At 35.7% G+C, this 72,089-nt stretch overlaps 1 protein-coding gene across 1 annotated transcript; it reads left to right on the forward strand.

Annotated features, from left to right (window-relative positions):
- The first annotated feature begins 27,110 nt into the window (after positions 1-27,110).
- On the forward strand, positions 27,111-55,211 carry HNF4G (hepatocyte nuclear factor 4 gamma). The gene is made up of 10 exons (XM_040262075.1): positions 27,111-27,587; positions 31,212-31,383; positions 34,945-35,039; positions 38,266-38,372; positions 39,922-40,077; positions 43,456-43,543; positions 45,953-46,105; positions 46,596-46,832; positions 47,789-47,911; positions 52,684-55,211. The coding sequence occupies exons 1-10, from the start codon at positions 27,452-27,454 to the stop codon at positions 52,803-52,805; spliced, it is 1,389 nt and encodes a 462-aa protein (XP_040118009.1). The 5' UTR covers positions 27,111-27,451; the 3' UTR covers positions 52,806-55,211.
- The last annotated feature ends 16,878 nt before the right edge of the window (positions 55,212-72,089 follow it).

A 72,089-nucleotide genomic window follows, 5' to 3' on the forward strand; every position in this document is an offset into this window, starting at 1 on the left:
TCCCAGGCAAGAATACCGGAGTGGGTTGCCATTTCCTACTCTGGGGATCTCTCCTCCTCCAGGGAAGGAACCCACATCTCCTGCATTGCAGGTGGATTCTTTACTGCTGAGCATCGGGGATGCCATAGGGCCTGATAAAGGGTAATCATCTAATAAATGCCATATATTGTTTTATTAGAATAGTAACAGTAACACAACAAAATTCAGTGTGCAATTTTTGGCTTCCAGTGATAGATATTGTCAAGATATTCTTACGATGGCTGTTGATCCAAGGCAGAACCTCCTGTACGTGGTGCCATGACAAGCTGATGTGTGACAGTCAATGTTGTGTTTGTTGTGAGTAATACTTTATCAAATTTTGAGGATTGCTTCTTTTATGTTAGAACTGAATCAGTGCTATGCCTATAAAAAACTCTCATTCTCTTGAATTGTGAAATGATTTTTTGAGTAGGAAAGGGGTGGTGTTGCTTTCAGTCATAATGAATTGTTGACAACTCAGGGTGCGCCCATGGGAGTATGCCACATATGAGAAAATGATGTCATCACAAGTTATAATCCTCTGCTATAGATGAGAACTAGTTTAAAGTCAGTAAACACAAAGTTCTAGGTGATCTAAGGACCTAGGAATCACTGTAGACTATTTTCAGAATACATATGCCTAAAGTTGCCCTCATAATCCTAAAAGTCAGTAAAATTCTGGGCATGATCAGGAAAGAAAACAGTGTTTTACTGTTTATATTAAACAGTAGTGTTTCTGCTTTTACAATGCCTCTCTGTGTATTAAATCTCAAGAAAGATATCTTAGAAGTGGCCAAAATTTAGAGCTAGGTCAAAATTTACAAGCATTTAATAGCTCTTGATATATAAGTATTCGTATATGTATATATACACTTAGAGGAGGGCAGTTTATATTGTTATCAGCATTATATGAATGATATCAGTTATCTGCAGTATATAATGTTAACATTATATATAATATATATGTTATATATATTATGCTAATGCTAAGTCACATCAGTCGTGTCCGACTCTGTGTGACTCCATAGATGGCAGCCTACCAGGCTCCCCCATCCCTGGGATTCTCCAGGTGAGAACACTGGAGTGGGTTGCCATTTCCTTCTCCAATGCATGAAAATGAAAAGTGAAAGTGAAGTCGCTCAGTCGTGTCTGACTCTTCGCGACCCCATGGACTGTAGCCTACCAGGCTCCTCTGCCCATGGGATTTTCCAGGCAAGAGTACTGGAGTGGGGTGCCATTGCCTTTTCCGATATATATTATATATAATGTTATATATATAACATTATCATTTATGAAATGAACTTCCTAGGCGTAAAATTATGTCTTAAAATGAATGAATGTCCTTTGAAAACTAAAAGTGCAAGTGTTAGTCGCTCAGTTATATCCTATTCTTTGCGACCCCATGGACTGTAGCCTGCCAGGCTCCTCCATCCATGGGATTTCCCAGGCAGGAATGGTGGAGTGGAATGCCATTTCCTTCTCCATGGGATCTTCCCAACCCAGGAATTGAACCCAGGTCTCCTGCATTGCAGGCAGACTCTACCATCTGAGCCACCAGGGAAGCCCTTTGGTTATTACCAAATGTAGATATTTTCCCATATGTTGGTATTCTATTTATATTTCCTTTTGTCTAAATTGTATATTTATGTTCCACTTAAATGATTTATTAGGTTCATGATATTTTTATTATAAATTAACATGATCTCTTGTTTGTATATAAGTACTCTGGGATCTTATTGAGTGAATTATGAACAATGGAAACTAGTTTGAGCCTCTTATCTATCTGACCCTAGAATATGAATTTGAATTATAACTGGTGAGTTTGAATTATAACTGGTATATTTGGTGATCCATGAGTGAAAAGGAGGGTAGATGTCCCCTCACTCATGTAAGTAGTTATAGAAATGTCTACCAGAATCTGGAATACATTCAACTCAACAATTTTTATAACTATCACTAGGAAAAGATTTTTCTTCTCAGAGGATTTTATAAATAGTTTATTAGTGATTTAGAGAGAAATAGTCTCTGTTTTTCTATGCGGATATTCTCTGAAAATATGTTAGTTTTTAAATGCGGGCATGGATTTTTACCCACTAAATGTTTGATTTAGTTACTGATTTGTAAATCTGATACTTCTGCTAACTTGTTGGTGAACCTTTGAGAAGTCATTTAACCTCTTTGTTTCCTCAACTGCAAATGAAGAATTAGCCTCTATACTGGCTGTGCATGCTTATTCATTAATACTATTCATTTCTTGCCTTCAAATACCCCTTTGGAATTTCCAAGTGAATGTAAGATTGTTTGTGGTCTACACTGAGTTGGATTTTCTCCCTATCTTATTCTTTAATCCTTTTCAAGCACAAGATAAACAGAACAAAGTCCTCAAAAGTTTGAAACTCAAAACCCTAGTGTTTTGAAATTATATTTATTTACTAAATTATGGACAAAGATAAAGCAAACTATCAAAATACAATTTAAAAACATTTGTCTGGCAATCTTTTTGAGTGCTTTTCACTGTCCTGTCTCTTATATGCAAATACAAGTGTGCCTCTACACTAGAGATAGTTATATTGTGTGGGTATTCGCAATTTCCTTAATATGAGTTACAAAAAGCATATAATATGAGCTGCAAATATTAATACATAAATTTGTGAGTTCTTGCAACTTTTTCATCTACTTTAAAAAAATCATCTGAGAAAGAATGTGATGAATCCATTTAACTCTCAGTTACATTTTAAATATTTTGTACATACAAGGACTCTGAATAATTAACTCAGCTTACTACTCAATGATTTAAGTGGAATGACCCTTGACAGTCTGCTTGTAATAACTAACACAGTCCACTCTAATTAATTCTTTTGATTCGGGAAAGACATCTTCAGAGTTTAAGATTCTTGGAGAAAAAATTACCCTTTTATAATTGGTTAGTTTAGTGACTTTATCTCTTAATGAAAAGAAAGTATTTTGCATGTTAAAAACCTGGATGTGCTTTTAAAAGTGATTATGTAAATTGAAGATCAGACATTTATCATAGAGAATTGTATCTGTTCTTTCTACCACGGCATACCAATCTTCTAGTATATTAGAAACTGTGGAGCCTAAAACTTAAATAACAATAGGTTTCAAAATAGAAGATTTAATAATTTTTATGAGTTTGAAAGTCAAACACTAAACTAATTTCACTAACATAAAAGTTCTGTTTATAAGACAGCAAAAATGAAATCTATCATAAAGTTTACAAGGAGCTTTAGTAATTATTAAATGCTAGGTTTAGTAAGCAGGTGACTCTTATCATCCTCTTTAAGTGGCTCTTTATCTTATACTTGAACTCTTCCCTCATTTTATCCTTTTGAACAATCCTGTACTGAAGTGAATCTCTGATTAATATTTAAATGCACATGAGGAGAAATAGGTTACCTAATCAGAGAAAATAATTAACAACCTCATTCTTGTATTCCTTAGTTCCTACAAGGTAGTGTGCCTTGATTAATAGAATATCATTCCCTTTGACCTTCTTTCTAATTCACAGCTTAGTAGATTTCATGATTGAACTGGCTCACTACCAGTTAATTACCATTCCTAAATATTTTCTGAATATGTTGTTTGAAAGTGAAAGTGTTAGTCACTCAGTCATGTCCGACTCTTTGTGGCCCCATGGACTGTATAGCCTGCCAGGCTGTTTTGTCCATGGAATTATCCAGGCGAGAATACTGGAGTGGGTTGCCATTTCGTTCTCTGGGGGATCTTCCTGACCCAAGGATTGAAACTGAGTATCCTGCATTGTAGGCAGATTTTTCACCATCTGAGCCACCAGGCAAGCCCCAGATATGTGGTTTATGTACTGGCTGTTCCTAAATTCCATGTTTTTTTCTCCTATATAAAACCAAAAGATAATTTGTAAGGTTTACTTCCCCATTCCAAATTCTTGTGATCTAGGTGGAAACCACTGAAATGTTTTTTGACCAAACAAACAAACAAATAAATATATACATATGTTTATGTATGTATATATGTATATATTTCAGGCAGTGACTAAAATTGAGATAGATCTCCATATATAAAGGTAGAATAATATTCATGTCCTAATGGTTGACCACTACAGTTTTATTTGGGCTGAAAATTTCTATAGGCATTTAAAAGGTTATGTGTATAGAAAATTTTACATGTGTATGTACATTTTATGTACAAATGTTTGTGAAACGTATTTTGTATATATTTCTGTATATATTGTTTATAGAAATTATAGATAGGTAATTATGTATTTTTAATATAACTTATTTACTTACCTTCCTACTTGTTACAGTGTCTATATCCCTATCAGTGGAGACTGACACTGAGAAGAGGAAGAATTGACTTATAAATTGTCATTTATTTACACTGTAAACTGCTTTTTTTTCAATCAAGCTTATATGAGCTTTATAATTAAATGGGAAGTGGTGATGGAAAGCATTATTATTCTCTTTAGAAAGAATATATTTTACAAAACTAATATTTATAATAAAGTTACAAAACAAATTCAAAATGTATTAACTAATTCCATCAAAATTATTATATATTTTTGAAAATACATGATGTTTGGAAATAATTGTAAGCCAAAGTGTGTCAATTTCAAGGTAATTATAAATTTAAGTGATTTAAAAGAAAACAAAAAGGAATAAATGGAATTGCCAGTTTCCTGAGTAAGAAAATGAACCTAAGTAAATAATTCATAAGCTTTTGAATTAATAGTTTGAGAAAAGTTTGTCAAAAGGATTCTAAAGTTAATTTTGATATGATAAACAGAGTAAAGCATTCATTTTGAAAAAGGATAAAAGTGAAATTGATGTGGCAAGAATTGATGATTGAGTAGATGAGAAGATGGGAGAGAGAGAAGGAGCAAAGGATTGAAGCTACATGAGAAAGAAGTAAAAAGTGCCAAAGTTTGGGAGTCACACTGGGTACCATATGTGGGTAATGGTTAAGTAGAGGTATTTAGTCAGGTTTGGGTAGTCTAACAGGAATTCAGCAATTGAGGTTAAGGGTGAAAAACCTGAACATTCTATGGTCTAACATACAGTGATACCATAAGACACTGATATATTGACATGTTTTATCATGACTCATTTGGAAATGGTGGCAAGATAAAGTTGAAAGATAAGGCCCATTAGTGAGTATCTCTCTTTCTTTCTGTGTGAGTCTCTCTTTTCCTGTTTCTCATCTATCTACATCTGTCATCTAAATGTGTGTATTTGTGTGTGTGTTTTATATAATTGAAGTCTATGTACTAAATATAATTTTGAAATTAATACTTCCTCACAGTATTCTTACATTTTCACATAATCATCATTTTATATTGCTGTTTAATGTTTCCTCCAGTCAGCACTTTGTCTTTTTGCTTCGCTTATGGTATCCTTTGATATTATAAAACAAACAAAAAAGTTTTTTTTTAATTTAATATAATCAGATGTATCAATATTTTCTTTATGGTTTGTGTTTTTTTAAATCTTTTATTATGATTCCATTTCCTATACTGAGACATAAACATATTTAATAATTAGTTCAGTTCAGTTCAGTCACTCAATTGTGTCTGACTCTTTGCGACCCCATGACCGCAGCATGCCAGGCCTCCCTGTCCATCACCAACTCCTGGAGTTCACCCAAACCCATGTCCATTGAGTCGGTGATGCCATCCAACCATCTCATCCTCTGTCGTCCCCTTCTCCTCCTGCCCTCAATCTTTCCCAGGATCAGGGTCTTTTCCAGTGAGTCAGCTCTTTGTATCAGGTGGCCTAAATATTGGAATTTCATTCAACATCAGTTCTTCCAATGAACACCCAGGACTGATCTCCTTTAGGATGGACTGGGTGGATCTCCTTGCAGTCCATGGGACTCTCAGGAGTCTTCTCCAACATCACAGCTCAAAAGCATCAATTCTTCGGCACTCAGCTTTCTTTATAATCCAACTCCCACATCCGTGCATGACCACCGGAAAAATCATAGCCTTGACTAGAGGGACCTTTGTTGGCAAAGTAATGTCTCTGCTTTTTAATATGCTGTCTAAGTTGGTCATAACTTTCCTTTCAAGGAGTAAGCGTCTTTTAATTTCATGGCTGCAGTCACCATCTGCAGTGATTTTGGAGTTCAGAAAAATAGAGTAAGCCACTGTTTCCACTGTTTCCCCATCTATTTGCCATGAAGTGATGGGACCGGATGCCATGATCTTAGTTCTCTGATTGTTGAGCTTTAAGCCAACTTTTTCACTCTCTTCTTTCACTTTCATCAAGAGGCTCTTTAGTTCTTCTTCACTTTCTGCCATAAGGGTGGTATCATCTGCATATCTGAGGTTATTGATATTTCTCCTAGCTGTTTGATTCCAGCTTGTGCTTCCTCCAGCCCAGCATTTCTCATGATGTACTCTGCATATAAGTTAAATAAGCAGCATGACAATATACAGCCTTGACATACTCCTTTTCCTATTTGGAACCAGTCTGTTGTTCCATGTCCAGTTCTAACTGTTGATTCCTGACCTGCATACAGATTTCTGAATAGGCAGGTCAGGTGGTCTGGTATTCCCATCTCTCTCAGAATTTTCCACAGTTTATTGTGATCCACACAGTCAAAGGCTTTGACATAGTCAATAAAGCAGAAATAGATGTTTTTCTTGAACTCTCTTGCTTTTTCCATGATCCAACAGATGTTGGCAATTTGATCTCTGGTTCCTCTGCCTTTTCTAAAGCCAGCTGGAACATCTGGAAGTTCATGGTTCACATATTGCTGAAGCCTGGCGTGGAGAATTTTAAGCATTACTTTACTAGTGTGCGAGATGAGTGCAATTGTGTAGTTCGAACATTCTTTGGCATTGCCTTTCTTAGGGATTGGAATGAAAACTGACCTTTTCCAGCCATGTGGCCACTGCTGAGTTTTCCAAATTTGCTGGCATATTGAGTACAGCACTTTCACAGCATCATCTTTCAGGATTTGAAATAGCTTAACTGGAATTCCATCACCTCCACTAGCTTTGTTCATAGTGATGCTTCCTAAGGCCCACTTGACTTCACATTTCAGGATGTCTGGCTCTAGATGAGTGATCACACCATCGTGATTATCTGGGTCGTGAAGATCTATTTTGTACAGTTCTTCTGTGTATTTTTACCACCTCTTCTTAATATCTACTGCTTCAGTTAGGTCCCTACCATTTCTGTCCTTTATTTGATATTACTGTTTCTTATTTTTCTAAAAGATTTGCTTTTATATTTAAGTCATTTATCTACTTTATGTATATTTTGTGTTTGGAATTTGACTGTATGATTTCCATAGGTATAATTAGTTGTCTTAGGATCATTTATTAAATAATTCATCATTTACCCATTGGTCCAGAATGGCATTCAGATATCAACTTCTCATCCAGACATAGCTCTCATTTCAGGGTTTTATTCTATTCTACTTGTATGTTGACTTCTGTAATAATATCATACATGCCCTTTTTAATATGCAAGTATGCCTTTATGTTTAATTAGGGATGTCCTTTCTACTTGTTCTTCTTCAAATATCTGGGCTTTCTTGGACCTTTTCCTCTTCTACATTTACTGCATAATCATTTGTTTAAATACAGTGAAAATCGCATTGGCTATGGGTGAAAGTTGTGTTGAAGTTTCTTAAAGTTGTAGATTAACTTGAGCAGTGTTCATATCCATGAACATGGTATGTGTCTCCATTTCTTTAATAAGTTTCTAACGTTTTATAATATTCTCTCATCATTCCTAAGTTCATTAACATCTTTGTTGCTCTGGTACATGAGAATTTTCTTTTTTCTTTCAGAATCCAATATTTTTTTTCTCTTATCAGTTTTTGCCAGTATAGTATATATTAATACAATTAATACTTGTATAACCAAACTTTTTGAATGACTGTATTAAAAGTAATAACGTACTTATAAATTCTTTTGGATTTTCTATTTGGACAGAAGTTGATTGGACTTTTTTATGGTATTTTTTCTTATATTCCTCTCCTGGTTAGAGCCTCTAGTGCAAGATCAAATAAAAGCAATGATCTTGATATAGCCACTATGGAGAACAGTATGGAGATTTCTTTAAAAACTGGTAGTAAAACTGCCATGTGGGCTTCCCAGGTTGTACTAGTGGTAAGGAACCTTCTTGCCAATATAAGAGATATCAGGGGTGCAATTCTACCACTGGTCATGAGAAGACCATAAGTGAAAAAGACACATGTGCCCCCATGTTCATAGCAGCTCTATTTGTAATAGTCAGGACATGGAAGCAACCGAGATATCCATGGATAGATGAAGGGATAAAGAAGTTTTGGTACATATCAGCCATTTAAAGTAATGAATGAGTCAGTTGTGAGGTGGATGAACCTAAAGCCTGATATATGGAGTAAAGTAAGTCAGAAAGAGAAAAGTAAATATCATATTCCACTTCATGTGAAGAGTTGACTCATTGGAAAAGACTCTGATGCTGGGAGGGATTCAGGGCAGGAGAAGGGGACGACCAAAGATGAGATGGCTGGATGGCATCATGGACTCGATGGATGTGGGTCTGAGTGAACTCCGGGAGATGGTGATGGACAGGGAGGCCTGGCGTGCTGCGATTCGTGGGGTTGCAAAGAGTCGGACACGACTGAGCGACTGAACTGAACTGAACTGAACACATATATATGGTTTCTAGATAAATGGTACTCATGAACCCATTTGAAGGGCAGGAATAGAGATGCAGATATAGGGAATGGACTTCTGGATACAGCAGGGGAAGGAGAGGGTGGGACGAACTAAGAGAGTAGCACTGACATATGTACACTACCGTGTGTGAAACAGATAGCTAGGGAGATACTGCTGCACAACACAGGGAGCCCAGCTTGGTGCTCCTGATAGCCTAGAGGGGTGGGGTGGGGGGAGTAAAAAAGGGAAAGGATATATGTATATTTATAGCTGATTGACTATATCAGCTATATATGGGAAAGACTAAAGATCTCTTCAAGAAAATCAGAGATACCAAGGGAACATTTCATGCAAAGATGGGCTCGATAAAGGACAGAAATGGTGTGGACCTAACAGAAGCAGAAGATATTAAGAAGAGGTGGCAAGAATACACGGAAGAACTGTACAAAAAAGATCTTCACGACCCAGATAATCATGATGATGTGATCACTAATCTAGAGCCAGACATCCTAGAATGTGAAGTCAAGTGGGCCTTAGAAAGCATCCCTACAAACAAAGCTAGTGGAGGTGATGGAATTCCAGTTGAGCTGTTTCAAATCCTGAAGGATGATGCTGTGAAAGTGCTGCACTCAATATGCCAGCAAATTTGGAAAACTCAGCAGTGGCCACAGGACTGGAAAAGGTCAGTTTTCATTCGAATCCCAAAGAAAGGCAATGCCAAAGAATGTTCAAACTACCACACAGTTGCACTCATCTCACATGCTGGTAAAGTAATGCTCAAAATTCTCCAAGCCAGGCTTCAGCAATACATGAACCGTGAACTCCCTGATGTTCCAGCTGGTTTTAGAAAAGGCAGAGGAACCAGAGATCAAATTGCCAACATCTGTTGGATCATGGAAAAAGCAAGAGTTCCAGAAAAACATCTACTTCTGCTTTATTGACTATGCCAAAGCTTTTGACTGTGTGGATCACAATAAACTGTGGAAAATTCTGAAAGAGATGGGAATACCAGACCACCTAACCTGCCTCTTGAGAAACCTGTATGCAGGTCAGGAATCAACAGTTAGAACTGGACATGGAACAACAGACTGGTTCCAAATAGGAAAAGGAGTACATCAAGGCTGTATATTGTCACCCTGCTTATTTAACTTATATGCAGAGTACATCATGAGAAACGCTGGACTGGAAGAAACACAAGCTGGAATCAAGATTGCTGGGAGAAATATCAATAACCTCAGATATGCAGATGACACCACCCTTATGGCAGAAAGTGAAGAGGAGCTAAAAAGCCTCTTGATGAAAGTGAAAGAGGAGAGTGAAAAAGTTGGCTTAAAGCTCCACATTCAGAAAACGAAGATCATGGCATCCGGTCCCATCACTTCATGGGAAATAGATGGGGAAACAGTGGAAACAGTGGCAGACTTTGTTTTTGGGGGCTCCAAAATCACTGCAGATGGTGCCTGCAGCCATGAAATTAAAAGACGCTTACTCCTTGGAAGAAAAGTTATGACCAACCTAGACAGTATATTCAAAAGCAGAGACATTACTTTGCCGACTAAGATCCGTCTAGTCAAGGCTATGGTTTTTCCAGTGGTCATGTATGGATGTAAGAGTTGGACTGTGAAGAAGGCTGAGCGCCGAAGAATTGATGCTTTTGAACTGTGGTGTTGGAGAAGACTCTTGAGAGTCCCTGGGACTGCAAGGAGATCCAACCAGTCCATTCTGAAGGAGATCAACCCTGGGATTTCTTTGGAAGGAATGATGCTAAAGCTGAAGCTCCAGTACTTTGGCCACCTCATGTGAAGAACTGACTCATTGGAAAAGACTCTGATGCTGGGAGGGATTGGGGGCAGGAGGAGAAGGGGACGACAGAGGATGAGATGGTTGGATGGCATCACCAACTCGATGGACGTGAGTCTGAGTGAATTCCGGGAGATGGTGATGGACAGGGAGGCCTGGCGTGATGCGGTCATGGGGTCGCAGAGTCGTACAGGACTGGGCGACTGAACTGAACTGATAGCTGATTGATAGCTCAGTTGGTAAAGAATCCACCTGCAATGCAGGAGACCCTGGTTGGATTCTCCAGTCGGGAAGACCTGCTGGAGAAGGGATAGGCTGCTTACCCGCTCCAGTATTCTTGGGTTCCCCTTGTGGCTCAGCTGGTAAAGAATCCACCTGCAATGTAGGAGACCTGGGTTTGATCCTAGGGTTGGGAAGATCCCCTGGAGAAGGGAAAGGCTACCCATTCCAGTATTCTGGCCTGGAGAATTCTATAAACTGTATAGTCCATGGAGTCGCAAAGCGGCGGACATGACTAAGCAAGTTTCACTTTCACTTTCATGTTGTTGTACCACAGAAACCAACACAATATTGTAATGCAATTATCCTCTAATTTAGGAAAAAGCAATGATAGTTGCCATCCATCTCTTTCATGAATTTAAAAGCAATGGTCTTAATAACTGTTAAGAATAATATTTGATGTAAGCTTTTTATTTTAAAAGTTGACTAGTATTTGTAGTTTAAGACCTTTTATTGTTTATGAATATTGCATATTATTAAATGACTTCTACTTTACTTTATAATCTTTATTAATTTAATCTTCAAATTAAATTAGAATAACATCAATAGATTTTCAAATATTAACAGTAAGTCCACTACATATGAATGAGTTCCATTCTGAGACCACATTTATAAATCCAGTTTGTTCATAAGTCCAAAAATTTAGTTCAATAGTCAACTAACTGTAATAGGCTTATGATACTTTTCATACAAACAATACATAAAAAACAAACCAAAAAATGAAAAATTTTAATCTTACAGTATAATCTTTCACTTACACAGTACAATATAATCTTACACTACAGTAGAAAGCTGGCATACAGGGACTGCAACTAGTGAACAGGCAAGAAGAGTTCCTGACAGGGGAGAGAGACTATGTGGGAGATGACAGAGCTGAAAGCATCATCAGGGGTAGGAGACAAGAGCAAGCTGTAATGTCACTCATGTCTGATGTTCATGGCACAGGTTCTGGTTCTTGCTGGAGCCGGATGCACATTTGCATCTTTGAAAATTCAAAACTTGAAGGTTAGTATGTAGGAGACTTACTTGTATATGCAATCTGGTCACATTTTACTGTATTTTTTTACATTGCCTGATTTAATTTGCTAAGTTTTATTTAAGAATTATATTCAGTAACCTGTTGTTGCCTGATTTCAGAATTAAGAATATATTAGTAGAAATTCTTTAAATATGTTTGAAAGTAGTGTATTAAACATTGAGTTTTTGTGCTTTATAAGTGTTTGACATAATTTCCTTGAAAAACTTCTGGTGTCTGAAGTTTTATTATTTGTGGATATTAATACATTGATATAATTTAAAGATAGTAATGACTTTATTCAGCTTCTCTATTTCCTCTGAACAAATTTACTAAGTTAAATTTGTTTAGGAAAATGCCTATATGGTCTAGATTTTCTGATCAATGCCATAAAATTGTTCACAGGGTTCACATATTATTTTAAAATATCTGATGTAACTACTTTATTCCTTTCTTTAGTTCCTAATATATTTTGTGTCTTTTCTCTTTTTTCTTCATAAGACTTGGCAGGTGTTCATTTCCAGCTTAGTGTCTACTCAAAAAACAAACAACTGTTTTGAACCTATTTGTTTAATCTTTGTTTTATTTTAATAGCAATAGAAGCTTCTTTTCACTATTTAATATTACTAATTTTTTTCCAGCTTCTTGTTTTCTGACTTTTTAAATGGGACACCAAAGCTCTAAATTGTCCCCTGACTATAGCTTAGTTTCATATGAAGTAAATATCCTCCCCTAATTTGCTTCATAATATTGAACTCAAATCCTGAGTTACTTAGAATATTTTTTAAATTTCTGAAATAAAGTGAGGTTTTCTTTATTATTTCTATGTTTCTGATATCTAATTTTATTGCATGTTTCTCATGAAATATGATCTATTTAATACAACTTTTATTTTTAACACTTTTTATATGGTAAATTTTATAAACATTCATGAATGAATGACAGGAATGTACATTTTTAATTGTTGGCTAATGACTTCTATTTATGCACGTCCATTAGTTTGTTAAATTTTTCCTGCTTCATCTATCAATTGCAAAATGATTCATATATAATATTTTATAATTACTTCTTGCTCCTTTTGCCTTACATATTCAAGACTATGCCATTAACTCTATATAGGCTTAGAAATTTTGCATCTTCTTGATGAATTATAGCATTTTACTATTACATAGTGTCCTCTTTCATCTTCATAATGCCTTTTTTCCCCTCTTAAATTGCCTCTTATTTAATATTAGCTAGCCCTCTTTTTTGTCTTATTGGCCTACTATATTTTTTCATTCTTTCACTTTCAAATTTTCTGTGATTAGAATTGCCTCTTTTAGACAGCTTAAAGCAAAATTTTGTTCCTGTTTTGTTTTAGCAAATTTATCAACTTGTGGATTTTTTATAAATGACTGATATTTATAATGATTACATATACATGTTATTGTATTTTGTGATTGTTTAGTCATTTATTCCAAATTATTTCTGCTTTCTTTTTGATTAATTACTTTTTATTCTACTATTCCCCACTTTTTAACCTTAGCTTTCTATAAACTATTATTATATTTATATTATTTTTCTTATTAAATTAAAGACAGCTTGTTTACTCGACTTGTTTGAAATTAATAAATGTGCCTGTCATCTAAATTGTATAAGCCTTTAAAATTCTTTAAGGATTGCCTCCTTCTTAACTTAAATGTTACTGCTGGTTATTACTTTAGTTAATTTATCTTAGTTCATGCTTATGTGTTTATGTATAACTTTGCTTACTGGTCTTTTTAGTGTTCCAGTTCTAGTTAAGCAGACAGATTCTAGAGCCATACTGCCTGGATTCTATAACTCTATGACTTCTTGCACCTTTCTTATTTCATTGCTTTTGTTTGTTTGAACTTTGATCTTTTTTCTGCAGTTTTTAGTTTCTCAATATCTAAATGGAGACTAAGGTTACTGATTTTAGATCTTTCTTCTTTTCTAATATAAGCACTTAATATCATAAACTTTCCTTTAAGTTCTACCTTAGCTTTATTCCACAATTTTGATATGTTGTATTTTCATAGTTAAAAAAAATTTTTTTTCATTACGCCTTCTTTTTTGACCTTGGGTTATTTAGGAATGTGTTGTTTAATTTCCAAACATTATAGACTACTCCTTCCAGGTATCTTTCTATGATTGATTTCTAGTTTAATTCTGTTATATTTCTAAAGCATTTTCTGTATGATTTCTACTCTCTAGATGTGTTAAAGTTTATTTTGTGATCCAGAAAATTGTCCATCCTGGTGAATACTCCATGTGCACTTGAAGAGAATGTGTTTTCCACTGATGTTGGATGGGAGTATATTCAATAAATTCAATTAGATAGTTGGTTGATTATGTTGTTTAAGTCATCTATGTTTTATTAAGCTGATGTCCTGTGTTCAATAAGTTACTGAGAGGAGTATTGTTGTGGATTTAGCTATTTATTTATTCAGATTTATGAATTCTGCCTTACGTATTTTGGAGATCTTTTAGAGCTTATATATTTAGAATTGTTATGCCTTCTTGAAAAATGACCCTTTTATTATTATATAAGTGTTGGGTTCTTCCTTGGTGGCTCAGAAGATAAAGAATCTGTCTACAATACAGGAGACCTGGGTTTGATCAAACCTGTGTCTCCTGCATTGGCAGGCAGATTCTTGACCACTAGGCCACCTGGGAAGCCCAGTTTTTTTCTCCTTGGTATTAATTTTCAATAATTTCATTTTATCCTGAGTAAAAGATTCTACCCCAGGAATTACAGTTGTTATACTAGTATATTAGTTCATTAATTAAACAAACTTTTTAAAATGTGCATATTATCAGTTGACTATGGAGATACTGGGGTTATGATGAAATATAAAAGATTGTGTCTGCATACTTAGATTATACCAGAATATATTTGATGAACATTAGTTTTATAAAAACATTTCAATAAATAAAGTTTTAAGTAAGTAAAGATTAAGCAATTCTTTATAATCTCCAAAAGGCTAAAGCATGTTATTACAATTGAGCCTTATAATTTTCAAAAAGAATGAACATTTTCACTAATGATTCTCATTTAAAATATGTTTAATTTTAAATGAGGACACATGAACTAAGTCTACTATATGTAGGTCAAAGTTTCTCAGTCAGAGCGTTATTGATATTTGACATAGACAATCACTCTGTTTATAGCGTTCCTGGCCTGTACCCACTATATATCAGCATTACCACTGTTTCTTAGTTGTCACAACCAAAAAGATCTCCAGACATTTGTAAATTTCTATGCTGAGGGGAAATTACCCTTCACTGAGGACCATTGCTATAAGCTTGGTTACTTTCTTAATATGCCACCTAAATTTTGGTGAAGCAGTATTTCATACAAGCTAGTGTAAATATAGAATTATGTCATGCCTATGTAATATAAATACTTTCACTGGAATTTGGTTACTTGTCTTAACAAAGTAAGTTGAAACATACCACCAAACAGTGCGTAAGAGAAGAAGCAAAGATTTTGGAACCAGAAAGCCTTGTTTTGAAATCTCTGCTCTCTGTAGATAATACAAGGGAATAATCCTTGAAACCACAGGATAATGAATTTCTTATCCTTCACGCTTTACCTAGATTCTAATTCAATTTCTATAATCAAGGCATTTGAACATTCTATCATTATCACATAGACTATCTAAGAACTCCCTGTTGCTGCAATGACTTCATGTAGAAAAAATTTTAATCATTGAGTTCATTTTCTTCTTTCCTCATTCATACAGACACATTGACCTCCCTGCTAGATGTATAATATACTAATTTTCCAATATATTGGGCCTTAATAATGAACAACAAATGAAAAAGTGGAAAGAATCTATGTAAATCTTAGTTTGGGTATGTTGAATGTACCAGCAATCTGGCAGAAAGTAGTTTGTAAGAAGGCAGATGTAACTAATAAACTATTGCAAATATTTTAGACTAAAGAGATCCAATAACTTAACAAAAATCTTTCTAAAGTCCATAAGAAGAGAATATGAAATTTAGTTAAAAGATTACCAAGACATTTTTTTAAAACTTAGGCTGATTTAAATGATCAGAAACCAGTAATTCTGGCTCTTTTTGGTTCCTGCTTCTGACTTGGAAAATTCCATGGACTATATAGTCCTTGGGGTTGCAGAGTCAGACATGACTGAACAACTTTCACTCATTACATTATTGCAGTGAGGTTTTACTGTATATGACAAAAATGAATTCCAGAGAGAAAAGGGTTAATCAGAAATTGGGGACATAAAATTACATTTTGCAATGGACTAATTGCTATAATAAAAATTTGGATTTGTGTTTCTAAATAGTGATAGTAATTTTAAATGCATGAGATTCCAAAAGAAAATAGCAACAAGATAAAGAATGAGCATTTATGAGATGGATGAAGAAGGACAAAAAGGAGTTGCCACACAGGTAAAGATGGAGTCAGGATAACAGAATTTTAAATAAAACCAGTATTTGGTAAGTCAGAGGTAGATTTCAAGTGGAGCTAATGAAACTTAAATTTCAAGACTCATCAGTTGCCTGAGCCCCTTCTAAAGCCCTGGTTAGGGCACTGTGGCTAGTAATTTGTTCTTCCTTGAAAGTGAAAGCCGCTCTTTCATGTCTGACTCTGCAACTCCATGGATTATACAGTCCAGGCCACGATACTGAAGTGGGTAGTCTTTCCCTTCTCCAGGGGATCTTCCCAACCCAGGAATTGAACCCAGGTCTCCCACATTGCAGGCAGATTCTTTACCAGCTGAGTCACAGGGGAAACCCAAGAATACTGGAGAGGGGAGCCTGTCCCTTCTCCAGGGGATTTTTCCTGACCCAGTTCTTTCTTAAGAGCCCTCAAAATTGTGTAAGCTTCATTTCCAAGAAAAAACAGATTGATTACCACACAGTTTTACCATATATATATATTTACTTGGTTTTACTTGGTGTTTATTTTTACTCATTTCATTTAAAAAATAGTAGTAATGCTATAAAAATTATTCTAAGTTCTTAACACGTAAGACATAATATTTTTGCCTCTAGCATTTTGATACAAATATGTATTGAATTTATTTAAATTCTACACATTCATGACTAACCTAAACTTTTCTAGAGGTCCATTTCCTGACAAGTTATTTTTTCTTTTTTTCATTTCTACTATGATGAAGGGAGAACAGTTAGAAAAGTATTATATCTGTTATCATAATGCATATTTTTTAATTAAATTGCTGTGATTAATGTGAATGTAACTTCCCTGGTGGCTCAGTGGTGAAGAATCCACCTGCCAGTTCAGGAGAGGTGAGTTTGATCCCTGGGCTGAGAAAATCCCCTGGAGGAGGAAATGGCAAGATTCTCCAGTATTCTTGCCTGGAGAATCCCATGGACAGAAGAGACTGGCGGGCTACAGTCCATGGGGTCTCAACAAGTCGGACATGACTTAGGGGCTCAACAGCAACAACAACAAAGTGAATGTAACACTGCCTGGCTGAACAAGCATTTCATTTACTATTATAACCCAAAATCACAATGTAATTACTGGCTTACGGTTTTTTAGGGGTCTTTTGTTTATTTTTTAATTAAAGATTTGTAAGTGGGGTTTTTACTTTTAGGGTCCTAGAATTGAAAAGTTAATATATAATTTCCTGTAACAACAACAACAACAAAATAACTCATAAACATTTGGAGGTTGGCTCAGCAAAAATGGACAAATGTGTGTTTACTCCACATTGAATCTCCTAAAGCTTTTAACACACCGATACCTGAGTCCCACCCTGGACATTCTAATGTAACTGGTATCTGATACAATTTTAGCCTTGGAATCTTTAAAAATTCCCCAGATGATTTTAATATCTAGCAGGATTTGTGAATCACTGGTCTAATATATTAAGCAATTCCAAATTACTTGAGTGATGATAGCTTCTGATACTTCAATTTTGAAAATTAGCACATTGCCAAAAGCCATGACTTTACCTATGATGTTTGGTTCAAAATAAATTAATATTTGTTTGCTTTTAATATCATTTTAGTTGTCTGTATTTTTATTCCAAAAGATATACTTCATTTTGGTATTTAAAAAAAAATCCAATATTGCTTTTTTCAAAAGGAAATTTACATAAAACATGGTGAAATATTTAACATTTCAATTGAGTTGACCAATTACTCTATATTAAATAGAGATGTAAATCTTAATTAGTTTTATCTAAATCAAATATCACATTAATATGTTGTTGTTGTTGTTCTCCCTTTGTATATAAACAAGCTTTAAGGAGAAATGTTGAGTGATTCTTGATGCTATGACTGTGTATATAATCTGTTATGGGGCTTCCCAGTGGCTTAGTGGTAAAGAATCTGCCTGCAGTTAAAGAGACACAGGAGATGTGGGTTTGATCCCTGGGTGGGGAAGATCCCCTGGAGGAGGAAATGCCAACCCAACCCATTTCAGTATTCTTGCCTGGGAAATTCCATGAACAGAGGAGCCTGAAAAGCTACAGTCCATAGGGTGGCAAAGAGTCAGACCCAACTGAGCCCACACACCCACATAATCTATTACTGTATTTTTTAAATGAAGAAACAGTAAAATTCTTATGTATGTGTATGTGTAAGTATGTATGCATTGGGCTCCCAGATGCATAAGCTTACTGTCAATATAATACATTTATTCAAAATGTTCAAGTTTAACAGTGTTCTCAGCATAGTAGAGCTGCTGCTATTTTTATTAAACATTATACCTCTTTAGAACATATGTGAGATAGGTACTGGCCCAAACTGGTAACTTTCTCCCAATCATTTTGCATAATGCAGCATCTTTGGTATCAGAGTGCCACCACTATCTTAAATATTCTGACTGACTTTGCTGAGTTTGCAGTGGCAACAATGATAATGCCGATCGTAAAAAGCAAGTGCAGAACAGTGACTGTCAAATCCGAACATGTTCCTTATAGCCAGACTGATTTTTAAAATTTTCCTAACTAGCATAATCTATATTCCAGTTAATAATTTAGTAATAATCAGCTCCTTATCTTCTGAAAAGGAGAGTCTGTTTTGAATCACAAGGCAAGTGACCTTGAAGGTAGGTTTAATATATGCAGATTTCTCATATCACCTCTAAGCTTTTACTCAGAGTATTTTCTTGGTTACATTTAGGTCTCAGCTATGCAGTCCTCCTTTTGTCTATCCTAACAGTAACTGATTTAATTATGATACCAGTTTTCACTCTCCTTTAGTTTGGGGTTTTACATTTATTGTGTAACTAGTTTTAAATAAAAATATGATGTTTTAATGAGCAAATAGAAAAAAATGAATAGCTGACATAAGCTGTGAATATTATAAAAATGATAATATATTTGTAATTTAATTCACCTATTAACAAGGTGCTGTGTATCTTTCTCTAATTTACTTATTTTTTTTAGTAGTGATGTGTTATTTGCATTGATCAGATTGAAGGTGGATCTAAAATAAGGGTTTAAAATTGTTTCCTTCAGGAATTGATAAACTATGACTTGAGCAGTGAGCTATGGAATAATTTAATTGTTTAAAGGGAATTAGAAAACTTTGTAAGCAAGATTTATGAAAGTTCAGTTTAATTTTAAATGTTGTCCAGCAATTCTAAGGAGTATATATCAATAATAATAATATATATTTTTAATGTTGGTAATGACTTTGGTTTAAAATATCTAATGAGTTATATAGTTTTCCTGGTCATTGCATGACCATTAGCTGGATCAAAATAGGGGGGAAAAAAAAAACAAGGAAAATTTTTTTTGGTTATCTAAAAATTATATATAGTCTGGGCTTTAAGAAAGGACTTATTAAGCTCTTTGAAACCTAAAATCCCATCCCATTTCAAACTTCTTTCTTTGCAGGTCAGTGATAGCAACTTACTTTCAAGATTAAAATACGTATTTTGATTTGTTTTAATTTTTAGGTATGTTTGTTTTCCCTCATCCTTATCCAGAAATGATAAGAGACAAGATTTCTATTTCAGAAAAGGAATGACGGTCAGGTTAAGACAGTGGCAGCAAGGAAAATAATGATGTTTTAATTGACTCTTTTTGAGACACAAAAGGTGGCTTTGCTTTGAATTAATAAGACATTTTATTGGGTAGCATTCTCCTCTTTGCTTCTTGTTTACATTGAAAAATAGACTGGGTTGATTTGGGTTGCTATTCTTCATGTAACTTTTAGTGATCTTGATACTTGGAAAAGTGGAACATGGAAACAAAAAAAACGATTAATGTGCTTTTGGGATCAGTATAGTACTTTGGGTAATGAAAACTCATCTCAAGGGAATACATTTACAGAACAAAAACAAAACTTTAAAATAAAAGGGCTTCCCTTGTGGCTCAGCTGGTAAAGAATCCGCCTGCAATGTGGGAGACCTGGGTTCAATTCCTGGGTTGGGAAGAGCCTCTGGAAAAGGGAATGGCTACCCACTCCAGTATTCTGGCCTGGAGAATTCCGTGGAATGTATAGTCCATGGGGTTGCAAAGAATCAGACATGACTGAGCAACTTTCACTTTAAAATAAAATGTTTTAATATTAATATTCCAAATTATTTTCATGAAAATTCTTTTATAAAAATAACTTTGATTTTTATTAGCCTATTTTCTATGTTAAATCATGGTCTGAAGGAATGATTCAATTAAATATAAAGTATAGAACAGTTTAACAGGCTTAATAGTCTTGCAGATAAGATAGAAATGTTTCAGCTATTATCTTGAATAGTTAGTCCATTGTGAATTGAGTTGTCTTCTTTAAATACTATGCTATTTTCATCTCTTGCTATGTTGCTCTAAAGAAGTTTAAATATCATATTTCACATGCCAGTTTAAGGAACTGTTGCTTTAAACTTTTTCTAGAATGTTAGTTGTGCTATTTAAAATCAACCCTTTATCTACAAATAATGTTCTTTCTTTCTGAGGTACTTGAGCTGACTAGGCCTAAGAAGGTACATTTTAGTCTGTAAACTATGAGATCACACTAAAAAACAATAACATTTTGTTCAGTGTACAAAATAGATATTGCAAAGTGACCTTTGTTTAAAGAGTTTTCAGTAGATCATAGTTTACCATGTATATTTATATTTGTACATGTAGATTAAGTTCATATATCTCTATTTTAGAAAATGTTTGTTATTATAAATTACTGTCAGAAATTAGCATGAATATTTGATGACTCTCCCAATTAAACCATAAGAAGTAAATTTAAAATTGTTCATAAATTTGTGTTGAATGTTTAGTAACATAAGTCCCATTTATTAAGGACAATTATTTCTTTATCACCTAAGGATAAAATTAATACTTTTTTTCTTACAGTTACTTAAATGTAGCCTTAATGAACTTATCCATAAGAAGTGCCTGATGAAGCAATTATGAAAAGCAAGCTTTTCATCTGTCCCTTTCTTGAAAATGATTGAATTTTAATATGAAAATATATAAGCGAATGCCATAACTGTTTTATGCATCTACATTCTATACAATTAATTTGTATAATTTTATTTTGTTCAATTGTGCCTAGTGACATGTTTCCCAAAATCAGTTACTAAATTATGAAAATGCCGTAATCAGTATTGAATGGGAAAACACAAAATATCAAAGAGTGTGACACTTGCTTGATTATGGTGCATAATCAAAAATCCAAACGTAATCATGACTAAAATTATTTCTGTGTGGCCTTTTCTTTTCACATTATCTCTGTTTCCTTTCTTTCTCATTCTCCTCATTGTCCTTCCCTACTCCTCCTTAAGCAAATAAAAATATTTGAATGAAGCCTAATGAATTTTAAAAGTAGAGAGATTTTTCATATGGAAGAATAGAGATTAATTTTTAAATATAAGTTTTTTAATGTTAAAATCAACAAGAAAAAAATCTAACTAATATCTACTTAGCCAGCTCTCTGTATTGACTCAGGTTCTCAGCTTCCTTTGTGGAAGATCTTAATTATTAATAGTTTTTAGGGTAGGTTACTTTCCTTAAGGAAAAGGTATCTTTTTTGTTTTAAAGAATATTGACTGTTTTATTTTACATTTCTCTGTTTACTAATGTGGTTTGTCATTTTCCCATGCTATAGTTCAGTTCTTCATCATAAACCTTTTGATCTCATTGTGCTAAGAACATCTATTATGAGTGTGTACCTTTTTAACAAATTTTCAAGTTGTGTGATACATTCTTACAGTGTTGTATGGCAGATTTCTAGAGCTTATTGATCTTGCTTCACTAACATTTTAAATCCATCAGTTGGTAACTCCTTTCTCTGTCCTGTTGACTCCAGGTAACCACTACTCCCCTCTTTGAATCTACAGGGATGGCTACTTTAGATATCTTCTATTAGTGGAATCATGCAGTATTTGTCTTTCTGTGATGGGCTTATTTTGCTTATCCTAATATTTTTAAGGTTCATCCATTTTGTCATATGTGTCATCAGTTCATTCCTTTTTTAAAGCTGAATAGTATTCCATTATATACCGCACCTTTTTCTTTTTTTAACCCACTCATTCACTGATGGACATTTATACTGGTTGCACTGTGGTTATTATGAATAGTCCTGTAGTGTCCTCTGACCATCTCATCAACTCTGTGTAGTTATCAAGTGTTACTTGTATTTGTTACTTAGCATGTTAGTGTCATTTATTCTTATTTTTTAATTCTATAATTTAGTTAAATACTGTATAATCTAACAAAACATGAGTGGAAAAAGAAAAAAAAATTCCCTATGAACACTAATGGAAATACTTTGAAAGTGAATAAAAGCAAGTTGATCAAAATATATTAAATATTTCAAAAACTATAAAATTCTAGAAGGCCTCCATATTCTGATTGCTTTATAAATAGCTTGGACTTCTTTCTCCACTTTAAAAAAAAAAGAGAAATCAAAGGCAGTGTATGGGATTTATTAAAAAAAAAACAAATAATAAAGAATCCAAATGTAAATTGGTATAGTCAGCAAGGAGAATGGTATGGAGGGCCCTTAAAAAACTAAAAATAGAAATATCATGATCCAACAATCTTACTCCTGGGCATATAGCCTGAGAAAACTCTAAGTCAAAAAGATATTTGCACCCTTGGGACTTCCCTGATGGTTCAACGGTTAAGACTTTGCCTTCCAATGCAGGGGGTGCAGGTTTAATCCCTGAGTAGGGAGCTAGGATCTCACATGCCTCAGGGCCAAAAAGACCAAAACATAAAATGGAAGCAATATTGTAACAAATTCAATAAAGACTTTAAAAATGTTCCGCATCAAAAAATCTTTTAAAAAAAGAGAGAAAAGATAAATGCACTCTAATGATGATAGCAGCACTGTTAACAACAACCAAGACAGAAGAAAACTAAGTATCCATTGACAGGTAAATGGATAAAGTAGAGTGGTACATCCATAAAATGGAATATTACTCAGCCATGACAAAGAAGGGGCTAATACCATTTGCAGCAACATGGGTGGACCTAGAGATCATCATATGAAGAGATGTAAGCTAATCAAAGAAAGATGAATATCATAGGATTTCATTTACATATGGACTCTTAAAAAATGATGCAAATGAACTTATTTGTAAAACAGAAACACACTCCCAGACATAGAAAACAAATTTGTGGTTACCAAAGGGGAAAGGGAGGTGGGAAGAGGTAAATTAGGAGCTTGGGGTTAACAAGTACACAGTACTTTATATAAAATAGATAAATAATAAGGTCCTATTGTAGAGGACAGGGAACTATAATCAATATCTTGTAATAACCCATAATGGAAAAAATCTGAAAAAGGATATATATATATATGTAATATGTATAATATATAACTGAATAATATATATATATATATATAAAACTGAATTACTTTGCCATGTACAGAAACTAACAGAACACGTAGTAAACCAGCTATACTTCAATTTTAAAAAAAGAACTCCACACAGTGGATTTTTACTCAAATAAAAGGTGTTAGTTATCTAACAAAACAGTAGCAATTATACATATTAAGTGTGGATATACCATTTTTATGATTCTCTGTTCAATTAATTTGTCTAACTAATTAATTTGTTCAGTAAATTACTAATTCTAGAACTTAAGTAAAGAGGAATTCTACTCTACTTTGTAATTTCTTTGAAGAAATAAAGAAAAGAAAGAGAATCTTTCCTTCCCTAGAGTGAGGCTGACTGGATGCTGTAGGAATTTCCACATCTGAATATCATTAGGAGAAAGACTGCCCCAACTTGAGGAGATATGCTTCCTATTTAGATCTACTATATCTTCTGGAAATTCTCAAGTTTTTACTCAATAAATAAGAAAGATAATTTACAATAATGTAGATGGGAAATGGGTTTCATCTTGAAAGCCAAATTTGAGGATTTGTGCTGAGATGAAATTTAAAGCTCCTTCCCCTTTTGAGTGCCATGCCCTGATCCATGATGATGCTACCCAGGAGCACAGGATGGAGCAGACTGGAAACAGAAACTGAATCAACTATGACAACCTTGTTCTCCTGTGAGAAATGTTCTCACATTTCTCTTTTTATCACATTTTTCTTAAGTATTTTGCAGTCTTATAAATGAATGGTTCTCTACCTTTTCCTTTTCCTCTTTTCCTTCTATTGGTGCCCTTCCATTGGTGACATGCCTCAGTATTGGGCAGCCACTGCATGCATGGGAAAGAATGTGGGCAACGTGCCATACACTCTGGGTTTACACAGGTAACACAACGGGTGTGTGCTGGCTCAGCACAAATGAGAACTACTTCATGCAAATGAAAACCACAGGATTTGCATGCTGTTCCCTTCAAAAACTGAGTTACTACAGTTAAGCTTCTGAACAAAATCAGCCCCTAAAATGTATCCCTCCCCCAAATATTATCCTCACAATTAAGAATGCTACAGACTATGAAGGCAAGAGGGCTACTCCAGTGATCACTGTTTGATACAGTGACTCTGACTGCTAAAATGACTCTGCTCTTTTCTTCACAGTTCTTCACATGGCTTTGAATTTCAGAAGCCAGTCTTCTCAAATGAAAAATATAATAATTTCTAAGATGTAATAGTCACAAGGTTTATGGTATTGAGAAATTGAATAAGAAATACTACTTTGCAGTAATCTTTTTAAAATGTGGAAAATAAAATTCTTTTATAATGTAAATGTGACTGAAATTCTTTCTTAGAAGATAAAATTAGTAAACATATTCTCAGAATATGTTTTTAATAAAAAATATATATTTATATACATAGAAATATAATCTTTTTTTAGCTCTCAAGTAACTTCATTTAAAAAAAAATTTTTTTATTGGAACATAGTTGCTTTACAATGTTGTGTTAGTTTCTACTGTACAGCAAAATGAGTCAGCCATACATGTACATATATCCCCTCTGCTTTGGAGTTCCTTCCCATTTAGGTCACCACAGTGCATTGAGTAAAGTATGTTCTCATTAGTTATCTATTTTATATATAATTTCAGTAGTGTATAGGTGAAGTCGCTCAGTCATGTTCGACCCTCAGCGAGGCCATAGACTGCAGCCTTCCAGGCTCCTCTGTCCATGGGATTTTCCAGGCCAGAGTACTGGAGTGGGGTGCCATTGCCTTCTCTAGATGATAGATAACTTTGGGGTATAATGGATTCAAGTTTAATTGAACCTGATGTATTGAATTGTATGATATATAATGAACAATGAACTCACAGGTCCTGTTTGCATCACAACACCTTAGTCTAACCTCTTGCAAACTCTTAAAAGCATGGACCTGGCTTCATTAACCACTTGTCTTTTGACCATTAACCACTTGTCTTCTCTAACCAAGCTAGCTAATGCTTGAATGAAAAAACAAAACAAAACACATACTGTTGTATTAAATGCAATTAAGCTAAGCTAAGTCACTTCAGTCGTGTCCGACTCTGTGCGACCCCATAGACAGCAGCCCACCAGGCTCTCCCGTCCCTGGGATTCTCCAGGCAAGAACACTGGAGTGGGTTGCCATTTCCTTCTCCATGATATCAATCGCAATCTCCCAACTCCTCCTACCCCATTTCCCACTTTGGTATCCATATATTGGTTCTACATCTGTGTCTCTATTTCTGCTTTGCACATAAGATCGTCTATACCATTTTTCTAGATTCCACATATATGTGTTAATATACGATATCTGTTTTTCTCTTTCTGCCTTACTTCACTCTGTATGACACTATTTCAATATTGTCTTCTAAATGTTCCCACTCTCTAAATTCTCCTTGTCACATATACACATAAACGATACAGTGTGCTGTATAGATGTTAGATGTGAGAAAGTTGATGATGGAATGTGTACATCCACACGTGTTAGGGATAATCTTACTTAGATTATAAGAAAGTATTTGGCATTTAAAGTAAAAAGAAATGAAACCTTATTCATGCATGAATAACTGTTTATTTATGACTTTTTTATTTTTATTGAAGTTATAGAAGCACAGATTTAAGAATCAACTAATTCTACAATGTTTCTCCCAAGAACTCTATAAAAGAAAAAACAAACAAAAAAACCTAGTGGGCATCATTCTCAGAGGCACTTCTTTTAGCCTCCTTCCTTTTTTTTTTTTTTTTTTTTTTGCCCACTACTAGCCCGTGACTTTAAGTGACATACTGCTTGATGAGTTTTTAGTTTTAGTGTTATCCATGGACTCTCCACGATGGAGAAGGAGGAACCAGCTTTCTTTCCTTCCCTGTCTTCATTACATACTAGTATTCAGCCTCGAGCGCATCTTTTCCAAGGGGTCTGCTGAAAGCAGTTTTTAAGGGCTCTCAGGTGGCCTGCCAGTGCAGGAGATGTAAGAGATGTGAGTTCTGTCTCTGAGTTGGGAAGATCTCCTGAAGGAGAAAATGGCAGCCCACTCCAGTATTCTTGCCTGGAGAATCCCATAGACAGAGGAGCCTGGCGGGCTACAGTCCATAGGGTCACAAAGAGTCAGGCACGACTGAAGCGATTTAGCGCACATGCAGGTGGCACACTGAGGCAAGCTTCTGAACATCTCTTGGTTGTCTAACAATTATTTATTGAAAGCCTGCAAGATACTCGCAGCTGTACTAATTCTGCCCATTTACAAACCTTCAAGGAACACTGAATCATAAGTTGATAGTTAAAGAGAATGTGTTTCAGGCCGTATTAGGGCTAAGTCCAGGCTTCTACTAGGATGTATCATAAATAAATCCCTTGTCATTTCAAATCACAAATTTGTTTTTCCTCAACATAAAGTTAGCTTTACTGGATGGGTAAGAAAACTTGAAATTATCAAGTGCTTATGGTAAGTGTTAACTTGTAGTCTTTGACTTATCAAATTTATGACAAGTCAGTCCCATTTATTTTTTTTTTTCCAGAACTTGTGGCATGCAGTTTCAGCCACTTAAATGGGATAAATCAAGCTCTAATGATGGTTCAAAACTGGAGATACTCTCTTTTCTATTTTTAATCCTCTTAGTGACATCATTTATTGTCTACTGGAAATCAATTTAGGAAATCATGTTAGTCCACTAAGCACTTCAGATAAGGTGATTCCATGAAGCATTCCAACATTATCACAAGGAATTGCTTGCCATAAAAGAAAAAGAAGTAAGCAGAATATGGCCTGCTGAAGGAGTTTACAGTTTTACAGCCCCTCCCACTGCAGCACATAAGTCACTCAGTTACAGTTAACTTTGGATTATCACTCACAGATTGAAAGCCCAACAGCCATCACGCAGTCTGGGCCTGTGGTGCCACTTGTATGTGTGTTTCTAAATCAATGATGAGGGTATCGGAACCGATACTGGACATGGAGATGGCAAATTACAGTGAAGTCTTGGACCCAACTTACACAACTTTGGAGTTTGACACTATGCAGATTCTGTATAATTCAAATGGTAAGTTCTCATCTGCTTGCCGATAAAGAAAAAAGTAAGTATAACGAGAGAAGTAAAACTGAGATTCCTAGGGGGCAGCTCTGCGTTTTATTGCTAGAGAATTCAGGGCTTGCTTTTTCAGTCCACAAATTTGAGGCTTTTGCCCTTCATCACAAAATTTAAATGAATAATGCTATGGCTATTTTATATTTGAGATAGGAAAACTTAGTTATGCGTCACAAAGTAACCTTGGGATTCTGTCATGGGCCAGTCAGGTAAAAAGAGTAGTTTCAGCAGTTATTTTATTTATTGCAAATCACAGTAGTGAGTTATATTGGCAGATTGTCTGTAAAGTGTATTTTCTATGCAACATTTTAAATGACATATAGAAAAGTTTCCTTAGAACACTGGAGAGTTTTACTGGTTGCTTCCTCTTTTTATTATTCTAGTTCTCAATGACTGCTGATGAGAAACTGTATTTAAAATTACTATCAAGTCTGTGCCTTGAACACAAATATGTAAAGAAAGAATGGTTTATATTATAACCGTACTTGACAAGCTAATGTTTAGCCTCACAAAGCTCTTGGTATTTATCTACTGTAACATTTTAACTTTAAATAAGACATGACTTGTTTAGAGCTCATGTCTTTATATAATAGAATACAGTTTACCATTGACTTTGAATTTAGGTATATTTTTTAAGTAAAAATCTTGTCCAAGATCAGTTATAATTGTTAGAATTCCTAAACTGTACTAATTATGTATGCTTTGGAAAAATGTGTGTATGTGTGTGTTTATGAGCATGCTTAGCTCAGGACTGAAATTGTATCTTGTACTCAGGATACTTTGAGGTTATACTGTTGTGTACAATTTCAGTGACTGTGACAGCAGTGTTATTAACAATAAACAACAATAATTTATTAGTAGGAAGATTTCTAAAAATATTCAGAAGATGAATTATGAAATTTTAGCACAAAGGAGTTAAAATCAATTTTCAGTACAACTATTAGGAAGTCACTATTTTGAAACTTTATGTTTAGACTTGACTAGAAGTATTTAATAAAGTATTTACTTCAGTAGACTCCTGAATTTTTTAAAGGCTAGAGATCACTAAATAATAGGGAATGACTTACCATATTTACTAAAACAACTGACTTTTTTGGCTATTTCTAAAGTGTTGTCTAACTTGTTTTCTTGTATTAATGTGTAAGTTTCTTGTTAGTAATATGTAAGTATGACAATAAACTGGAATCAAGAGTTGAATATTTTTTTGTAGTTCCGTATAATCTTCCAGAACACAGTCAATTCTTGACACTTTTGCTGTATTTCTAATATCTATTCTATTTATGTTACGAAAAGAAAAATTCCTAGCATTTAAATTCTAAAATGTCACATGATTGGCCTTAAATATATTCGCACTGAAGATATTTTTTAGTTTTATGAAGTTATATATGACACTATTTGTCAGCTCAGGAGTATTAGTAAGTAGAATACATATATTGTCCCAGAATGTAGTTGGGAAATGACAGTCTTTTTATCTTTTTATAATGGGAATATAGTAATGAATTATTATATTTATATTATTATATAATGTTATGATCAATTAAAGTTTATAATATATTCTTATATATTCAATATCTTTTGAGTACGTAGAGATGTGTTAAGATGTGTGCTCAGTTGTCAGTCCTGTCTGACTCTTGCGACCCCATGGACTGTAGCTCGCCAGGTTTCTCTGTCCACAGGATTTTACAGGCAAGAATACTGGAGTGCATTGCCAGTCCCTCCTCTAAGGGACCTTCCCAACCCAGGGATCAAACCTGCATCTCTTGTGTCACCCGCATTGGCAGGTGGATTCTTTACCACCAGCGCCACTTGGGAAGCCCGTAAAGATGTGTTGTTATTTAGTCAGTCGTGTCCAACTCTTTGGGACCCCGTGGACTGCAGCTTGCCAGGCTTCCCTGTCCTTCACCATCTCCCAGAGCTTACTCAAACTCATGTCCATTGAGTCAGTGATGCCATCCAACCGTTTGTGTAGTAAACAATATTAACTAATTTAAGAAATAAGTAAAAATATCTATGTATATTTTTAAAAGCCTCTTTCTTTAAAACAGGCATAGTTTAACACTTTATGTCAGGCATAGTTCTAGAGCTGGAAGACAGAGGGATGACTAAGACAGATAAGTCCTCTGACATCATGAAGTTTTTATTCTGTGAGGAAAGATAGGTAATAAATGAACACACTAAAACATAATATAACTTTAGACAATGAAGTGGTTAGTTTAAAGAATAGGCAGGGTTCTGGGTTCTACTTGAGGGCAGATGGTAGATGACTGTTTCAGATGTATGTTTGCAGACTGTTTCGCAGCAAATGTAAAATTTGAGCAGAAACTGGATAACCAGGTCATAGAAATTCTTGAGGAAGAGCTTTCCTTTCAGGCAGAGCAAACAGCAAGTGTAAAGGCTCTGAGATGGGAACAGACTTCAAGGCTTGGGCGGGGGAACAGGCAACATTACTGAGGACTAGTGAACAGGATGAAATATAGTGTGAAATAATGGGATCAGAGAGGTGGAAGGGGGACCTTTACATTCAGGGCTTTACAGGCCATGGGGAAATGTGTAGGCTTATTCTGTACCTAAGGATTGGATGTAGAAGACTAGGATAATGTGAATTTCTTATGCTAAGAGCACATTAGAGACTTTGGGGCAATAAACAGTGGGGGAACCAAGGTGGAAGTATTTGAGAAATTAGATAGGAAGCTGTTGCAATAATCCGGGGGAAAGGTTATGTTTAACTGAATAAGGGTGGCCATAGTGAAAGGGTGAAAAGTTGTGAATGCAATGCGTATTTTAAATATGATTTGTTGATTGGATATGAGCAATGTAGAAAAGAGTTCAATGAAGAGGCCAAGATTATTGGCAGCAGGTACCAGATGGTACCATTAACTGACGAGGGAAGACGAATGGAAAATGAGTGCTAGAAGAAAAAAAAAATGAGCTCTGTGTTTGATACATTAATTTGCAGTTCTTATTAAACTCAAAAGTGAAGTTATTCAATGGATATGTGGGTATTTCAGACTGATACCCATGGGAGACATCAGGACTAAAGATAAGATGTGGGGATTTGTCATCATACAGTGATTTTTAATGACATTGGACTGGATGACCTTCCCTAGGGAAAGGCTATGGTTGAGGGGCTGAGAACTGTGGTATCCCAAAGTCTAACCCTCAGAAATAGGAGTGGGGAGATTGGAATGGAGACTTGGCAGAAGCCCCTAGTGGTTAAAAAGAGAGTGCTGGTGTGGAGCGTCCCAGGAGCTGAGGAATGGACTGTCTCATGCCCATGAATAACTAGTGCATATGCACCTGCTTGGTCCCCTCAGTCGTGTCTGACTGTTTGTGACCCCGTGGACTGTAGCCTGCCAGGCTCCTCCACCCATGGAATTCTCCCAGCAAGAATACTGGAGTGCGTTGTCATGCCCTCCTTCGGGGTATCTTCCCCACGCAGGGATCGAACCCGAGTCTCCCGTGTCTCCTGCATCGCAGGCTGATTCTTTACCACTCAGCCATCAGGGAAGCCCTGAAGAATCAGCAGGACCATTCCTATAAGAAATAGTGCTAACTTGCATTCTCCTCTTTCTTTAACAGATAGTTCTGTCCCAGAGACAACAAGTATGAACACCGCAGACAACGGTGTCAACTGTCTGTGTGCCATATGTGGGGACAGAGCAACAGGAAAGCACTATGGGGCCTCCAGCTGTGATGGGTGCAAGGGTTTCTTCAGACGCAGCATCCGCAAGAGTCACGTTTATTCCTGCAGGTACTTGAAATGCTCCTTCCAGAAAGGTGGTCTTTAGCAGTGTTTCAAAATGCCATGCAAGAAGTAAGGGAATAAAGAGCTTACAAATTTCTATAACTCTAAGAACAAAATGTATAAGCTCCATTAAAAGTGAGTATGTGTGGTACATATATACAGTGCAATATTACTCAGCCGCTATAAAAGAACAAAATTGTACATTTGTGTCACATTTGCAGAGATGTGGATGGACCTAGAGATTGTCATAGAGGGTGAAGTAGATCATAAAGAAAAAACAAATATTGCATATTAACACACATACATGAAGTCTAGAAGAAACCAGTATATATGAATTTATTTACAAAGCAGAAATAGAGACTCAGATGTAGAGAGCAAACATACAGACACCTGGAGGGGGAGGAGGGATACATTGGGAAATTGGGATTGACAAACATATACTACTGTATATAAAATGGATAACTAATGACACCTAATGTATAGCACTAGTAATTAGTTACAACTAATGTATAGCACAAGGGGGAAAAAAAGAATGGAAAAAAGTGAGTACATGTGGATATGTATATGATGCATTCACACGGGTGGTTTTTTTATGAAACATCTTAGACTTATATATATTAAAAAATCCACATATTTATCACCCAGTTTAAACCAATATAGTTGAAGCCTCCTGTGGACACCTCCCCTCTCCCTTTTTCTTCCTTCCCTCTTTCCTAGAGGTAACTACTATCTGAAATTTGGTGTTGTCTTTTCCTTGTGTTTCTTTGTTGTATACCAATAGACATAGGTAAATCTATATTTAAATGGTTTCACAGATTGTATTTTTTCTGCACATTGCTTATCATTTTAGCATCATCACATCCTGATCTTTAAAACAAAATTATAAAAGTGCCGATGATTTTGGCAGTTTGTTGATGTTCATAAATAAAATGAAATTTTCAGCTCTAAAATTTTAAATATATTTCTCATGACAATTTTGCCATTGATTTTAATGTTTTGTCTAAAATTTATTTAATTATATTGTATGTGTCACATTTCTAGTAGGTTTTTTCAAAAAAATAATATCTAGGTAAACATCACATCACAATTTAGGTTTAGATATTTCACCTTTAATGTTCAGAATAACAGTTCTTGAATGCAGATATGGTCTATTAAGTATGGGCTATTCAAAGGTGACTGATTTTAACAGGAGAAATCTGTTTGCTCTGTCTTTGAAAGTCACGTGTAGGATTGTTAAAGTGTTTTTGGCACAAGTTGAATATTTAGGAAGAAGTTAACTCTCTCATATTATGACATTTGACTTCTAGGGATGTGAAAAAGTTAATATATAACTCACAAATATCTAACTAGTGTTCTCTAGTAATTTTTGTAAGAGAGTTTAAAGTAGGTTTAAAAATGTAAATTAACGATTTTTAAAACCTTCTTGGTAAGCAAAAGGAAAGTATTTCTTGCTTTTATATACAGTCAAACTTGAGAGGTATAAAGAAATCAAGTGGATTTACTCCATCAAAAGCATTTTCTGTACGATTCCCTCAAATATTCAATGCTTCTAAAAGATTAATAGTAAAATAAATACAAAATAACATGTAAATAATATTTTTACAATTTTTAAGTCATATGTGCTGTCAAAGATGAAACATATATGTATATATATATGTATACATATATATATGTATATATGTGTGTGTGTGTGTATATATATATGTATATATAGGCTATCCAAGCAACTAAAAACAGTAACTTTTTTTCCATTTAATTTTTTTCTTTTATTTTAGAGTATAGTTAATTTGCAATATTGTGTTAGTTTCAGGTGTACAACAAAGTGATTCAGTTATCCATATACATATATCGATTCTTTTTCAGATTCTTTTCCCAGATAGATTATTACAGAATATATTACAGTGTTGTTGAGCACTCCAACAACAAATTCTGAGTCAGAGAATGACTCTTGAACACAAATAGGTTTCAAGATTTTTACCCTTCCTGTGTGGGAAAACTGAGAAAGGAATGTTTCCATACAACTTTTGGAAATTTAAAAAATACACCAACAACATACAACCTTACTCCTCCCAACACCCCATCATGAATACTGCTGCCAACTTAGCCTTCTTTACATATACTGATATTAAGCAAATGCTATGATTTTTTCCATTTGGAAAATTTTATATTGATGTAAGTTTAGGGGAAAAAATGTTTTTTTAAAGTTTAGGCTTTGCTAATCTCAAAGTCTTTTAAGTATGTTCAGATAACAACCTGTGCTGGCAAGTCCTCCCTATTTTATAATTGCGGGTTGACCTGGGATGTTAAATGACCTTCCCAAGTTCTATGGACAGCGTATGGTGGAACTGGGAATCAAGTTCAGGTCTAACTCCAGAGACTGTACTTTTTTTTTTTAAGTGCACAATTTAGTTTATTAGTATTTTCACAGAGTTGTGCAATCATCACTATAATTAATTTAGAATATGTCACCATCCTATAAAGAAACCTCCTTTAGTAGTTACTTCCCATTTCCCCCAGCTCCCTCCCCTCAATGTGAGGTAACTACTAATCTACTTTCTATTTCCATAGATTTGCATCTTTTGCACATTTGATATAAGTGAAATTATCCAATATGTGACATTTTGTGTCTGACTTCTTTCACTTAGGACAGTATTTTCAAGGTTCATCCATGTTATAGCATGTATCATCAGTTCATTCTTATTTATTGCCAAGTGTGTAATATTCCATTATGTGAGTACACAACATTTTGTTTACATTGTATGTTTATCAACTGGTGGGCATTTGGGTTGTCTCCACTTTTCGGCTATTGTGAATAATGCTGCTCTGCACATTTATGTACAACAGTCTGTGTGAACATGTTTTTCTTTCTCCTGAGTATAAACCTAGGAGAAGAATTGCTGAGTCATAGGATAACTCTTGGGTACCTTTTTGGAAACTGCCAAACTTTCTTCCTAAGCAGCCACATCATTTTGTATTATACCCAACAAGGTGTGAGCCATCCAATTTTTCAATGTCCTAATCAACATTTGTTATTGTCTGTTTTTTTCCTGATCTTAGCCATGGTAGTGGGTGTGAAGTGGTACCTAATTGTACAGCGACTGTATTCTTAATGCTTTATTCAACTGCCTTTTGATATATAATTTGGAATTTAGAGTAAACTCCAATTAGATATGAGGTAAAACTAACAGAAGAATATTTACATAGAAAAATCATGGAAGGGCAGAGGAGTGAAGTTCCCCGTCACACTGAAACCGTTAGTAGTAAGCGTTATAAACTGTATACTAAAGTTTTCCTTCTGAGTTTGGCTTTCATGGCACAAGTTAGAAATGACCATGGATACTGGCCAAAAGTGAGATACCATTCAGTTTTGTTTTATTAGAAATATTGCATGAGAGGTGAGGCTTGTATTTTCATGCTGATCATGAGATTCGAAAATTCGTAATTATCCTTATACATTTTTTCTGTTGATCTAAATTTAACTATACTTTTAAAAGTCTGTCTGTTTGCTTTTTTGATAAATGATAACTGTCTGCAAATATCTCTTTTTTTTTTTTTTTGGCACTGTAGGTTCAGTCGGCAATGTGTTGTTGACAAAGACAAAAGGAATCAATGTAGATACTGTCGATTAAGAAAATGCTTTAGAGCAGGAATGAAAAAAGAAGGTAATAATATGTAATGTAATGATAATTAACATTATTGATGAAAAATGCTATACACACATGTTCTCATTTAATCACAATAATCTTTACATGAGTTCTGATTTTCCTCAATGAAGGATCTGAGATTCCTTGAGTTTAAGAATTTACTCAAGGACACTGATACTTACTGGTAAGTGATGGAGCCAGTCTTTTTACCTGGTGACTGACTTGACACATTCTATACACTACTGCATTATCCCTGGCAACAAAATTATTGTCTAACAAACATTCCAGTGTCTTTTTCAAAAAATAAGTGGCAAAATATACTAATAGGATGCATTTTAATAAATTTTAAATGCATTTTTAATCTCAATAACAATTGAATTATCTATTTCATAAACATCAACTGAACACTGACTTTTCACATATTAATTTATTAACAAATTTATCGTGCACTGCTGCTCTCCAAACACTGTTGTTGGTGCCAAGGTTTAGTGTACATAATAGTGTTCACTACTATGTAGTGAACATCATAGACAAAATGATCCCCCCTTTCAGGGAGTTTATATTCTCTTCAAGGACAGAGACAATAGACTAGATGCTCTATTTCAATGTGCAGTAATTTCCTTTTGAACATATTAAATAATCTAATTATACTATCCTGTGTTCTACAGTTAATTAACTACAGTTAATTTAGCAACAGATGTGTTTAGCACATCTCAATATTTGGCAGGGAATAGCTCCTATAAGCAGAGAAGGCAATGGTACCCCACTCCAGTACTCTTGACTGGAAAATGCCATGGACGGAGGAGCCTGGTAGGCTGCAGTCCATGAGGTCGCCAAGAGTCAGACACAACTGAGTGACTTCACTTTCGCTTTTCACTTTCATGCATTGGAGAAGGAAATGGCAACCCACTCCAGTGTTCTTGCCTGGCGAATCCCAGGGATAGGGGAAGCCTAGTGGGCTGCCGTCTATGGGGTTGCACAGATTCGGACATGACTGAAGCAACTTAGCAGCAGCAGCAGCAGCAACTCCTATCAGGGAGTTTCCCCTGTGGCTCAGCAGTAAAGAATCTGCCTGCAATGCAAGAGACAGGGTAGGGTTTGATCCCTGGATTGGGAAGATGCCCTGGAGAAGGAAATGACAACCCACTCCAGTGTTGTTGCCTGGAGAATCCCATGCGCAGAGGAGCCTGGTGGGCCACAGTCCATGGGTTCACGAAAGTGTCGGACACAACTTAGTGACTAAACAACAAGCTGCTATAAGATTCTGTGCTTGTCATTTTGCCACATGCTTGTCCCTTTCACTATCGTATAGAAGGAGATATTTTTCAAAACTATTTCACATACTATTAGAAAAGTAAAGCAAATCACATCTGTATAGTACAAATATGTAAAAATATCAGACCTATCTTAAACATAGTTTTTTTCCTTGTCACTCAATATTTTCAAGAGACAAAAATTCCATTAGTTTTACTAGTTGCTAGTCTCAAAAAAGAAGGCAAAATAAAGTTGACAAAATTAAAGTTATAACACTTTCATTTCAACCTGACTTATTTCTAGTGACATATTTGGTTGTTTATGGCAATCATGTCTTACATTCTCAATTATCTTCATTCATTTTTACTTGAGTCTCTGCTTCGTTCCTACCATATGAAAAGCAAATAACACTTCTACATCTCCATTAAGAATTTTACAATTTGTTAAATGAAATTAGTTTTAAAATAGTTAAAGCATATCTTATGCTGCTCATAGAATAATGCATTAATTTTTCCTAAATAGATTAAGAAGTAATTTTATGCTTCCAAAGTAGATATACTTCTCTTATTTACAGTAATAGCATAATTTTAAGGTTAGTTAAATGGAAACATACATAAATATGGTTTTATGTCAAAAATAGTAGCAGCAGAAAGATTACAAATGTCACAATATATTTTAGCATTTTCTAAAGATTGATCATGTAATGAAATCCATAAAACATAGCTTACATTTTAATGTTTTATCTCCACATACACATTTCCAAATGAGTCAGTTTAGGCTAAAAGTCAATGACAGTATTTGTTAAAAGAAAAATAAAGAAAGAGGAAGTAAGCTACCAGTAAATATGATTTTAAAATAAAATATTAATGATTCACTCCAACTAAAGATTCAGTCATGTCTGACTCTTTGTGACCTCATGGACTGCAGCATGCTCTTAAAGGCAAAAAGTTTAGTTTTTTCTCTTTCAAATTAATGGATTTGATAGGTAATAGTTTGTTTAGTTAGAAATTGGTGAATTTCTTTTAAAAAGAATAATTATAGTAATAAACTCTGATAGTTTAACGTCTTATCTTTCCAGCAAAATTGGGTAAAGCATCAGGGTACATAATTTCGAGGGTACAGACTTTGTTTCCATTCTTTTTGGTTAAGAGAAGACAATTTTACCTTTTATGTTTTGAAATCCAACTTTGACTTCTGATTTATATTATTCTGTACGTAATAAATATACAAATCTGTACCACCCCACTTCTGCTTCCTTATATTTAAAATTTGGGTATAAGCATTATTCTTTATGTTTGTTTGCTTCTGAAACAAAGAGACCTAGCTCTTTCTTAGAAGACTTTCATATAATACTTAATATTTCTTTATTGTTCCAAAATGCTGATATTCAAATCTGTTTTCTGAAGAGAGACCCCTACCTGCTGCATCCCCTGTTCATGTCTCTAAACTGTCCCGAAGATATTGCTTCATAAGAGATCATAGGATTGTGATCACCTTAACTAAAATAAATGTACTTTCCATTTTTGCAGCTGTTTTAGAAGAAAAAGAAAAATGGGAGTTTCGGAGCATATGACTCATATTTTCTGACAGTGAATACACTCTTATCTTTAACCTGGTCAATCTCACAGGTGCTACTCTTCCCCTAGATATCTTATGGCTTTATTAAGTTTGAGACAATGGAAAACCAACCTATTGAAAATACAACACGGCTGAACTGGCTGACCTACCACTTTGTAACATACGCACCATCATGAAGTCCCCAAAGGCAGTATTTTATGTGCTCTAGTGACAAGCTTGGCTCTTCCTACTTTTAAAATGATACTGAATGAAAAATATCTTTAGTCAGACTTATCTCTGTACCCCCCACCAGGTCTTTCAGAAATATCCCTTCTCTCCTTTTATACTAATTTTTTTTTTTTTTACTTCAAAGTTATATTCTGACTTACGTTGAAGAAAACCAACCAATAAATACTGTGATTTTCTCCCCTAGCTGTACAAAATGAACGTGATAGAATAAGCACCAGAAGAAGCACATTTGACGGCAGCAACATCCCCTCCATCAACACACTGGCACAAGCAGAAGTTCGGTCTCGCCAGGTACTGCTGCGCCAGCATCCTGCCCTATTTAGTAGGATCAAATGCTTACTTAAGAATAATTCAAAACTGATTTAAGTTCATTCACATGTGCTATTACTATAATAAACTCCACTTAATGCAACTTCAAGTTTCACTTTGAAAATGTTAGTTGACTATTGACTTAATTTTTACTTTTCCTGAGCAATTCCCCATTTTTTGAGTGGAAAAAAAAATGAGATACATTTCAATCTAAGATTGTTAAAAGTTTGTTTACAAGGTTGATTTAAAATACTTAATGCTTAGCACAATGCCCTGGGGCAATATCTTGTTATATTGGTTGAACCTGGAAATCAATTACCACAGCTTTTAGGGTGTTTAGTTAAATACTATCATTAGAGTTTTTTTTCTTGAAAATGATGCCTAGATTCAAGAACTCACCTTAGCACCTGCTTTGGAAACAGGTACTTCAGGGAACAGCCAGAATTCAGAAAATACAAGAAAAAGTTTATTGTTTGAAATTTCTCGAATGAGAAATTAAAAATGTAAGTGACCATTTATATAAATAAAAGTAAATCACTTAAGAATCAAAGAAACTTTTTGAAGAAAGTTTATTTTAGCAGTGTCCCTATTAGAAATGTTAATGATATTTTTCTCTTGTAAAGCAAATTATGAAATAGCTAACTATTAATCGGGTCTTATAATGAGTCAGTGCAACTACTTTCGTTTTTGATAACACAAGGGTAATATGATGAGGTTAACTTCACCATTATCATCCTCATTACTTGAAGATTACTTGATGGTCCTATAAAGCATTTTGAGAATGGCCTTAAAGGAACTGTGAGGAAATACACATACACAGCAGAAAGACACGTACACACACACACACACAGACATGTTCAAAAATGACGCTTAGAATAACTTTTAGAAAGTGATTTTTTTTTCCAGCAGAAAGGCATTTGAACACTACTTATATCTTAGATAGTTCAAAATTGTATATCATTTAAAAATTAATCATTATATGTTAAGCTTTTCAAGTTGCTGAGTCAAAGATTGGTGCTGTCTTAACTTTATTTGAATGGGCTTCCATTGAATGCAGCAACATAGTCTGGCTTCTCATCTAAATCTATTCTCCTCCATTGGTAAACTTTACCAATGGAAACTTTCCTTCATAAATTACAACAAACTAAAGGTGGACTTTCTGACTGGAACTATCATCTTTAATTAAAAATGAAAATCACACAGCATTAGTTCAATGTGGATACTTCACAGCTCTTTGTATAATCATTTTGAATTATTAAAAACTCCCCCAAAGTTGTGGTAACTTGTTTTACAGATTTGGCCAGTAAAAATAAGATACTGCTCCCAGACTGTGGCAGTGAATGTTCTCAGTCTAACTTGAACTGATAGGTATTTGATTTATCAGTTTTAAAATGTTTGGTATATTTCAAGATAGTGTGATAAAAAGAGTGCCCACTTCAATGGTGTTTACTTATTGCAGGGGCAGAAAAAAGAGATATATTGGTCTTGTGTTATTTTCAATGACAGATTAATACAATGTTCTTAATACTAGATCTCAGTCTCAAGCCCTGGTGCGAGCGCTGACATAAATGTTAAGAAAATTGCCAGTATTGGTGATGTCTGTGAATCCATGAAACAGCAGCTCCTAGTCTTGGTGGAATGGGCTAAATATATTCCTGCCTTTTGTGAGTTACCACTGGATGATCAGGTATATAAGAGATTACAAAACTTTAAAAAGTGTTTTGAACTTTGCTAAGTTTGTGTGTTCTTTTAGTTATATTTGTAGTATATTTTCTATATGTGACAAAGGTTAAATGGTCTTATGAAAGAAAATTGGTTTTCTTGTTCATTTACCCTGTTTTATTAAGAGGCAGACTGTTACATTTCTATTTTAAGGGTCTTAGAAATTTATTGACTGGATAAGTTTAAAAAGCTTATAATAGGGACTTCCCCAATGGTCCAGTGGTTAAGACTGTGCCTTCCAATGTATGGGTTGTGGGTTCAATACCTGGTTAAGGTCCCACATGCCATGGGGTGTGACCAAAATTTTAAAAAATAATATTAATAGAATAAAAAATTTAAGGATGGGAGAAAAACAGATAGCAGGTAACTGCTATTAGCAGGTAACTGCTATTGTAAGACAAAGTATGGTAATACTTTTGTCTCAGAGGCAGATGGTACCCATTATGTCTTGGTGTTTACTAAAAGTACATAGAAAATTCTTCAGAAATACCAGACCACTTCTAGAGAGAAAACACACAGGTTGTGCTGGTGTCTCTGTAGGCACTTTCATGCAATTAACATATAAAGTTGTGCCTTTCATGTTGTCAATTTTATTCTGGTAATTACTATATAAAAATTATTTATTTAGTAAAAAAAAATGTCTGTAGAATTGTGCTCTGAAATCTACAGAAAATAGATTTCAGATATAGTGATCTTTTCCTAATATATATTTCATATTTTGTCATATTTATGTTAAGATATTTTAGTTAGTAATTAAGAAGTTTAATTTTCTAATGTCTATAAAGATTGGATTATTAGTTTCAGATTCAATTTTAACTCTTCTAAGTATTATATAATATTCTATAGATGTAAATAATTTGAAATTTTCCAATTCCCCCAGATAAAGCACAGTATGTAATAGCATGTAATATAACCAGTATCTATTTTTATACCCTCTTACCAGAGCTTTCTATCACTGATACACAAAATGAAGAAACAATCAAAGGGAAATGTGTATGATTGTCTAAAAACCGAAGAAGGGCAAAATATTTATACACCAGAAAATAAAAGTGATCACAGGAAGTTAGCAGTTATATTTCTAGAAGAGCATTTCACCTGGTTACCAAAAGAAAATACTGTGAAATCTGAAATCATTCTTAAAATGTTCTGTAACTCCCTTCCTGGTTTGAGTCATGGTTATGGACATATCATAAAGATAGCTTGGCTCAGAAGGCTATTTCACAGTGAATAATGCTAAATTGCTAAAACTTACTTGTCTCTCCCCAAGCCATATAAGTAGGTTTATGTTATTTATCAGTTTTATATTTTTATTATCACTCTTTAAAGTTGCTGACATATATGCAGACAGTGATTTAAAAATTGGGAAATTGAAATCCAGTAACTTGTCAATAATAGTTTTTATTTACTAACTGTTTAATATTAACAGTATACCATTAATAGCCATGAATTGGCAGAGTCTATTATGGATAAGGGATTTGGATATTAGTTTTCAGTTACATTATATGTTACATTATTTAATTTAATAGTCTCAGGAGCTCTGTGGCATGTTTTATAATATCCACTTAATTTCTAAAACTGAGACATAAATCAGTTAAGTTCACTCAGTATATTCATCACACAAATAGTTATTAGGATTACTGCTCAGTTTTAAGAACTGTGACTATATGGCAGGAAAAATACAGATTGCATCACTATTCTCATAAAACTTGCATTCTTGTTGGGAGAGACAGACAATAAAAATGTCCACATTCTGAGTAAGATAATTCTAGGTGGGGATAAGCTCTATAAAATGAAATAGGACGAGTTGTTGGGGAATAGTCACGGATGGAGTGGTAACACATCCAGTTAATTGGGAATTAGAGATTTTTCTTGAGACCTGAGTAGCAAGGGGCTAAGTTTGTCAAGATCAGAGGAAAAGGCATTCTGGCTTCAGGAAGAGCGAATTCCAAGGCTCTGAGGCAGGGTGGGCAAAATGTTTAGAGAAAAGTGAGCAAAGGATGTTCAAGAAGAAACCGGAGTGGGCGGTGGTGGTGGGGGACGGACAAAGCACTGGGCCATCACCTCAGGTGAGGCTATGGTTGAGGTGTTCAGATTTCACTCTAAAGACAGTAAGAAATAGTTAAAGAGATTTTAGCAGAGCAGTGATATTAATTGATGAATATTGTACAAGATATCATCTTAGAAGGTTTGTCAAGAAGGACTTAAGATGGAGGAACCAGAAAGGAAGCAGGAATGCCTAGTAGATCTTTGGAAGGTACTTTGGTAGGCCAGGTGAAGAATGACCAAGGCTTGGACAGGGGTGGTAGCAATGGAGAAGCTGTGCTAGGATGTGCTGTGCAATTAGGGATCCAAATGGACTCTTGGTTTTGATGTGAAAAAGCATTTTGGGATGACTGTACCTTTAACTAAGGAGATGAAGATGCTGGAGAAGCATTCACTTTGATGAATTAAACTTAAAATGCTTTCTGTTCTTTCTACTAGTGATGTTCAGCAGGCAATCCAACTCCTCTGAGAGCTTAGTGCAGAGTTAAAGGTTCAGTCTAGAAAGTGTCAGAACCCAGATCCCACACACTCATTTCACTATATCATCTCTCTTTGCTTTACTTTTGTTTGTGGATGCATGCTAAGTCACTTTAGTCATGTCTGACTCTGTGCAACCCCATGGACTGTAACCCACCAGGCTCCTCTGCCCATGGGATTCTCCAGGCAAGCATACTGGAGTGGGTTGCCATGCCCTCCTCCAGGGGATCTTCCTGAACCGGGGATCACACCCTCCTCTCCTCTGTCTTCTGCATTGGCAGATGGGTTCTTTAACCACTAGCGCCACGTGGGAAACCCTTTGCTTTTGTTTGTTCAGTTTAATTATGTGTAACAGATCATGTTTGACATATATTTTTCTCCTTAAGTCCTCATGACTACACTTTGAGATTTTCATCACTATCTCCATTTGATAAATGAAAACAAATGAGTCCCAAACATACTGGTTAACTAATTCAAGCTTAAGCAGGTAGTAAGTGGAGAAACCAGAATTTGATCTATAGTTTGTTAGACTCTATTCTCAAATATCATTCACTCCCAAACACTAAATTATTCTTTTTCTTTCCTTTTCTTGCTGCCATCCTATTGCCTTATTAGTTTTAGAAATTTTGAAAGTAAAACTCTATTGATGTGCTTAAAATAGAAGGCTTAATAATGGTAATAATCTATGAATATTGTAGTTTGTTAAAACAAACAAAAAAAATGTTCCAGGCTTAAAGAACACTAAGTTAATCAGACTTATATTATAAATCTTTTCATCACTATGTTTTATAATTAATTGTTAAACTTGGAATTTTTCATTAAGGTGGCACTGTTGAGAGCTCATGCAGGAGAACATTTACTACTTGGAGCTACAAAGAGATCCATGATGTATAAAGATATTTTGCTTTTGGGTAAGTTTTTTTTTTTTTAATTTTAATTTGAAAAAGTTATGCTTGCTTGATACTTACAGGGGGTCTATTCTATATGTACCAGGTACTCATAGATACTGTCAAATGGTGCTACCACTTCACGATGGATTTAGGTGGTCAGAGGCTCTGTTTTTCCTTTCCTTTATTGCAAGGAAGTTCAGAAGAGATGTTCAGTATGCATTAAATAAAAGAGAAATGTTGCTCAATAAACAAAATATCAAAGTATGTTTATTTTAGGACAAAGAATTAGTGATTTGTGTCACTATCTTATGGAATTCCATACATTTTAAGTGTCTACCTAATAATTATACTATATATCATTTTCTAATCTTCTAAAGATTATGTTTATCTCCTAGGATCTCATTGCTTATGATATGCTACAAAATCCCAATAAAAATTTCATAACAATGTCTGAAAAATTCTCATAGTTAAATAGCAGTGCTGAAACAGGCAAAATTATGACAGCGAGTGGGATTAGGCACAAAGGAAAAGCTTGTGTCTTCATTAAGGAAGAACTGTGATCCCCACCCCTTTCAGTTCAGTTCCATTCAGTTACTCAGTCATGTCCGACTGTTTGCAACCCCAAGAACTGCAGCATGCCAGGCCTCCCAGAGTCTACCCAAATCCATGTCCATCAAATTGGTGATGCCATCCAACCATCTCATCCTCTATCGTCCCCTTCTCCTCCTGCCCTCAATCTTTCCCAGCATCACGGTCTTTTCAAATGAGTCAGCTCTTCACATCAGGTGGCCAAAGTATTGGAGTTTCAGCTTCAACATCAGTCCTTCCAATGAACAGCCAGGACTGATCTCCTTTAGGATGGACTGATTGGATCTCCTTGCAGTCCAAGGGACTCTTAAGAGTCTTCTCCAACACCACAGTTCAAAACCATCAATTCTTCTCCTTTACTCACCTTATAAAATTAGGTTTCCTGTTAAGAGAGCATCAATTCTGCCCCTTTACTTACCTTATAAAATTAGGTTTCCCATTGAAGAGAGTTGAGATCTCTCTAATGCTTAGAAGCTGTCTCTTCCTCTGTCTGTGTAAAATGATAACTTAATTGTCTTATTCCATTTTTTAGATAGATATTTTGTCCCAAATAGAAATAAATTGAACATAATATCACAATAGCTAATAGTAACTGAGGACTTACTATTTAAGATATATGCCTTTAAGTGCTTTAACATGTCTCTCTCTATATATACACTCTCTTATTTAATCCTCAGAATAACCCTGAGGGATATGTACTATTATTTTCAACCTGTTTTGTAGGTGAAGAAATGAAGGCAGACTAAGTTTGTCTGAGGTCACAAAGCAAGTAAGGGATTGAGCCAGGATTCTAAACCACCTAATATGACTGCTTTTAAATTCTGCTAAATTTTCTCTTACAATTTTAGCACTCCTACAATACTGTTCTCCTTATAAATGTGAATATAATAAGTGTAGAAAACAAAACAATCTTACCACATAGTTCTAAATAGTCTTATCCTAAATAATTAGATAACTCAACTTTTCATAAGAGGAGCAGAGCTACACTTTTAAAAATACTTTTGCATGTGTTGTTATACTGAAGATTGTCTTTGCCTGGTGAAAGAATTCAGAATACTCTGCTTTTTATAAAACCAGAAAATAAAAATTTAGCAGTTATTTTAGGTGCTCAAATGAGCTTCCAATTTTCCAATATTTTAGAAGCTATAATATTGTCATATTATAGCCCAAGACTTTCTAAGGTAGAACATATTTAAAGATTAGGTGGTCCAGATTTCTATCCAATTTCTGGATTCCCTTGAATTCTGCTGCAGATATTAGCCTTGTGATTAGATGATCTTCCCATCTCTTCTTAAAGAAGCCCAGGATGAGAGAATTTACTATTTAATGAGGCAACTCATAAGAGTATACCTCATAGTTTAAAAAAATTAGCCTTGTCTACTTAAGCTTATTAAAATTGTGTCTCAGTAGTTGTTATATGTATATACCACTGAAGGAATGCTAGTTTACTTCACTAGAAGCAAGAGAGATTCTTTAGGTTTTGTATCATGCTCATTAATGAGTAAGGCACTAACAGATAACTGACATAGTGGAAAGCTAATCATTATATCTTATTTCTCCCTTGTCAATAATTAGCTTGTTATTAGTCTGTACTTTAGTATTATCACCAGTGACCGAGGCTGTTAAAATGCATGTGATCATATTATCAATGTTATTGATTCTGTAAGTGTTCTTAAGTTTTTCCTAACATAATTAACAACAGTACTGAGAGAGGAAGTACTATTCATGTTTCTTCAAGGGAAAATCATTTAAAATATTGGTTTATAAAAGTTTAAAAATCTGACAGTATTGCATGTGTGAGAGGGTTGATTGTTTAATTATTATTATTTTTTTTTAATGTAGGGAACAACTATGTTATTCACCGCAACAGCTGTGAAGTCGAGATTAGCCGTGTGGCCAACCGGGTTCTAGATGAGCTGGTCCGACCATTTCAAGAAATTCAGATTGATGATAATGAATATGCTTGTTTGAAGGCAATTGTCTTTTTTGATCCAGGTTTGTTTCCAAAGTTTCAGTAAAAATGATTGCAGTGAAAAACTGCCTTTTGTTTTATTTTTAAATAGTTTTATCTGTTTGTTTATTTTTGGCTGCACTGGATCTTCCTTGCTGTGCAGACTTTCCTCTAGTTGCAGTGAGCGGGGGCTCCTCTCCAGTTGTGGTGCACAGGCTTCTCATTGTGCTGTCTTCTCTGGTTGAGGCACTGGCTCTAGGACACACAGGCTTTCGTAGTTGGAGCACATGGGCTCAGTAGTTGTGGCCCCAGGCTCTTGAGCACAGGTTCAGTAGTTGTGGTGCATATCCTTAGTTGTCTGGTGGCATGCAAGGATCTTCCCAGATCAGGGATCGAACCCACGTCTCCGGTGGATTCTTTACCACTAAACCACCAAGTGGTTTAAAAGTCACCAACTTTTAAAATATTAGAATATTTACTCTCACACTCTGGTAAGACAGAATATTTAGGTTGCTCTTTTCATTCCTGTACTAGACGCAAAAGGGCTAAGTGACCCAGTGAAGATTAAGAACATGCGGTTCCAAGTGCAGTTGAGTTTGGAGGACTACATCAACGACCGGCAGTATGACTCCCGGGGCAGATTTGGAGAGCTGCTTCTGCTCCTGCCCACGCTGCAGAGCATCACGTGGCAAATGATTGAGCAAATACAATTTGTTAAACTTTTTGGAATGGTTAAAATTGACAACTTACTTCAGGAGATGTTACTGGGTGGTGAGTTTATTTAAGAATTTCTATTTTATTTCTTAGCATCATATTACAGTGCTTTAGAGCAAGTTTGACCTGTTTACTTTTTGTCCATGATATAATGAACTCAATTTTTATTTTGCATTTAGGAAAATCTATAAAACCTATTGGCTGGGAACAAAAATACTTGAACACATTCAACCTCCCCTCCATTCATACTCAACCTCCACTACCTTTACTCCACCCATCCTTCTTACCTCAATTTTCAGATCCTCCCAAATATGGTAAATGGAAATATATTTCTTATTGTTGTTACTTCTTGGAGTATATTATATTTTTTCTGTCTCTCCTCCTCTAAAAGCTCACCGATGGCAAAATAAAACAACAACAAAAAAATACATAAAGTAAATAGCTTAAAAATAAACATTCTGCTCCTGAAATAAATTAACTGACACAACACAATGAGAAGGGGAAAATGAGATTTCTTTGCTGCAGTAGATGTCAGGAATAACTTAAGAAATCATTTATTTTGTGTTCTGATCTAGATTAAATTTCCTTGTAAAATCTATTTTATTTTATTTTAGTTTTAGTTTTCTAGTGGTTAATGTGTTTCTAATGATATCTTTCTGAAATAAAAGTTGTTTATGCTATTAGGGTGATCCCAAATACTATAAACTTGAGGTAAGTGATTCTTGGAATTGCCTTAACAACAGGCAGCAAACATAATGATTCCAGGAAACTGCACGGAAGGTCCATTATTAATATACAACATAATATGATACAACATTAATCTAGCCAGTGTACAGTGAAAGCTGACATTGTCTTTAATGTAGCAGTGGCTCTATTAATTTATTTTTGAATTCCCAAAAACCACTTTGCAAAAATAGCAATATTTAAGCTGTCAATCAAAACACTTGTTTTAAGGTAAACTTGCTGTTCCTGATTAAATATCCCTTATGCAAGCATCTTTTTATCTTCTGTAGGTGCTTCCACTGAGGCTAACCATCTCCATCATCCAATGCACCCACATTTGTCTCAAGATCCATTAACTGGACAGACTATACTTTTGGGTTCAATGTCAACACTCGTGCATACAGACCAGATCTGTAAGTATCTGGACTACTTTTGAAACACAGTATTTCTTAAAACTTAATTACTTGAGAAAATGTGAAATTTGGGGAAAGAATCTATTAGTCCCCAGAAATTGTAAAAATTGGATATAATTTCTTCTCTAGGATTTGATTGTGGGAGATTGTGAAGCAAGCCACTTATTCTTCTCATGTATGAGTTTTCTCCCTAAAATGGAGATATGAGTGCCTAAATCTTTCTACTTCATAGGTTTGGTAGTGCAAAAGAACATATAGGATGTTCTAGCTTTGCCTGGTAGTGCAAGACCATAAAAATGACATACAAACTGGTACCATGCAAAGGAATCTTAATAAGAGAAAAATTAAGATTGTTTATGACCCTTAAACATGTTTGTCAAAACATTAAGAACTCTTTTAACTATAAGTTATAAATGTATAGGGAAGTTAAAAATAGTACTTTTAATGTTTAGTACACCATAATTTAAAATATTAAAAACACTGAAAATTAATGTTATATTTTTTTGTAAAAAAAATATGAAGAGTAGCTTTGACAGTGCTTGCCATGTTCTTTTTCAAGGACTTACAAGAGGAAGTGAGCACGTATGATGAAATTTACTCTTTTGGAAGTCTGATTTCCAGTATTTTATCCTTTGTATTTTCAACATCATGAAATATCTCTCAGAAACCGTTTGATAGCAAGTTTTTTTGTCAGTTTCACTTCCTCTGGGACCTCTCTATCCTTTCAAAGAATTGGGCTCCTCATTAATGTTGACAAATTTTCCTTCAGCTTAAGCTCTTGGCTGTATTTTTAGGGACTCAAACAATGACAATGTGAATATTTCCATGGTCTGTGCTTTCTTCTATTAACTACATTCACGTTTGATTTGAATTTTACTTCCAGCATTATCATTTTTTGTTTCTTTACTGCCCTCTCTCCCCTTCCAGCCAATTCTCTTTCAGTTGTCCATGTTTGCAAAATGTCATGTGAATTTATCACTGGGAGGGAGACAAGAGGCAACACAACTACACACTTTGTTGTCAGTGTGTGAACTGAAGGAAATATGTTGACCGATCACAGTCATGAACAGACTGAAGGATGTGGTGTGATTGGTTACTGATCAAAATGCACATCCATTATTTAAGTAACTATTTGTAGACTGAAAAAGTTAGCTGTGAAGTTTGTAAAGTTTGCAATACAGTCAAGTTTGTGAGTTTATGCAACACTCACCGTTAATTTGAGTTAACATACTAACTGAAATGTGAACCAGGTTTTTGAAAGACTAGTGCTATTTAACTAAGCAGTGATGAGTTGAATTCATGTGTATCATAATTGGGCAAAGTGTGAGTTGTTTAGGTTTCCTTTAGTTCTTTGGAGCAAAAATGATTATATATATATACTAGGGATGACTGATGCTGAGGCTGAAACTCCAATACTTTGGCCACCTCATGCAAAGAGTTGACTCATTGGAAAAGACCCTGATGCTGGGAGGGATTGTGGGCAGGAGGAGAAGGGGACAACAGAGGATGAGATGGCTGGATGGCATGACCAACTCGATGCACATGAGTTTGGGTGAACTCCAGGAGTTGGTGATGGACAGGGCGGCCTGGCGTGCTGAGATTCATGGCGTCGCAGAGTCAGACACGACTGAGTGACGGAACCGAACTAAACTGAAGGAATTGATAGTAGATAATCTGATATTATTGCAGATTTAGCACATTACATTTTTACAAGTCAACTCAGAGATTTAAAAAATCTTGACTAGATAAACTATCAAGAATTAATTGCTCCTGAATTTATACTAATTTACATTGAGTTTTGATCTACTGCCTCTAAACACTAAACCAGCTATGTCACAGATTCCTTAAGTTATTGTTATATCATTATGCATACCTGTATTGCTTACGGAATCTACGATAGCCCTTAGTAACTAGCTGCAGTGTTGTTTTACCCCAAAGTTCAATGCAATGTGACCATAATTTAGTGAGTACCATCTAACTGCTCCCTAGTGGAAGGGAGAGTAAAAACCACAAAAATGCCTGCTATCACTGCTGTCCTTCAGATGCAATAGATATATGTGTAAATAGTGTCTGTAACACAAAGTTCTTTGAGTGTATGACAGAAGCAGAAATGAAATTGTTAGAAAAAATACAAATGTACAATATAGTACATTTAATCTGTGGGTCCCCATGTAATTTAAAGACATTAATTTGGGACCATTCTTTCTTTCCTTGAAGTACAGTTGATTTACAGTAGTATTTTGGTTTCAGGTATATAACATAATGATTCAGATTTAGAGGTTATATTTCATTTAAAGTTATTCTAAAATATTGCTTATATTCCCTGTATTATAAATTACATCCTATATCTTATTTATTTTCTACCATATAGTTTCTGCCTCTCATTCTCCTTCCCTTGGCTTTCTCTCCCTCTCCCCCTCTTCTCACTGGTAGCAACTGGTTTGTTCTCTGTTTCCATGAGTCTGTTTCTGCTTTGTTATATTTATTTATTATTTGAATTTAACATATAAGTGAAAATATACAGTATTTGTCTCTCTGTTTAACTTATTTCACTAAGGGTAATCTCCTGCAGGTCCAGCCATGTTATTTCAAGAGGCAAAATTTCATTTATGGCTGAGTGATGTTCATGTGTGTGTGTGTGTGTGTGTGTGTGTATGTATGCGTGTGTGTGTATCACATCTTCTTTATCCTTTCATCTGTTGATGGACACTTGTGTGGCCTCCATATCTTGGCTATTGTAAATAAAGCTGCTATGAACATTGAGGTACATGTATCTTTCCAAATTAGTGTTTTTGTTTTCTTCAAATATATACTCAGAAGTGGAATTGCTTACTGTGGTAGTTCTAGTTTTCATTTGTTGAAGAACTTCCATACTGGGACTATCTTGCAGAGATACCATGTTCATTTAATTAACAGTCAAGAACAGAGAGAGGCAAACCCAATACCATACCAAAGAGTCTATGAAGTTGTTTCTCCTAGAGATCAGTTATTCATAAACTTGGAAAATAAAACTCATTAACAAAACATTGAACGTTGTAGGTAACAACTTGCAAGAAAGTTTAACAATTTTGCTGGTGGTTAAATCCTTTACTTTTTAAATGCTAGTTTTCTAGTATTTTAAAAGCATACTTGCTGACCCTAATCTTTTTAGAATCACATCATCACACTTTTCATTTTTATTTTCCCTCTTCCAGCACACTATTTAAGAGATTCATTTGTAAAGGAAAACTTTGCTTTGCTTATGGTCATTTGAAGCAGTTTATATTTGACACAAAGGAAAGCATTAAACTCAAGCACACATAAAAATCAAAGTTTATGCATATTTTCTTGGTCTTTTACAGCAGGCTACTGCAGGATTAGATCCATCCTAAATATCCAGAAATAGTTTTTGAAGCAAATTTCATAATTCTTTTGTCACTTGAATTGTATCTAAAAATATTGTTTTTAAGTCATTGCTAATTCCCATGTAATAATATAAAGTTAATGTATAAAAGAAAACTAGGCAAAAAGGGGCTGTTCTTTTTTGTATTTTTGAAAACTATTCCAGAAAAATAATCGATAAAGTCATTAAATCGATAATGTCTCAGTCTGATCATCAAACATTTTCTGTTTATTCTGTTAAATGCGTGGGTTAATAATAAATGTGAATACTAAAATATTTCAAGTTTTAAAAATTGTAGAATGGCTCCTGGATTATTTTATAATATGGTTAAAATTTGCCAGTAGAAATACTATCATAGACAATGAAATATTCAAACTATAACTGATTTTTTAAATTACTCGGTGTTCTTTACATTGATGGGTGAGGAACAGCCAAGCGTCATTGTAACAATAATTTTGAAGTGACAAAGTCAGTATTTTTCCGATGCTTTTAACTACAACAAGAGCTTCCCTGGTGGCTCCATAGTAAAGAACCTGCCTGGGTCAGGAAGATCCCCTGGAGAAGGAAATGGCAACCCACTCCAGTGTGCTTGCCTGGGAAATGCCTTGAAAAGAGGATCCTGGCAGCCTACAGTCCATGAAGGATCTCACAAGAGTCAATCGTGACTTAATGACTAAACAACAACAACAGAGATTTCAAAGCACTTGAAGAGTTACCTTACCTTATTATTATTTTTGTTAATGTCATCTAATATTTGAGTTGGCTTTCCTGGTGGCTCAAACAGTAAAGAATCTGCCTGCCAATGCAGGAGACATAGTTGAATCCCTGGGTTGGGAGGATCCCCTGGAAAAGGAAATGGCAACCCACTCCAGTATCCTTGCCTGGACAATCCCATGGACAGAGGAGCTTGGTGAGCTATAGTCCATGGGGTCACAAAGAGTCAGACACACCTAAGCGACTAAACAACAACGTTTGAGTTAGTGAAATCTAAACCAAATATGTTTTATTTTATGTGCTTTTTTGATTGCAGATGTAAAATTTGTATTATGAGACTTGGAAAAAAATTAGTTTTCTGTTAATTCTTTTCATTAAAATTTTTTTTTTCTGCTGAGTTTATGAGAGAATCGAATGCCCATAAATACTATTATATAAAAGCAGATGATATCTTAAAGTGACTATCAACATTTTAAAGTATGATTTAGTTTAATGCTAATAGGGGAGTGCATCTCCAGTAGTATGTCAATGACCTGATTATGTATTATAGTCACTACTTTATATATGATCTTTTAAAAACATATACAAAATAAAGTAATGCATATTGGTGTCATGCAAAACTTGAGATGGGCCAAGGTGACTGCCAGCATCACACAATTCTCTGTTTCTTTTTTAGCAACTCCTGAAACCCCACTTCCTTCCCCACCTCAAGGCTCTGGACAAGAACCATACAAAATAGCTGCAAATCAAGCTTCAGTCATTTCCCACCAGTCTCTTTCCAAACAAAAGCAATTGTGAGAGTATGTTTACTTCTGAATGGCACTGCATAAATGTGAAAAGTTTGTTGGTCTTAAAATATCTCAGGATAGCACTTTTGGCAGACTCTTGGCCAAGGCTTCTTCATGGTGCTGTTATAAAGACGGTATCCTGTTTTCTTGTTTATATATTCATTTTGTTTGTTGTTGCTATTGTTTAAAACCTTTAGATGCAACCAATGTATCACTGAGTTTCAATGCGTTTGTATAGTATAAACCGGTACTGTGCCTGAACCAGTTGAATCTCATGTTCTACTTTCATGTGTTGTCTTATTATTAATTTAAATCTGTAAATAATTGCTTTATGGTGATGTGATGAAGAACTAAGTGTTCTTCTTTGAGAACAGTAGATCAGAAATCCCAGATTAAATTAAATGAGCCAAGTTCTTTTTTAAAAATAAATTTTAAACTTGCAGATTTGAAAATTAAAGTGGTTGCTTTAGAATAGGGTATATTTCTTTGAAGAATCACTTACAAGCATCTTTTTGGCCCATAGTTAAATATGCCTATGAAAGATTAGAAAATTATAAATAGGCATTCCAAAGATGACTGGGTATTCCTTGAAATCTGCCTATATTTGAAGATGTATGTTAAAGTAAAATGTTAGCTTTATCAGTTAGGATACAGGCTAAACTGTATTAAAGAAACCCTTAAAAAGAGGCTCAAGCAAGACAGGCATTTATTTCTCTCTCAGAAAACAAATCTAGAAGTAGTCATTCTTTGACTAGAACTTAGCACATGCCCACATCTGGTTCTCAGGGACACTGGGAGTGTAGTCTTTAGGCAGAAAGCCTAGTGCCAACAAAGCTGTCCATCTCTGGGATTCTGATATCAGGGGACAAATTAGCCATCTGTCACACACATGTTGCCTCATTTAGCCCTCCTGTAAAAGAGGTATTATTATCTTTTTCTTATAAATTAAGAAACCTTTAGCTTAGAGGATTTAAAGAACATAACCAAAGATCATTAAACCTAAAGAGTAGGAAAGCTGCACTCTAGCCCAGGTCTGATGGGCTTTAAGGAGAATAAACCTTTGGTATGAAAATGTGAGCTTCTTACTGTGGTTTTTAAATAAACGCAATTGAGTGATAATTGGATATTATCCATTGTGTTACCTGTTAACACATATTTTACATATAAATGAGTGTAAATTTGTTGCAACATGAATAAGAAACCACTTTTGTACCTTTAATGAATCTTCTAACTTTAATGAGTCTTCTTCCTAAAATGAAAAGATTGTAAAAACTTTCGAACAAAGAAAATAAAATGTGTAGCAGGTAGATCATGATGAAAGTACAGACAAATTAAAATCACTGACAGCATATTTTCAAAAATCCAGTGGACTGAGGAATATAGTTCTTTGGAGCCCCAAATTATTTGATATTATCTAAAGCTGGAGCTTATTTTAAAACAATTAACAGTCTGCCTCAAAAAACAGTGATGTCTCTCTTTCTGTCTCTCTCTATCAAATAAATATACACACACTGTATTTGCTGAAGCAGACAAAAACTGGTTTAGTAATTATTAATGATAAAAAAAGGGTTCCCCAAGCTGCAAGAGACTGAATTAAATGATTTTCACAGAACTTTTCAAAATTTCTAAGATTATGATTTCATAGCCCCCACTTACCCTGCAAATAAAAAGCTTTTGGTAACTGTAACTTCTTAACTCTTAAAATGGAAAAATGATTACTTAGAAGCTAGCATTGATTTAATAGAATCAATAAAATCCCTTTAACAGCTGGTACCTGGAAACTGTAAAATATATCTTTGAGAGAGAGAACAGAAAAAAAAATTAACTCATTTTTAAAAAGATTTATGCTAGTGTCTCTAGTTCACGAATAAGAATGCTTTTGATTTTTTAAGATGGAAATACATCTTGTAGTTTTCTGTTGTGCTCTTAGAAGATACTAAAAAAAAAATCTTTAAAATATAAACATATAATTCATTTTTAGTGACCCTTCTAACTTATCTGCATCTATTTACTAAAACAGTCATGTTTTAGAAATTATTGCTAGCAAATTTGTTTTAATAACCATGGTCAGGGAATGTGTAATATAATATTTTTGTATACTTAACTGCCAAAAACTCTGGACAAAGAGTAACTGAAGTTTTCAGCATATCTTCAATATATTGATAAGGGAAGTTATTGCTTTTATATAATACAAAGACACTTATGTAACACTTTTTTTCAGGTAATAAAAAGAATAATTTATTGTGAAATAATGATTCATTTTATAAATGTAAAATTATTTTTATAAATTTCATTGTTTAAAATCAAAAATTGCTAGATTTTTTATTGATAAATTATAATGAGATTAAAATATTTCTAAGCTGTGATACCACGTTGTTTCACTGAACTTTCTAAATAAAAATTGAGAAAAAAAAACAAAGTAGTGTGGTCCTTCATTTTTGTTCAAAAATGATTTCATAATTTGAGAGATACTGATAGTGTCTTTTATATGGTCACTTAGTTAAATTTACATAGAGTTTGCAAATACTGGTCTTTAGAGTCTAGAGCAAAACTGACTAGCACATCTTCAAATAATCATAGAGACACTGATTGAAGGGAGAGCTTCTCATTTGCACTTTCATTACATAGTTTTGCTTGAAACTTTTGTCAAAATAATTAAAATAGATGCCCTAGATTGAATTAAACACTGTACACATACATTTATGTGATTAAAACAAGATTTGATACAACTGCACTACCTAAAGTTGGCTTCCCCGGTGGCTCAGTCTGCAAAGAATCCGCCTGCCAATGCAGAGACCCATGTTCCATCCCTGGGTCAGAGGGACGCCCTGGAGGAGGAAATGGCAGCCCACTCCAGTACTCTTGCGTGGAGAATCCCATGGACAGAGGAGCCTGGTGGGCTACAATCCATGGGGTCACAAAGAGTTGGACATGACTGATAGATTAACACTTTCACTTTTCATACATAAATTTGGCATGTAAAATTTTAACCTAAATGTTTGAATTGATGGTATCTGTCATTCACATTTAAGGCTTTTTTGGTAACATTTCTTGTATTACCAAGAGCAGTGATTTTATTTTATTTTTTTCACCTGGCTTCTTTTTTTCTTTTTTAATCCAGAAGAGTTGTACTGGGGCTCGTGCCCCATCCTGATGATATAGATCCTGAATGGAATCATCAGGAATGGCACAGTGCAGGTGTCAAAATCAAAGTAAGGCCATGGAATTTTGAGAGGACCCTCCAATTACTGAGAACTTGTGTTGCCCTCAAATGGTCTCCCGGATTTCTATATGTATGAGAAGGGCTTCTTATTGATATCCCCCTGGGTCCAGACTCAGTCCTGTTCCTCCAAAAAGGTCCAGTTGTATTGCTGCACAGTAGCAAGGGTTTGTCTTCATGTCCACCTAGAATTCCAGACCCCCATTACTTCAAGTGAGCTTGAAACTGTTTTAAGTGAACTATGGCTGCAAAGTTTTCCACTGTTTTATATCTAAGGGAGCATACAATAGAGTGATTAAAGTCTGGACTCTTTATCCTTGTGATGAAGGGAAACAAGGAGCCCAGTTCTCAGGAATGGCATCAGGTCTCCTATGAACAAAATGCTGGGATGTGGACTTGTTGCAGGAAGGGAGACCACTTCCTGGGCCTGAAACTGGGCTCTTGGCTAACGCTTGGGAATGAATTGTCTGAGGAGACACAAGTGCTGACAAAGCAAGAGATTTTATTGGAAAGGGCACCCAGGTGGAGAGCAGTAGGGTAAGGGAACCCAAGAGAACAGCTCTGCCATGTGGCTTGCAGTCTCAGGTTTTATGGTGATGGGATTGTCTTTAGCCAATCATTCTGACTCACAGTCCTTCCTGGTGGTGCACACCTCATTCAGCCAAGATGGATGCCAGAGAGAAGGATTCTGGGAGGTGGTTGAACATGTGGTGTCTCCTTTTGACCTTTCCTGAACTCTTCTGGTTGGTGATGGCTTATTAGTTCCATGTTCCTTACTAGGACCTCCTGTCATAAAACAACTCATGCAAATGGTTACTATGGTGCCTGGCCAGGATGGGCGGTTTCAGTCAGTGTGCTTCCCTAACAAACTTTTGGCACACTGTAGAAATAGGAGAACTATGAATTCTGTAACGATTTTCATGCCACTGGGTCAAGGAGGCTGTCCCACTTTTAAACCTTAGTGCCACTGAACATGTTTACATCCCCAAAACCCAGTCCAGCTTTCTTTAAAGGAAAAAGAGACTATAAACCAATACCTCCACTGAAAGAGAACTAATATTCCTATGATGTCAAACCATATGAATAACCTCCTAAAACAAAAATACCATTTTGATTTTCTACTTGACTCCAAGGGTGGGCTCTGACTGATCTGCTTAGGATTCTAGTTGGGTTTATTTTTATTTTCACTCTTATCAGGGTATCATGTACACCATTTAAAACATGAATTATACTGAAGGTGTGTTGAATAAAAAGTATACACAACTTTGAGAGTTGTGATTTAAGTTTTTTGGGGACTAAATAAGGACTGCAGCTCAAGACACAGCTCCTCAGTTAGTTCTGAGAGACTGCTCCAAGGAGGCAGGAGGAAAAGTCAGGCTATACAGAAGTTTAAAACATAGGGAGCAGGCAATCTGAACATTAAAGATCAGGTATCAGGTTAAGGAATTTAGCATTCAGTGTATGGGAAGATGCAAGCCTCTGGGCTCACTGATTTCATTCCTTTCATACGCACCTCAGCTATCTGGTGCCAAATACTGTTTTCTTTTCTTCACCTTAAAGAGTGGCATTGGCTGCTTCTTGCATTCCCCCAACTCCTCAGCGATCACCATGGGAGGTGGCAGCATCTGTTGGATCACAGTTTGGGGAGCCCTCATTCACATTTGGAGGCCAGACACCAATGGTGGCTGTGACATTTCTTGTTTATTGATATGGCAGTAGATAGTTTCTTTTTGCAAGTATAACAAGAAAACCTGCAGTCCTGCATCCCATCACACCTCTGCTCTCCATGTTCTGCTCTTTAGTAACGATATTCAAATATTGCAACTGTTTAGCTGATATTTTCCACCCAGGATTGAAAGTTTTCTGTCACATTTTACAAATGTTTTTTCATTTTCATATTTGTATACAACCACTCTCTCAATTTCTTAATCAATATTTTTTACATAGTAGTTACTATTTAAATAATTTTTCAAACCACTATTTAAAATATGAAATAAGTAAATTTTATACTCTGAAGAATAGAAGAAATACATCCTAATCCTACAGAGAAAGTGAGAAGAGAATGAATAGTCCTCACTCTAAATCACAAAAGGAATGTGGCTTAGAATAAAGAAAACACATGAAGTATATTATGTATAATATATGTTTAATATATGTTTAGTATAATAATGTTTATCCTATCCCTATACTCAAGTATGATTTGGCCTCCTTTATAACTTGGTAATTTGAAATGGTGATTTTAACTTATGTTCCTCCCTTCCCTCCAATCCCTCTGAATTGCCCAGAGAAAGACTTCTTGAAAATAAGAAAAATCTATACAGGCACTGAAACTTTTTTTTTCCTTTCCTGCAAAATGTGGAGCAGATGACATCAGAGTAAAGGAAATGCACACTAGTCTATGATTCAGCACAGGCTTAATAGTGTTTCTGGGAAAGAAAGAAAGACACCAATACAAAATTCCACAAATAGAGACTACAAAATCTTCAGTGATGTAACAGGAGAGACTGAGACCAAGGAAGAGCAGGCAGCAGTCAATGAAGGTCGAGTCAAAGAACAGCAGGGGCCACGGTAAGTGACCCAGTGTAGAGGGCTCCTAGTGAGAGACATCTGACCTCCATGAGGCGGACTGGCTGATCAATGAAGGAGGGTCTGGGACACAGCAGTTTCCAAAAGGGAGGAGCTGCATTTGGTTACAGGAAGGACGGAGAGAGCCTAGCTTCAGAACACTGCAACAATCAGGAAGACAGAAAAGCCTTAATTCAGGCCCACAGTTTAGTCAGAAGCGGAGAAAGAATTCCCAGAGAGGTTAAATTCTCAAATGAGACAAGACAGCGACACCAGGGTTAGAGTCCTGATGGGGAAAAATGGGACCTGGAAATTGAGACAGGAACTTCTATAGAAAATCTCAAATTTTCTGGCATTTACTATGTAGAAATGGCCTTTTTGCTTTGTTTTGTTTCAGTTGCTAAGTCGGGTCATACTCTTTACTACCCCAAAGAAAATAAAGACAATTTTAAAATCCATCTTGATTGAAGTCGAGCTTGATTGACCCCTGTTTATAATGATCTTAGATAATTTTGCTTCATTATTCAGTGAATTATGTTTGCATTGGGAGTTCTGAAAATAAATTACTTGCAAAAAAAAAAAGTGGGGGTAAGACACTTTCTGATAATAAGGACTCACTGCTTGAGGACAAGCAAAGGCCTTTTCTCCAGACAAGACATGTGTCCCTCAGGACATGTCCCCTCCTGTGCTCCTGTTGGTGAAACCAGTATCTAGAGTTAAGTCACAATGCTGCCAGGTCATGGAATTGCTAGGCTTGCTAAGAGAATAAGGATCTAAATCTCCAACAAAATGAGATAAGATGCCAGCAGTCAGGAGGTTGGTTCTGTTAGAACTAGACTCCAGGGAATAGGATCAAGGAAGGACATAACAAAAAGTTGGGTAAGGGAAATTATATTAAGGAAACAATCTACTAGTATACAGAATTTAGCCTCCTGGCAAGAACCTTAAAATCATGGAAGCTGAGTGGTGGTGCAGAAAAGCACAAGCATTTTAATGAGCATCAAGGTTATAGTAGCTAAAGAGGCTTGACCTGCAAAGATCTATGGAGATGGTGACTAGACCCAAAGAGGTCACTAGACTCACAAGATGCATAGTCAACAAAAGTATTTTTCAATCTATGCAGCCAGAAAGAAAGGAAAGAATGGAGGGAGAAAGGGAAAAAGGGGGAAAAAAGAACAGAGGGAGAAAAAGAAAGGAAAAATAAGATAGAAGAAGGGAGAGAGGAAGGAAGGAAAAAAAATGAGCTGAGGGTTGCCAAACAGATTTTTTAAATTGCAGTATCTTGCCACGTTCCCAGACTTGGGTCTATTTTCTAATCCAGATTCCATGGACTGAAAAAGAATCCCCAAGAAAAAAAGGCCCTGTATCTCTATAGCAAGTGTGTATTTTAAGGATTCCCTCAGTCCTTTTCCAAACAGACCTATGGCCCTTTACTCAAATGTTCACTGGAGGAAGGGAAATAGATAAGCTTTTTGGAATTGTTGCAAGAGGCTCTTGCTTGACACTGATACCTAGAAACCTGAAACATCTTCATAGACCCTGGTTAGAATTTTGGTAGCATAGGGAAGCTAGATAATAAACAGAGCCATGAAAAAATAAATAAATAAATAGAGCCATGGCCCAAGATGAGCTCACCATGCGTGGAGTGGGTTGGTTTCAACATAACTCAGTGGGATTCTGTTACAGATATTCCCTTCCCTGAATTTCTGGGTTAGTTTAGGCCACAAGAGAAAATTTGTTTGTATGAACTGGGAAAACATAAGTGAAGAAGCAGCCATGTCTGTCTATGCTCAAAAGATTAGTACAGGCGCCCGGTGCATTTGCAGCTTATACATCTGTCACTTAGTTACTGGCTGACCTTGGTGTGGAGAAGTAGGCATTCTCACTTCCCTTAGTTCTGGCTGATTTTGCTGTCATTGTTTCTCTGACTCCTAGGCCTTGAGCAAGGTTAGTTCCTGGAGAAAGGACACCAGATCCTCAGGCAGGTCATTCACTTGATTGAAGTGGGATTCTTGGAGGTAATGAGTGATCAGTAAGAATTCTGATCTCCCTCGTGGATTCCAACTCATCTTCACGCAATTTATCTATGCTTTTACTATATTTGTGTCCCTATTTCCTTTCCAACTAATATCCTGTTGACTTCAAGCCATAGAACTATTTACAGAAGCAACAGAGTACTAAACCAGCCCTAAAACCATGTAATAGCTAACCCTGAAGATAAATTCATGATTGAATATAAACTATGGTATTTCTGTTTCTATGATTGAATCTTGACTGATACAGTGAGTCCAAAAGTCCATCTGATAATCATTTTTCTAGTCCCTCAGTAGATTGGACATACTTTGAGGTTGTTGGAATCCAACCATCTGTTCCTTGTCCTGATGGATAAAAACTATCTTAGGTGGCAAAGCCAGAAGTAAGCCTAGGAAAATGTTCCCACGCTGCAGAAAACATCAACAACTAAAAAAATATCTTATTTGAAGCAGGTATGGGAGATGGAGAGAAAGCAAGTATTATCCTTTAAAAATCTATAAACGGCAAGAATAGTGGCCTTTGTTATACCTCTATTTGATTCATCGATAATGGATCCTATAAAGACAGCGAAATCCTGGAGATTAAGAGTGGACTACCACAAATTTCAGTGAAATAACAACCTCTATAACAGTGGATTAACATGGCTACAGGTATGAGGTATGTGGCTACTGATCTAATGAATGCATTCTTTTTCATTCTTGTCCAAAAGAAGACTCAGGGGAGGAGGAGGTGATGTGTGTGCTCACTCACAGTTGATCTTTGTGACTTCATGGACTGTAGCTTACCAGGTTCCTCTGTCCAAGGAATTTTTCAGGCAAGAATACTGGAGTGGGTTGCCATTTTCTATTCCAGGAGATCTTCTTGACCCAGGGATGGAGCCCACGTTTCTTGTGTCTCCTGCCTTGGCAGGTGGATTCTTACTGCTGCACCATCTGGGAAGCCTGGGAGGAGATGGTGCTGTGATCCACTGGTCTGTGGGTCTGCCCAGCTGCCTGGCTCTGCCCTGCCCCCCAGGTGGCTTGGCTCCATGGATGCCAAAATTGGAAACAATTTCCTATCATCTGGAACAGACAAAGCTCTACATTGAAAGAGTTGACCCAAGCCTATGTTGACTTTACTGCCTTTTGCCATAATATTTTCTGAAGATCTCTAGATCAGAATCACCACTTGTCAAGCATCATACTGATTCCTATTCAGTCAGAAGCAATTGTCTTTATAGACAGAAGAAATGACTTCTTGAAAGCCCATAAGAGGAACTAGCTTGCAGACACTAAAATTTGAAGATAGATTTCTTCAGGACACATTATATATTCTAACTTCACCCCAAAAGGTAAAATAATTAGGTCTGGAAATCAAATGGTGGAAAAATTGGTCCTATTTACCGTCATTTATAGCCCATTTAGGTAGTTTGTGCTCTTTGTCTCCACAACTCTAGGCCCTCGGTGATTAGAAGTATTGGTTCTAAAGAGGTAATTCTGAATAAGCCTTCAAATACTTTCCATTTTATATGGAAAGAGACCAGGATATATAAAAGAAGAATCACTATCCTAATAGGGTTGAAAAGTGAAAGTGTTAGTCTCTTTTCCGACTCTTTGCAACCCCATGGACTTTAGCCCACAAGCTCCTCTGTCCATGGGTTCTCCAGGCAAGAACACTGGAGTGGGTTACCATTCCCGTCTCCTGGGGTTCTTCCTGACTCAGGGATCAAACCCTGCACAGCAGACAGATTCTTTACCATCTGAGCCACTAGAGAAATCTAAGAGGGGTAGTTGCCCCTAATTATCAGGAGGAGGTAGAGCTGCTACTACATAGTGGGACCAGAGAGCAGGTGATCTTTTGGCCATCTCTTAGTACCCTATTGCCCAATTGTGCAGAAAAATGGACAAAAGCATCAGCTAACACCTAAGAAGAGCTTAGTAACTAAAGCCTCAGATCCCTAAGATGAAGATCTGGATCATGCCAACATGCAAGCTGCTGTTAACTTTTCCCACCTGATGAGGGTTTCAGTATCTGCAAAATAGCTTAAAGTCATTATTACATATATCGCTTGAGGGGAAACCAGGACCTTAGACCAAGGCTGAACTATAGGTCCTTTTTTTAAAAATTGTTCCTCCTTTGTTTTTGTTTTTTTTTTTACTATTTCCCCTCCTTTCCCTAATTAGCAACTATTTGAATGCACTCTTTGGAACTCAGGAACAAGGGGGCTGAATGAAGCCTGTTTCCTGTAATCAAAAAATAGGGGACCCAAAAGACTTTAGAGCCAGGAACCCCCCAGGGTTCTGCTCAGTATCATTATCAAGTCAATTCCACTTACCTTTCTTTAAAAAATTTTTAATATTTACATTTAATATCTATTTTTATTTATTTGGCTATGCTGGGTCCTGGCATGCAGGATCTTTAGTTGCAACACGTGAACTTCTGGTTGTGGCATGTGTGATCTAGTTCCCTCTCCAGGGACCAAGCTCGGGCCCCTGCCTTGGGAAAGTGGAGTCTTAGCCACTGGACCACCAGGAAAATCCCTTATCTTTCTTTCTTAATTTTCTCCCAGAAAAGGGGATCCTTAAAGCCTTTCCTAATAAACAGTCGACATGCTAATTTCAGTCTGATTTCTAGTGTTAGGTAGTTATAATAAGAAAAGTGAAGTGAAGTGAAGTCACTCAGTCGTGTCCGACTCTTTGTGACCCCATGGACTGTAGACTATCAAGCTTCTCTGTCCATGGGATTTTCCAGGCAAGAGTGCTGGAGTGGATTGCCATTTCCTTCTCCAGGGGATCTTCCCGACCCAGGAATCGAACCTGGGTCTCCAGTATTGCAGGCAGACGCTTTACCGTCTGAGCCACCAGGGAAGCATAATAAGAAAAAGGAGTACAAAATGGTGGTGGCTAAAAGACAAAGAAAGGAAAAAGCCCATGAAGATGGAACAAAAGAAAATCTGAGGATTGGAGTGAGAAATTCAGGTAAAACAAACAGCCCTCCTGGCTAGCCCAATTCACATAGGGCAGGCTCAGGGGGATGAGACAAAATATATAAAAAGAGGAGCCAAGATTAGCCTCTCCTTTGGGATCAGCCCACCCTCATGCCTTGAGGGCATACTGGTCTGCCATTTCAAATCTTTGCTGTGGCAAGACAGAACCAAGGAAATTACACACTCTCCCAACACTAGGGAATCTAACTTGAAAAATATTTGCACTGAAACACTGAATACTATGACATATTTCTGAGAGTTTATTTTCAAAAGCTGATGCAAAATTTTGATCTAATGGAAATATTAGATATTTGTTTTAAGTATATTTTAACATTGACACATTCCTTCCCTCCAGAGCTTTCCAGGTGGCACTAGTGTTAAAGAGTCCCCCTGCCAATGCAAGAGATGTGAGACCAGGGTTCCAACCCTGGGTTGGGAAGATTGCCTGGAAAATCCCATGGACAGAGGAGCCTGACGGGCTAGCATTCATAAGTTTGCAAAGAGTCAGACATGACTGAAGCGACTTAGCACATCACAGCATATCCTTTCCCTTCATTTCTTAAAACATATTTTTGAGGAATTAAACTTTCAAATATCTTTTTGAAAAACATGAGATTCTTATCCAGGCTATTTATGATGAATCATCTTAATAATTCTATTGAGCTTAGGTGAATAATCCACTTTTCTAACAAGTTAAATAACACTTAGGTTATAGTCCTCCTTTAAAAAGTGATCCACATGATCTTGTATTAACCATAACTTGAATATGTACAGACATTTTAAAATGTATTGCATATTACTTCTTTTATTCAGGTAAAGCATTGCAGTAGAGAGTTACACAGACTACTCAAGGATCTACTGACCAACATTTTATCAACATGACTACAAACATAATTATTGAACTATGAAAAAAAATCCAACAAATACCTGTATATGTAGTATCAGAAAGCTTTTTGAATTTATAAACAATAATGGGAATATACAATATCTACTTAGATACATAATTTTATCATACTCAGTCATGTCTGACTCTTTGAAGCCTCATGGACAGTTGCCCATCAGACTCCTCTGTCCATGGAATTTTCCTGGCAAGAAAATACCACCACAGGCTGCCTAGTTTCCTCCTCCAGGTGATCTTCCCAACCCAGGGATCAAACCACGTCTCTTGCATCTCCTGCATTGGCAGGTGGATTCTTTACCACTAGTGCTAGCTGGGAAGCCATAATATATATTTTTATTATTAGATAAGAAACACCTGGTTGGAAAGGAAATGGTAACTGGCAAGGAAGTGGTTAATTCTTTGCCAGGAAGTGATGGTGCATCTGAACCAGATATCTAGAATGACCCCAAGGACATAACCCAGAAATTCAAGTTTTATGTGGCAATACTTAAGATCTAGACAGCCCGAGTGATAGTCTGTGCTTCTGCTCCTCTATAGGCCATAATTACACAGGTGCAATTGCAAGGGTGCTGTAAATGAGAATCACTCTAGTTCCTATAGGTTGAGAATTTTCTGTAATTAGAGAAGGCTCAAAGTGCTAGTCACACATGGATTTTGTGATCTGGTCAAGTATTCACAGCAATTCATTCTGGGGCCAAGACTGTCTCCTAACTTCCAGATGGATTCAGATAAAATCAGATACAAAAAAAGTCCTCCCTAGAAAAATATTTGAAAACATACAAAATATTTTCTTCAACTTGTACATTTTAAGAGCTAAAAAAACAATAAAACTTTAATAGCAATAAATATTTTAAAAGCTACTTACTTAAAGGTATATTTCAATGAATGAAATTACAATTAAGACACATGAAAATATTTTGGTTTGTTGAAAAATACCTTTTGAAGGAGATAGTCATTTTTTCCTCTACTGATTTAGCACAGAAAGGTGTCCTGGTAAATTGTAAAATTGAGCACAAATGTTAAGTTAGAATGAGAAAGGTGTTATGTTGGAAGTTTGGATTTGTGTGCCATAATTAACAATGAATAATCATAGCAGTGTCCCTTTTAAACCTCTAATGGTTTCCCATTACTCTGAGGAAAAATTCAATTCCATATCATGCTCCACCAAGCCCTGTATAATGTATACACCCTATTTCTCCAATATAATCATTCCCCACTCAGTCCTCTTTACTCACTATGCTGGACTTGCATACCATCACCATCACCATCACCATCATCATCATTTACTTGAGTGCAAACTAGCACTTTTGACCATGCGGTTTTTCCTATTCAGAATACTCTTCACATGGTTATCACATTGTTAACAGTTTATGCTTCAGCTAGTATATCACCTCTTCAGAGAAACTTCACTTTGTTTTTCAAGTTATCTTTTTTCTCATTACCATAATGAGAGCCTTTAAACATATACCTCAGCTAGCAATTATTTTATTATTTTTTTGTGTGTTCATTTGTCAACTTTTTCTCCTTCCACCAACCCGCTTAGAATTTAAGCTATTGGGATAAGAAACCATGTCAAATCCATTATCATTTTAGCCCTAACAGAATAACATAGAATGTAGCTTACTTGAATTAATTAATTAAAAGACAGACTTTCAGAATCAGAGACGACTCTGTAGACCTGCTTTGCAAAATGTGTAAAAGAGAAGTTATTTAGAAAGAAGGAGAATGATGTAAGTCAGAAACTCAGATTTATATAAAGAAGGATGAGCATCAGAGAAGTAATAAATGAAAATAAGTTAAAAACCTTAATTCTTTTTATTCTTAGTTCAGTTCAGTTGGTATAATAATTAACTTTGTTCAAGAAAATAATAACAATGCTATATTCTATTATTATAGCTAATTGATAAGTTAAATGAATTGAGAGTAATGATATAACAGATGGAAGGGGGAATTAGGAATTTTGGGGTTCCTACAAAGTACTTGTACTACTTGTGCAATGTGTATTAGTATTACTTCAGAGTTGACTTAGACTTATTTTAAATGCATACTGAAAACACTAAGACAATTTCTGAAAAATGACTTCACACTCCAGGATGTCTGGCTCTACGTGAGTGATCATACCATCGTGATTATTTTGGTCATGAAAATCTTTTTCGTACAGTTCTTCTGTGTATTCTTGCCACCTCTTCTTAATATCTTCTGCTTCTGTTTGGTCCATACCATTTCTGTCCTTTATCGAGCCCATCTTTGCATGAAATGTTCCCTTGGTATCTCTAATTTTCTTGAAGAGATCTCTAGTCTTCCCCATTCTGTTGTTGTCCTCTATTTCTTTGCATTGATTACTGAGGAAGGCTTTCTTATCTCTTCTTGCTATTCTTTGGAACTCTGCATTCAGATGCTTATATTTTTCCTTTTCTCCTTTGCTTTTCGCTTCTCTTCTTTTCACAGCTATCTGTAAGCCCTCCCCAGACAGCCATTTTGCTTTCTTGCTTTCTTTTCCATGCCAATGGTCTTGATCTCTGTCTCCTGTACAATGTCATGAACCTCCATCCATAGTTCATCAGACACTCTATCTATCAGATCTAGGCCCTTAAATCTATTTCTCACTTCCATTGTATAATCATAAGGGATTTGATTTAGGTCATACCTGAATGGTCTAGTGGTTTTCCTTACTTTCTTCAATTTAAGTCTGAATTTGGTAATAAGGAGTTCATGATCTGAGCCACAGTCAGCTCCTGGTCTTGTTTTTGCTGACTGTATAGAGCTTCTCCATCTTTGGCTACAAAGAATATAATCAGTCTGATTTCGGTGTTGACCATCTGGTGATGTCCATGTGTAGTCTTCTCTTGTGTTGTTAGAAGAGGGTGTTTCCTATGACCAGGGTGTTCTCTTGGCAAAATTCTATTAGTCTTTGCCCTGCTTCATTCCATATTCTAAGGCCAAATTTACCTGTTATTCCAGGTGTTTCTTGACTTCCTACTTTTGCATTCCAGTCCCCTATAATGAAAAGGACATCTTTTTTGGGTGTTAGTTCTAAAAGGTCTTGTAGGTCTTCATAGAACCATTCCACTTCAGCTTCTTCAGCATTATTGGTTGGGGCATAGACTTGGATAACTCTGATATTTAATGGTTTGCCTTGGAAATGAACAGAGATCATTCTGTCATTTTTGAGATTGCATCCAAGTACTGAATTTCAGACCCTTTTGTTGACCATGATGCCTACTCCATTTCTTCTAAGGGATTCCTGCCCGCAATAGTAGATATAATGGTCATCTGAGTTAAATTCACCCATTCCAGTACATTGTAGTTCTCTGATTCCTAGAATGTTGACGTTCACTCTTGCCATCTCTTGTTTGACCACTTCCAGTTTGCCTTGATTCATGGACCTGACATTCCAGGTTCCTATGCAGTATTGCTTTTTACAGCATTGGACCTTGCTTCTATCACCAGTCACATCCACAACTGGGTATTGTTTTTGCTTTGTCTCCATCACTTCATTCTTTCTGGAGTTATTTCTCCACTGATCTCCAGTAGCATATTGGGCACCTACTGACCTGGGGAGTTCCTTTTTCAGTATCCTATCATTTTGCCTTTTCATACTGTTCATGGGATTCTCAAGGCAAGAATATTGAAGTGGTTTGCCATTCCCTTCTCCAGTGGACCACATTCCATCAGACCTCTCCACCATGACCCGCCCGTCTTGGGTGAGAAATCATCAGAGTAGGTCAAAGAACAAAACTCAAGTATATGTTGCCTTCAAGAAAACTATGTTAAATATAAAGTTTCACATAGATCAAAAGTAAAGGGATGGAGAAACATATACCATGCTGATGCTAATTGAAATAAAGCAGGAATAGCTATATTATTTGGATTATATATACTACAAAGCAAGGGAAATGATAGGGCATAAAAAGAGGCACTACATAAATGAAAATTGAGACAGTTTTCCATGAAAATAAAACAATCCTGAATGTGCATGTACCTAACAAGAGAGCATCCATGGAGGAAGAGCATGGCAACCCACTCCAGTATTCTTGCCTGGAGAATCCCATGGATGAAGGAACCTGGCTGGCTATAGACCATGGGCTTGCAGAGTTGACATGACTGAAGCAACTTAGAATGCAGAGCATAGAACACACATGATAAAGACCTCTAGACCTGCAAGAGGAATGAATGTTCTGTTACAGTTAGAAACTTTTGATATTCCTCCATCTGATGTGGACAGATCCAGCAGCAGGCAGAAAATCAGTAAGGATATAATTGAACTCAATAGCATCATCGATCAGCTGGATGATATCTATAGAGCACTTCACCAATAGCAGTAGAATACATATTCTTCTCAAGCTCACATAGAACATTCGCCACAAGAGATACATTCTGAGCCAACACAATATTGAAGGAAAAAACCAAAGTTGGAGGAATGACACTACCCTACAAGACTTGCTACAAAGCTACAGTAATCCAGAGAGGGAGTGTCATGTTGGTGAAAAAACTGACAGATCAGAAAAACAGGATACAGATCTTAGGGAAAAATCCATATAAATATAGTCAACTGGTCTTTGACAAAGGGGCCAAAACCAATACAATGGAGAAAAGATAGTCTTTTCCACAAACAATGCTGGAACAACAAGGCATCCACATGCAAAAATATGAATTTAGACATAGATAGCACACCCTTCACAAAAATCAATTCAAAATGGATCATAGACCTATATGTTAAACTCAAAACTATAAATTTTGAGATGTTAATGTAGGAGAAAGTGAAAATGAAAGTCGCTCAGCTGTGTCCAACTCTTTGCAACCCCATGGACTATATTGTCCATGGAATTCTCCAGGCCAGAATACTGGAGTGGGTAGCCTTTTTCTTTTCCAGGGGATCTTCTCAACCCAGGGATCGAATGTTGGAGAACATCTAGATAAATTTGGATATGTTAATGACTTTTTAAATACAAAACAAATAGCATAATTCATGAAAGAAATAATTGATAAACTGGATTTAATTGAACTTCTAAACTTCTGTTATGTGAGAGACACTGCCAACAGACTAGAAAGAAAAATTACAAACTAGGAGGAAATATTTGTAAAACATGGTAACAAAAGACTCACCAAGAATATAGACAAAGATTCTTAAAATTCACCCCCCATCAAACCCAACTAAAAGTGAGCAAAAGTCCTGGAGAGACCAAAGAAAATACACAAATGACAGATAAGCATATAATTTCTTTTCTTAATGATATATCATTTATATGTCATTAGGGAAAGGCATTTTAAAACAACAACTGGATATCACTATACACCTACTTCCTTAGATGGTAAAGCGTCTGCCTATAACGCGGGAGAACCGGGTTCAATCCCTGGTAGGCTACAGTCCATGGGGTTGCAAAGAGTTGGACACGACTGAGCGACTTTCTTTCTTTTTCTATACACCTACTAGAGTAGCCAAAATCTGCCTCACTGACAATACCAAATACTGACAAGAACATAATGTAAAGGAAATGCTCATTTGCTGTGGTAATGTATAAATCTGGACAGCCAGTTTTAGAGTTTGGCAGTTTCTCACAAAACTAAACATATTCTTACCATATGATCCAGCAATCATTCTCCTGGTATTTATCCAAAGAAGCTGAAAATTTTTGTCCACACAGCAATTTGCACAAAGATATTTACAGCAACTTTATTCATAATTTCCAAAATTTGGAAGCAACCAAGCTATCCTTCAAGTTGGTGAATGAATAAACTTTGGTGAGCACGTGTGTGTGCATGCTAAGTCACTTCAGTTGTGTCTGACTCTGCAACGCTATAGGCTGTAGCCCATTAGGCTCTTCCATCCATGGGATTCTCCAGGAAAGAATACTGGAGTGGGTTGCCATGCGCTCTTCAAGGGGTTCTTCCCAACTTAGGGATTGAACTTGCCTCTCTTACATCTCCTGCATTGGCAGGCAGTTTCTTTACAACTAGCACCCCTGGGAAATCCCACACTTTTGTACATCCAAGCAATGGAATATTATTCAGCACTAAGAAGAAATGAGTTATCAAGTCATGAAAGGACATGGAGGAATTTTAAATGCATATTACCATGTGCAAGAAACCAATCTAAAAAGACTACATACTGTAGTGTTCCAACTATATGATATTCTGCAAAAGGCAATACATACTATGGAAATAGTAAAAAGATGAGTGGTGCCAGGGGTTGGTAGGAGAAAGGGATGAATAAGCAAAGCATGGAGGATTTTGGAGCGGGGAGGATTTTTAGGGCAATTAAACTATTCTGTATGATACTATGAGTGTGGATATATTTCATTTCACATTTGTGAAAACCTATAGAATACACCAAGTGATCCCTAATGTAAATATGGCCTTTGGGTGATAACAATGTGTCAATACAGGTTTACTAATTGTATCAAAGTATTGAACCATTGTAGTGGGAGATGTAGAAAGTACAGGGAACTGCTCATTATGGGGATAAGATGAATGTAGGAATTCTAAACTTTCTGTTCCATCTTTCTGTGAATCTAAAATTGCACAAAAAATTAGGTTGACAATCCTGCTTTAAAATACAATAAAATAAAAACTTAAAAAAAATGTATAACAATGAAAGTGTCCATGATGGGACTATGCAGGTAAAAAGGCAAATAATAATTGATCATTTTCTGCCAGTGTGCTTCCAATAACTCAGTTTAACACTATAGCAAGGCAATATCTTAATTCCCACTGTACTTGTATCTGTAGTTTGATTTGAATTCTTCATATATAACTGACAAGATAGTTTTGAAAAATATCAACTGAAATGGACACAAAAAATCTTGTCCAGTTTTGTGGTCTACATCACTTACAGTAATGCTTATAACAAAAATATTAATTATAAAAGCTTATTTATTGACATTGTCTTTTAAAATGTTATTTTGAAGGTTTTTTACCAACAATTAGTCCTGGGTGGTCATTGGAAGGACTGATGCTGAAGCTGAAACTCCAATACTTTGGCCACCTGATGCAAAGAGTTGACTCATTGGAAGAGACCCTGATGTTGGGAGGGATTGGGGGCAGGAGGAGAAGGGGACGACAGAGGATGAGATGGCTGGGTGGCATCACCGACTCAATGGACATGAGTTTGGGTAAACTCCGGGAGTTGGTGATGACATGGAGGCCTGCGATTCATGGGGTCGCAGAGTCAGACATGACTGAGTGACTGAACTGAACTACTTTTTATTATTTAATTTTTATTGGAGTATAGCTGCTTTATAACGTTGCCTTAGTTTCTACTGTACAGTAAAGTGAATCAGCTATATGTATACATATATCCCCTCTTTTCTGGATTTCTTCCCATTTAGGCCATTACATCACACAGCACTAGTTTCCTGAGGTCTATAGTAGGTTGTCATTAGTTATTTATTTTACATATAGTATCAGTAGTGTATATGTCAATCTCATTCTCCCAATTCATCCTAACCTCCCCTTTTCCCCATTGGTGTTCACATATTTGTTCTCTACATCTGTGCTTTTATTTCTGCAAATACTACTTTTTGAAAAGTGAAAGTGAAGTCGCACAGTTGTGTCCGACTCTTTGTGACCCCATAGACTGTAGCCTACCAGGCTCCTCCCTCCATGTGAT

Source organism: Oryx dammah, unplaced genomic scaffold (genome assembly GCF_014754425.2).
Source record: "Oryx dammah isolate SB20612 unplaced genomic scaffold, SCBI_Odam_1.1 HiC_scaffold_19, whole genome shotgun sequence".
Classification (NCBI taxonomy): Eukaryota; Metazoa; Chordata; class Mammalia; order Artiodactyla; family Bovidae; genus Oryx; species Oryx dammah.

What these genes read in the sequence shown, in the direction of transcription:
- HNF4G (XM_040262075.1), top strand. Translation starts at nt 27,452, where the DNA reads ATGTGTGTTTCTAAATCAATGATGAGGGTATCGGAACCGATACTGGAC. An exon ending in TAAAGATATTTTGCTTTTGG is followed by an intron (nt 43,544 to 45,952) that starts GTAAGTTTTTTT and finishes TTTTTAATGTAG; the next exon opens with GGAACAACTATGTTATTCAC. An exon ending in TCAGGAGATGTTACTGGGTG is followed by an intron (nt 46,833 to 47,788) that starts GTGAGTTTATTT and finishes TATCTTCTGTAG; the next exon opens with GTGCTTCCACTGAGGCTAAC.